Consider the following 72,089-nt stretch of genomic DNA (forward strand, 5'->3'; position numbering starts at 1 on the left):
TCTAGATCCATCGACGTCTCTACAAATGACCCAATTTCATTCCTTTTCATGGCTTAGTAATATTCCATTTTATATATGTACCACAGCTTTATGCATTCGTCTGTCTGTGGGCATTTAGGTTGCTTCCATTACCTCGATATTGTAAATAGTGATGCAATGAACATTGCGGTGAATGATTCTTTTTGATTTATGGTTTTGTCTGGGTATATGTCCAGTACTGAGATTGCTGTATCATATGGTAATTCTATTGTTAGTTTCTTAAGAAATTCCATATTGTTCTCCATAATGACTGTATCAATTTATATTCCCAACAATAGTGGAAGAGGGTTCCTTTTCTCCACACACTTTCCAGCATTTTTCGTTTGTAGATTTTCTATGATGCCTATTCTACCAGGTGTGAGGTGATACCTCATTGTTGACTCCATTTCGTTGAGCAAGGGGTAGGTCTTGTCTATTACATATTTGGCTTATGGAACGGTATCTGTGCTAATTTCAAACTCTGCTTTTATGCAGCACCCCAACTCACCTTCCCCCTTAAGCAGGCATAAGTTGGTTTTCTAAACTTGAGACCCTGTTCTGTTTTGTAATTCAGTTCATGTGTAGCCAAGTTCACATTCCGTGTATTAGTGATACCTTATGATGTTTCTTTTTCTGTGTGACTTATTTCACTTAGAATCATCGTGCCTCAATCCACTCATTATGCTGGTACGGGCCTGGTGACATAGATTTCATTGCTGAGTGCTATTCTGTTGTACATAAGTACCGCAACTTCTTTATCCATTATTTGCTCTCTGGGATATTTAACTTGTGCCGTAGAAGAGATTTCTATAAAAAGAGCCGTCCCAAATTTTGGGGTGGCTGTGTCTTTTTGATTTTAATTTCCCTAAGCTATAGGACCATAAGTGGAAGTGCCCTAGGCTCTGTTGCTTTTTTTTTTAGATGTTTCAGGAAACACCATACACTTCTCCCCAGTGTCTGTTGGCAATTTACATCCCGCCCATCAGCATAACAAGGCTCCCAGTTCTCCATGGCCTGTCCTGCCTTTCTGGGTTTTACACTTTTTTCAGATGGCCCTTTTGACCGGGGGGAAGTGAGACTTCATTGTAGTGCAGATTTCCTTTGCAAGCTTGCTTGGTTGGCCAAAAAGGGCGTATGCGTTTTTTCCTGAATATATTCAGGAAAAAACGCATACGCCCTTTTTGGTCAAGTGCATCATTGTGGACGTTCTGCCTCTTTTCCTATGCTTTCAATGCAATTCCAGTCTACCTCCTGAAATGGGTTTCCTGCAATTCTGCCCTGCATTCAAGTCCTCTTGGCAGCCTTACTGCAGTATATTTTTGGACGATAGCTGTCATTTATAACTGTGCAGGTTTGTGAATTACAGAGCCCCTGAGCTCCTTTCCTCAACTCGCTTTCTTGTGAGCTGGCCGCAACACCGCAGGATTGCTTCAGGCCCTAATCTGTTTCCGGCACGGCACGCTGACCCTTTGGTTAATTCCTCTTCCTGGTGGGAAATGAGAGTTAAATTTGCCCGTTCAGACACCTCCAGCTAGTCTGTCATTGGTTCTCCCTATTCCTGTTCATCTTCCGCAGAAATTGCATACTGGGCCAAACAGGAGGTTAAAGGCACTGACTCTCCAAGTGGGGAGAGTGTTAGTAAAGCGTCTGGAATGTTGCACCCGAGAACCAGGGGACGAAAACTGAGACGTATCTGAACACGTCTCCCGATCACACGGTTGATCATACTCTGGGTACCACATGCATGTTTTAGCTGAAGGAAGAATACCTTAAACCTGGAGAGTTGAGACCCGTGGAATGGGTACCATGCAATATGACTTCAAAGGGTCTTCATTTGCTCACCGAACCTCTCCAATCCTATCACTGCTGCGTTTATGCCACTGTACACACGCTTGATTCTCTTTTGGAGACATAGCAATCCATAGGTTTTAAGATACTTACTAGTCAGGTACATTCTTAGGCGTTTAATATGGGGTGTTGAGTCCATTTCATTGAGCAAGGAGTAGTTCTTGTCTATTCCATATTTGGCTTAAGGAACTTTATCTGTGCTCATTTCAATTTCTGGTTTTATGCAGCACCCCAACTCACCTTTCCCCTTAAGCAAGCATAAGTTGCTTTTCTAAATTTGAGACCCTGTTCTGTTTTGGAATTCAGTTCATCTGTAGCCAAGTTTACATTCAGTGTATTAGTGATATTTTTTGATGTTTCTTTTTCTGTGTGACTTATTTCAGTTAGAATCACCATACCTGAATACACTCACTGTGCTGCTACGGGCCTGATGACATAGATTTCATTGCTGAGTGATATTGCTTTGTAAGTAAATACCACAACTTCTTTATCCATTTTTCACTTTCTGCGATGTTGAACTTGTAGTGTAAACAAGGTTCTTGTAAACAGAGGCGTCCCAAACTTTGGGGTGGCTGTGTCTTTTTGATTTTAATTTCCCTAAGCTATAGGACCATAAGTGGAAGTGCCCTAGGCTCTGTTGCTTTGTTTTTTAGATGTTTCAGGAAACACCATACACTTCTCCCGAGTGGCTGTTGGCAATTTACATTCCGCCCATCAGCATAACAAGGCTCCCAGTTCTCCATGGCCTGTCCTGACATTCTGGGTTTTACACTTTATTCAGATGGCCCTTTTGACCGGGGGGAAGTGAGACTTCACTGTAGTGCAGATTTCCTTTGCAAGCTTGCTTGGTTGGCCAAAAAGGGCGTATGCGTTTTTTCCTGAATATATTCAGGAAAAAACGCATACGCCCTTTTTGGCCAAGTGCATCATTGTGGACGTTCTGCCTCTTTTCCTATGCTTTCAGTGCAATTCCAGTCTACCTCTTGAAATCGGTTTCCTGCAATTCTGCCCCGCTTTCAACTCCTCTTGGCAGACTTACTTCAGTATATTTTTGGACGATAGCTGTCATTTATAACTCTGCAGGTTTGTTAATTACAGTGCCCCTGAGCTCCTTTCTTCAACTCGCTTTCTTGTGACCTGGCCGCAACACCGCAGGATGGCTTCAGGCCCTAATCTGGTTCCGGCACGGCACGCTGAGCCTTTGGTTAATTCCTCTTCCTGGTGGGAAATGAGAGTTAAATTTGCCCGTCCAGACACCTCCAGCTAGTCTCTCATTGGTTCTCGCTATTCCTGTTCATCTTCCGCAGAAATTGCAAACTGGGCCAAACAGGAGGTTAAAGGCGCTGACTCTCCAAGTGGGGAGAGTGTTAGTAAAGCGTCTGGAATGTTGCACCCGAGTACCAGGGGAGGAAAACTGAGACATATTTGAACACGTCTCCCGTTCACACGGTTGATCATACTCTGGGTTCCACATGCATGTTTTAGCTGAAGGAAGAATACCTTAAACCTGGAGAGTTGAGACCCGTGGAATGGTTACATGCAATATGACTTCAAAGGGTCTTCATTTGCTCACCGAACCTCTCCAGTCCTCTCACTACTGCGTTTATACCCCTGTACACATGCTTGATTCTCCTTTGGAGATATAGCAATCCATAGGTTTTAAGATACTTACTAGTCAGGTACATTCTTAGGCATTTAATATGGGTGTTGAGTCCATTTCGTTGAGCAAGGAGTAGCTCTTGTCTATTCCATATTTGGCTTAAGGAACTTTATCTGTGCTCATTTCAATCTCTGGTTTTATGCAGCACCCCAACTCACCTTTCCCCTTAAGCAAGCAGAAGTTGGTTTTCTAAATTTGAGACCCTGTTCTGTTCTGTAATTCAGTTCCTGTGTAGCCAAGTTTACATTCCGTGTATTAGTGATATCTTATGATGTTTCTTTTTCTGTGTGACTTATTTCAGTTAGAATCATCGTACCTGAATCCACTGATTGTGCTGCTACAGGCCTGATGACATAGATTTCATTGCTGAGTGATACTGCCTTGTACGTAAGTACCACAAGTTCTTTATCCATTTTTCACTTTCTGTGATATTGAACTTGTACGGTAAACGAGGTTCTTGTAAACAGAGGCGTCCCAAACTTTGGGGTGGCTGTGTCTTTTTGATTTTAATTTCCCTAAGCTATAGGACCATAAGTGGAAGTGCCCTAGGCTCTGTTGCTTTGTTTTTTAGATGTTTCAGGAAACACCATACACTTCTCCCGAGTGTCTGTTGGCAATTTACATCCCGCCCTTCAGCATAACAAGGCTCCCAGTTCTCCATGGCCTGTCCTGCCTTTCTGGATTTTACACTTTTTTCAGATGGCCCTTTTGACCGGGGGGAAGTGAGACTTCATTGTAGTGCAGATTTCCTTTGCAAGCTTGCTTGGTTGGCCAAAAAGTGCGTATGCGTTTTTTCCTGAATATATTCAGGAAAAAACGCATACGCCCTTTTTGGCCAAGTGCATCATTGTGGACGTTCTGCCTCTTTTCCTATGCTTTCAATGCAATTCCAGTCTACCTCCTGAAATCGGTTTCCTGCAATTCTGCCCCGCTTTCAAGTCCTCTTGGCAGCCTTACTTCAGTATATTTTTGGACGATAGCTGTCATTTATAACTCTGCAGGTTTGTGAATTACAGTGCCCCTGAGCTCCTTTCTTCAACTCGCTTTCTTTTGAGCTGGCCGCAACACCGCAGGATGGCTTCAGGCCCTAATCGGGTTTCGGCACGGCATGCTGAGCCTTTGGTTAATTCCTCTTCCTGGTGGGAAATGAGAGTTAAATTTGCCCGACCAGAAACCTCCAGCTAGTCTCTCATTGGTTCTCGCTATTCCTGTTCATCTTCTGCAGAAATTGCAAACTGGGCCAAACAGGAGGTTAAAGGGACTGACTCTCCAAGTGGGGAGAGTTTTAGTAAAGCGTCTGGAATGTTGCACCCGAGTACCAGGGTACAAAAACTGAGACATATTTGAACACGTCTCCTGATCACATGGTTGATCATACTCTAGGTTCCACATGCATGTTTTAGCTGAAGGAAGAATACCTTAAACCTGGGTAGTTGAAACCCATGGAATGGGTACCATGCAATATGACTTCAAAGGGTCTTCATTTGCTCACCAAACCTCTCCAAACCTATCACTGCTGCGTTTATGCCCCTGTACACATGCTTGATTCTCTTTCGGAGACATAGCTATCCATAGCTTTTAAGATACTTAGTAGTCAGGTACATTCTTAGGCGTTTAATATGCGGTGTTGAGTCCATTTCGTTGAGCAAAGAGTAGCTATTGTCTATTCCATATTTGGCTTAAGGAACTTTATCTGTGCTCATTTCCATCTCTGGTTTTATGCAGCACCCCAACTCACCTTTACCCTTAAGCAAGCATAAGTTGGTTTTCTAAATTTGAGACCCTGTTCTGTTCTGTAATTCAGTTCCTGTGTAGACAAGTTTACATTCTGTGTATTACTAATATCTTATGATGTTTCTTTTTCTGTGTGACTTATTTCAGTTAGAATCATCATACCTGAATCCACTCATTGTGCTGCTAAGGGCCTGATGACATAGATTTCATTGCTGAGTGATATTGTTTTGTAAGTAAATAGCACAACTTCTTTATCCATTTTTCACTTTCTGCGATGTTGAACTAGTACTCTAAACGAGGTTCTTGTAAACAGAGCCATTCCAAACTTTGTGGTGGCTGTGTCTTTTTGATTTTAATTTCCCTAAGCTATAGGACCATAAGTGGAAGTGCCCTAGGCTCTGTTGCTTTGTTTTTTAGATGTTTCAGGAAACACCATACACTTCTCCCGAGTGTCTGTTGGCAATTTACATCCCGCCCATCAGCATAACAAGGCTCCCAGTTCTCCATGGCCTGTCCTGCCTTTCTGGATTTTACACTTTTTTCAGATGGCCCTTTTGACTGGGGGGAAGTGAGACTTCATTGTAGTGCAGATTTCCTTTGCAAGTTTGCTTGGTTGGCCAAAAAGGGCGTATGCGTTTTTTCCTGAATATATTCAAGAAAAAACGCATACGCCCTTTTTGGCCAAGTGCATCATTGTGGACGTTCTGCCTCTTTTCCTATGCTTTGAATGCAATTCCAGTCTACCTCCTGAAATCGGTTTCCTGCAATTCTGCCCCGCTTTCAAGTCCTCTTGGCAGCCTTACTTCAGTATATTTTTGGACGATAGCTGTCATTTATAACTCTGCAGGTTTGTGAATTACAGTGCCCCTGAGCTCCTTTCTTAAACTCGCTTTCTTTTGACCTGGCCGCAACACCGCAGGATGGCTTCAGGCCCTAATCTGGTTCTGGCACGGCACGCTGAGCCTTTGGTTATTTCCTCTTCCTGGTGGGAAATGAGAGTTAAATTTGCCCGTCCAGACACCTCCAGCTAGTCTCTCATTGGTTCTCACTATTCCTGTTCATCTTCCGCAGAAATTGAAAACTGGGTCAAACAGGAGGTTAAAGGCGCTAACTCTCCAAGTCGGGAGAGTTAGTAAAGCGTCTGGAATGTTGCACCAAAGTACCAGGAGACGAAAACTGAGACATATCTGAACACGTCTCCCGATCACACGGTTGATCATACTCTGGGTTCCACATGCATGTTTTAGCTGAAGGAAGAATACCTTAAACCTGGAGAGTTGAGACCCGTGGAATGGGTACCATGCAATATGACTTCAAAGGGTCTTCATTTGCTCACCGAACCTCTCCAATCCTATCACTGCTGCGTTTATGCCCCTGTACACACGCTTGATTCTCTTTCGGAGACATAGCAATCCATAGGTTTTAAGATACTTACTAGTCAGGTACATTCTTAGGCGTTTAATATGGGGTGTTGAGTCCATTTTGTTGAGCAAGGAGTTACTCTTGTCTATTCCATATTTGGCTTAAGGAACTTTATCTGTGCTCATTTCAATCTCTGGTTTTATGCAACACCCCAACTCACCTTTCCCCTTAAGCAAGCATAAGTTGGTTTTCTAAATTTGAGACCCTGTTTTGTTTTGAAATTCAGTTCCTGTGTAGCCAAGCTTACATTCCGTGTATTAGTGATATCTTATGATGTTTCTTTTTCTGTGTGACTTATTTCAGTTAGAATCATCGTACCTGAATCCACTCATTATGCTGCTAAGGGCCTGATGACATAGATTTCATTGCTGAGTGATACTGCATTGTACGTAAGTACCACAAGTTCTTTATCCATTTTTCACTTTCTGTGATATTGCACTTGTACGGTAAACGAGGTTCTTGTAAACAGAGGCGTCCCAAACATTGGGGTGGCTGTGTCTTTTTGATTTTAAATTCCCTAAGCTATAGGACCATAAGTGGAAGTGCCCTAGGCTCTGTTGCTTTGTTTTTTAGATGTTTCAGGAAACACCATACACTTCTCCCGAGTGTCTGTTGGCAATTTACATCCCGCCCTTCAGCATAACAAGGCTCCCAGTTCTCCATGGCCTGTCCTGCCTTTCTGGATTTTACACTGTTTTCAGATGGCCCTTTTGACCGGGGGGAAGTGAGACTTCATTGTAGTGCAGATTTCATTTGCAAGCTTGCTTGGTTGGCCAAAAAGTGCGTATGCGTTTTTTCCTGAATATATTCAGGAAAAAACGCATACGCCCTTTTTGGCCAAGTGCATCATTGTGGACGTTCTGCCTCTTTTCCTATGCTTTCAATGCAATTCCAGTCTACCTCCTGAAATCGGTTTCCTGCAATTCTGCCCCGCTTTCAAGTCCTCTTGGCAGCCTTACTTCAGTATATTTTTGGACGATAGCTGTCATTTATAACTCTGCAGGTTTGTGAATTACAGTGCCCCTGAGCTCCTTTCTTCAACTCGCTTTCTTTTGACCTGGCCGCAACACCGCAGGATGGCTTCAGGCCCTAATCGGGTTCCGGCACGGCACGCTGAGCCTTTGGTTATTTCCTCTTCCTGGTGGGAAATGAGAGTTAAATTTGCCCGTCCAGACACCTCCAGCTAGTCTCTCATTGGTTCTCGCTATTCCTGTTCATCTTCCGCAGAAATTGCAAACTGGGCCAAACAGGAGTTTAAAGGCGCTGACTCTCCAAGTCGGGAGAGTGTTAGTAAAGCGTCTGGAATGTTACACCCGAGTACCAGGGGAGGAAAACTGAGACATATTTGAACACGTCTCTCGTTCACACGGTTGATCATACTCTGGGTTCCACATGCATGTTTTAGCCGAAGGAAGAATACCTTAAACCTGGAGAGTTGAGACCCGTGGAATGGGTACCATGCATTATGACTTCAAAGGGTCTTCATTTGCTCACCGAACCTCTCCAATCCTATCACTGCTGCGTTTATGCCCCTGTACACACGCTTGATTCTCTTTTGGAGACATAGCAATCCATAGGTTTTAAGATACTTACTAGTCAGGTACATTCTTAGGTGTTTAATATGGGGTGTTGAGTTCATTTTGTTGAGCAAGGAGTAGCTCTTGTCTATTCCATATTTGGCTTAAGGAACTTTATCTGTGCTCATTTCGATCTCTGGTTTTATGCAGCACCCCAACTCACCTTTCCCCTTAAGCAAGCATAAGTTGGTTTTCTAAATTTGAGACCCTGTTCTCTTCAGTAATTCAGTTCCTGTGTAGCCAAGTTTACATTCCGTGTATTACTGATATCTTATGATGTTTCTTTTTCTGTGTGACTTATTTCAGTTAGAATCATCATACCTGAATCCACTCATTGTGCTGCTAAGGGCCTGATGACATAGATTTCATTGCTGAGTGATATTGCTTTGTAAGTAAATACCACAACTTCTTTATCCATTTTTCACTTTCTGCAATGTTGAACTTGTACTGTAAACGAGGTTCTTGTAAACAGAGTCGTCCCAAACTTTGGGGAGGCTGTGTCTTTTTGATTTTAATTTCCCTAAGCTATAGGACCATAAGTGGAAGCGCCCTAGGCTCTGTTGCTTTGTTTTTAGATGTGTCAGGAAACACCATACACTTCTCCGGAGTGTCTGTTGGCAATTTACATCCCGCCCATCAGCATAACAAGGCTCCCAGTTCTCCATGGCCTGTCCTGCCTTTCTGGATTTTACACTTTTTTCAGATGGCCCTTTTGACCGGGGGGAAGTGAGACTTCATTGTAGTGCAGATTTCCTTTGCAAGCTTGCTTGGTTGGCCAAAAAGGGCGTATGCGTTTTTTCCTGAATATATTCAGGAAAAAACGCATACGCCCTTTTTGGCCAAGTGCATCATTGTGGACGTTCTGCCTCTTTTCCTATGCTTTCAATGCAATTCCAGTCTACCTCCTGAAATCGGTTTCCTGCAATTCTGCCCCGCTTTCAAGTCCTCTTGGCAGCCTTACTTCAGTCTATTTTTGGACGATAGCTGTCATTTATAACTCTGCAGGTTTGTGAATTACAGTGCCCCTGAGCTCCTTTCTTAAACTCGCTTTCTTGTGACCTGGCCGCAACACCGCAGGATGGCTTCAGGCCCTAATCGGGTTCTGGCACGGCACGCTGAGCCTTTGGTTATTTCCTCTTCCTGGTGGGAAATGAGAGTTAAATTTGCCCGTCCAGACACCTCCAGCTAGTCTCTCATTGGTTCTCCCTATTCCTGTTCATCTTCCGCAGAAATTGCAAACTGGGCCAAACAGCAGGTTAAAGGCGCTGACTCTCCAAGTGGGGAGAGTGTTAGGAAAGCGTCTGGAATGTTGCACCCGAGTACCAGGGGAGGAAAACTGAGACATATTTGAACACGTCTCCCATTCACACGGTTGATCATACTCTGGGTGCCACATGCATGTTTTAGCTGAAGGAAGAATACCTTAAACCTGGAGAGTTGAGACCCGTGGAATGGGTATCATGCAATATGACTTCAAAGGGTTTCATTTGCTCATCGAACCTCTCCAATCCTATCACTGCTGTGTTTATGCCCCTGTACACACGCTTGATTCTCTTTTGGAGACATAGCAATCCATAGGTTTTAAGATACTTACTAGTCAGGTACATTCTTAGGCGTTTAATATGGGGTGTTGAGTCCATTTCGTTGAGCAAGGAGTAGCTCTTGTCTATTCCATATTTGGCTTAAGGAACTTTATCTGTGCTCATTTCAATCTCTGGTTTTATGCAGCACCCCAACTCACCTTTCCCCTTAAGCAAGCATAAGTTGCTTTTCTAAATTTGAGACCCTGTTCTGTTTTGGAATTCAGTTCCTGTGTAGCCAAGTTTACATTCCGTGTATTATTGATATCTTATGATGTTTCTTTTTCTGTGTGACTTATTTCAGTTAGAATCATCATACCTGAATCCACTCATTGTGCTGCTAAGGGCCTGATGACATAGATTTCATTGTTGAGTGATATTGCTTTGTAAGTAAATACCACAATTTCTTTATCCATTTTTCACTTTCTGCATTGTTGAACTTGTACTGTAAACGAGGTTCTGTTAAACCGAGCCGTTCCAAACTTTGGGGTGGCTGTGTCTTTTTGATTTTAATTTCCCTAAGCTATAGGACCATAAGTGGAAGTGCCCTAGGCTCTGTTGGTTTGTTTTTTAGATGTTTCAGGAAACACCATACACTTCTCCCGAGTGTCTGTTGGCAATTTACATCCCGCCCATCAGCATAACAAGGCTCCCAGTTCTCCATGGCCTGTCCTGCCTTTCTGGATTTTACACTTTTTTCAGATGGCCCTTTTGACCGGGGGGAAGTGAGACTTCATTGTAGTGCAGATTTCCTTTGCAAGCTTGGTTGGTTGGCCAAAAAGTGCGTATGCGTTCTTTCCTGAATATATTCAGGAAAAAACGCATATGCCTTTTTGGCCAAGTGCATCATAGTGGACGTTCTGCCTCTTTTCCTATGCTTTCAGTGCAATTCCAGTCTACCTCCTGAAATCGGTTTCCTGCAATTCTGCCCCGCTTTCAAGTCCTCTTGGCAGCCTTACTTCAGTATATTTTTGGACGATAGCTGTCATTTATAACTCTGCAGGTTTGTGAATTACAGTGCCCCTGAGTTCCCTTCTTCAACTCGCTTTCTTTTGAGCTGGCCGCAACACCGCAGGATGGCTTCAGGCCCTAATCTGGATCCGGCACGGCACGCTGAGCCTTTGGTTAATTCCTCTTCCTGGTGGGAAATGAGAGTTAAATTTGCCCGTCCAGACACCTCCGGCTAGTCTCTCATTGGTTCTCGCTATTTCTGTTCATCTTCCGCAGAAATTGCAATCTGGGCCAAACAGGAGGTTAAAGGGACTGACTCTCCACGTCGGGAGAGTGTTAGTAAAGCGTCTGGAATGTTGCACCCGAGTACCAGTGTCCGAAAACTGAGACATATTTGAACACGTCTCCCGATCACATGGTTGATCATACTCTAGGTTCCACATGCATGTTTTAGCTGAAGGAAGAATACCTTAAACCTGGGTAGTTGAAACCCGTGGAATGGGTACCATGCAATATGACTTCAAAGGGTCTTCATTTGCTCACCGAACCTCTCCAATCCTATCACTGCTGCGTTTATGCCCCTGTACACACGCTTGATTCTCTTTTGGAGACATAGCAATCCATAGGTTTTAAGATACTTACTAGTCAGGTACATTCTTAGGCGTTTAATATGGGGTGTTGAGTCCATGTCGTTGAGCAAGGAGTAGCTCTTGTCTATTCCATATTTGCTTAAGGAACTTTATCTGTGCTCATTTCCATCTCTGGTTTTATGCAGCACCCCAACTCACCTTTACCCTTAAGCAAGCATAAGTTGGTTTTCTAAATTTGAGACCCTGTTCTGTTCTGTAATTCAGTTCCTGTGTAGACAAGTTTACATTCTGTGTATTACTAATATCTTATGATGTTTCTTTTTCTGTGTGACTTATTTCAGTTAGAATCATCATACCTGAATCCACTCATTGTGCTGCTAAGGGCCTGATGACATAGATTTCATTGCTGAGTGATATTGCTTTGTAAGTAAATACCACAACTTCTTTATCCATTTTTCACTTTCTGCGATGTTGAACTTGTACTGTAAACGAGGTTCTTGTAAACAGAGCCATGCCAAACTTTGGGGTGGCTGTGTCTTTTTGATTTTAATTTCCCTAAGCTATAGGACCATAAGTGGAAGTGCCCTAGGCTCTGTTGCTTTGTTTTTTCGATGTCTCAGGAAACACCATACACTTCTCCCGAGTGTCTGTTGGCAATTTACATCCCGCCCATCAGCATAACAAGGCTCCCAGTTCTCCATGGCCTGTCCTGCCTTTCTGGATTTTACACTTTTTTCAGATGGCCCTTTTGACCAGGGGGAAGTGAGACTTCATTGTAGTGCAGATTTCCTTTGCAAGCTTGCTTGGTTGGCCAAAAAGGGCGTATGCGTTTTTTCCTGAATATATTCAGGAAAAAACGCATACGCCCTTTTTGGCCAAGTGCATCATTGTGGACGTTCTGCCTCTTTTCCTATGCTTTCAATGCAATTCCAGTCTACCTCCTGAAATCGGTTTCCTGCAATTCTGCCCCGCTTTCAAGTCCTCTTGGCAGCCTTACTTCAGTATATTTTTGGACGATAGCTGTCATTTATAACTCTGCAGGTTTGTGAATTACAGTGCCCCTGAGCTCCTTTCTTCAACTCTCTTTCTTGTGACCTGGCCGCAACACCACAGGATGTCTTCAGGCCCTAATCTGTTTCCGGCACGGCACACTGAGCCTTTGGTTAATTCCTCTTCCTGGTGGGAAATGAGAGTTAAATTTGCCCGTCCAGACACCTCCAGCTAGTCTCTCATTGGTTCTCACTATTCCTGTTCATCTTCCGCAGAAATTGAAAACTGGGCCAAACAGGAGGTTAAAGGGACTGACTCTCCAAGTCGGGAGAGTGTTAGTAAAGCGTCTGGAATGTTGCACCCGAGTACCAGGGTACGAAAACTGAGACATATTTGAACACGTCTCCCGATCACATGGTTGATCATACTCTAGGTTCCACATGCATGTTTTAGCTGAAGGAAGAATACCTTAAACCTGGGTAGTTGAAACCCGTGGAATGGGTACCATGCAATATGACTTCAAAGGGTCTTCATTTGCTCACCAAACCTCTCCAATCCTATCACTGCTGCATTTATGCCCCTGTACGCATGCTTGATTCTCTTTTGGAGACATAGCAATCCATAGGTTTTAAGATACTTCTAGTCAGGTACATTCTTAGGCGTTTAATATGGGGTGTTGAGTCCATTTCGTTGAGCAAGGAGTAGCTCTTGTCTATTCCATATTTGCTTAAGGAACTTTATCTGTGCTCATTTCAATCTCTGGTTTTATTCAGCACCCCAACTCACCTTTCCCCTTAAGCAAGTATAAGTTGCTTTTCTGAATTTGAGACCCTGTTCTGTTTTGGAATTCAGTTCCTGTGTAGCCAAGTTTACATTCCGTGTATTAATGATATCTTATGATGTTTCTTTTTCTGTGTGACTTATTTCAGTTAGAATCATCATACCTGAATCCACTCATTGTGCTGCTAAGGGCCTGATGACATAGATTTCATTGCTGAGTGATACTGCATTGTACGTAAGTACCACAAGTTCTTTATCCATTTTTCACTTTCTGTGATATTGAACTTGTACGGTAAACGAGGTTCTTGTAAACAGAGGCGTCCCAAACTTTGGGGTGGCTGTGTCTTTTTCATTTTAATTTCCCTAAGCTATAGGACCATAAGTGGAAGTGCCCTAGGCTCTGTTGCTTTGTTTTTTAGATGTTTCAGGAAACACCATACACTTCTCCCGAGTGTCTGTTGGCAATTTACATCCCGCCCATCAGCATAACAAGGCTCCCAGTTCTCCATGGCCTGTCCTGCCTTTCTGGATTTTACACTGTTTTCAGATGGCCCTTTTGACCGGGGGGAAGTGAGACTTCGTTGTAGTGCAGATTTCCTTTGCAAGCTTGCTTGGTTGGCCAAAAAGGGCGTATGCGTTTTTTCCTGAATATATTCAGGAAAAAACGCATACGCCCTTTTTGGCCAAGTGCATCATTGTGGACGTTCTGCCTCTTTTCCTATGCTTTCAATGCAATTCCAGTCTACCTCCTGAAATCGGTTTCCTGCAATTCTGCCCCGCTTTCAAGTCCTCTTGGCAGCCTTACTTCAGTATACTTTTGGACGATAGCTGTCATTTATAACTCTGCAGGTTTGTGAATTACAGTGCCCCTGAGCTCCTTTCTTCAACTCGCTTTCTTGTGAGCTGGCCACAACACCGCAGGATGGCTTCAGGCCCTAATCTGGTTCCGGCATGGCACGCTGAGCCTTTGGTAATTTCCTCTTTCTGGTGGGAAATGAGAGTTAAATTTGCCCGTCCAGACACCTCCAGCTAGTCTCTCATTGGTTCTCGCTATTCCTGTTCATGTTCCGCAGAAATTGCAAACTGGGCCAAACAGGAGGTTAAAGGGACTGACTCTCCAAGTCGGGAGAGTGTTAGTAAAGCGTCTGGAATGTTGCACCCGAGTACCAGGGTACGAAAACTGAGACATATTTGAACACGTCTCCCGATCACATGGTTCATCATACTCTAGGTTCCACATGCATGTTTTGGCTGAAGGAAGAATACCTTAAACCTGGGTAGTTGAAACCCGTGGAATGGGTACCATGGAATATGACTTCAAAGGGTCTTCATTTGCTCACCGAACCTCTCCAATCCTATCACTGCTGCGTTGATGCCCCTGTACACACGCTTGATTCTCTTTTGGAGACATAGCAATCCATAGGTTTTAAGATACTTACTAGTCAGGTACATTCTTAGGCGTTTAATATGGGGTGTTGAGTCCATTTCGTTGAGCAAGGAGTAGCTCTTGTCTATTCCATATTTGGCTTAAGGAACTTTATCTGTGCTCATTTCAATCTCTGGTTTTATGCAGCACCCCAACTCACCTTTCCCCTTGAGCAAGCATAAGTTGGTTTTCTAAATTTGAGACCCTGTTCTGTTCTGTAATTCAGTTCCTGTGTAGCCAAGTTTACATTCCGTGTATTACTGATATCTTATGATGTTTCTTTTTCTGTGTGACTTATTTCAGTTAGAATCATCATACCTGAATCCACTCATTGTGCTGCTAAGGGCCTGATGACATAGATTTCATTGCTGAGTGATATTGCTTTGTAAGTAAATACCACATCTTCTTTATCCATTTTTCACTTTCTGCGATGTTGAACTTGTACTGTAAACGAGGTTCTTGTAAACAGGGCCGTTCCAAACTTTGGGGGGCTGTGTCTTTTTGATTTTAATTTCCCTAAACTATAGGACCATAAGTGGAAGTGCCCTAGGCTCTGTTGCTTTGTTTTTTAGATGTTTCAGGAAACACCATACACTTCTCCAGAGTGTCTGTTGGCAATTTACATCCCGCCCATCAGCATAACAAGGCTCCCAGTTCTCCATGGCCTGTCCTGCCTTTCTGGATTTTACACTTTTTTCAGATGGCCCTTTTGACCGGGGGGAAGTGAGACTTCATTTTAGTGCAGATTTCCTTTGCAAGCTTGCTTGGTTGGCCAAAAGGGGCGTATGCGTTTTTTCCTGAATATATTCAGGAAAAAACGCATACGCCCTTTTTGGCCAAGTGCATCATTGTGGACGTTCTGCCTCTTTTCCTATGCTTTCAATGCAATTCCAGTCTACCTCCTGAAATCGGTTTCCTGCAATTCTGCCCCGCTTTCAAGTCCTCTTGGCAGCCTTACTTCAGTATATTTTTGGACGATAGCTGTCATTTATAACTCTGCAGGTTTGTGAATTACAGTGCCCCTGAGCTCCTTTCTTCAACTCGCTTTCTTTTGAGCTGGCCGCAACACCGGAGGATGGCTTCAGGCCCTAATCTGGTTCCGGCACGGCACGCTGAGCCTTTGGTTATTTCCTCTTCCTGGTGGGTAATGAGAGTTAAATTTGCCCGTCCAGACACCTCCAGCTAGTCTCTCATTGGTTCTCCCTATTCCTGTTCATCTTCCGCAGAAATTGAAAACTGGGCCAAACAGGAGGTTAAAGGCACTGACTCTCCAAGTCGGGAGAGTGTTAGTAACGCGTCTGGAACGTTGCACCCGAGTACCAGGGTACGAAAACTGAGACATATTTGAACACGTCTCCCGATCACATGGTTGATCATACTCTAGGTTCCACATGCATGTTTTGGCTGAAGGAAGAATACCTTAAACCTGCGTAGTTGAAACCCGTGGAATGGGTACCATGCAATATGACTTCAAAGGGTCTTCATTTGCTCACTGAACCTCTCCAATCCTATAATTGCTGCGTTTATGCCCCTGTACACATGCTTGATTCTCTTTTGGAGACATAGCAATCTATAGGTTTTAAGATACTTACTAGTCAGGTACATTCTTAGGCGTTTAATATGCGGTGTTGAGTCCATTTCGTTGAGCAAGGAGTAGCTCTTGTCTATTCCATATTTGGCTTAAGGAACTTTATCTGTGCTCATTTCAATCTCTGGTTTTATGCAGCACCCCAACTCACCTTTCCCCTTAAGCAAGCATAAGTTGGTTTTCTACATTTGAGACCCTGTTCTGTTCTGTAATTCAGTTCCTGTGTAGCCAAGTTTACATTCCGTGTATTACTGATATCTTATGATGTTTCTTTTTCTGTGTGACTTATTTCAGTTAGAATCATCGTACCTGAATACACTCATTATGCTGCTACGGGCCTGATGACATAGATTTCATTGCTGAGTGATACTGCATTGTACGTAAGTACCACAAGTTCTTTATCCATTTTTCACTTTCTGTGATATTGAACTTGTACGGTAAACGAGGTTCTTGTAAACAGAGGCGTCCCAAACTTTGGGGTGGCTGTGTCTTTTTGATTTTAATTTCCCTAAGCTATAGGACCATAAGTGGAAGTGCCCTAGGCTCTGTTGCTTTGTTTTTTAGATGTTTCAGGAAACACCATACAATTCTCCCGATTGTCTGTTGGCAATTTACATCCCGCCCATCAGCATAACAAGGCTCCCAGTTCTCCATGGCCTGTCCTGCCTTTCTGGATTTTACACTGTTTTCAGATGGCCCTTTTGACCGGGGGGAAGTGAGACTTCGTTGTAGTGCAGATTTCCTTTGCAAGCTTGCTTGGTTGGCCAAAAAGGGCGTATGCGTTTTTTCCTGAATATATTCAGGAAAAAACGCATACGCCCTTTTTGGCCAAGTGCATCATTGTGGACGTTCTGCCTCTTTTCCTATGCTTTCAATGCAATTCCAGTCTACCTCCTGAAATCGGTTTCCTGCAATTCTGCCCCGCTTTCAAGTCCTCTTGGCAGCCTTACTTCAGTATACTTTTGGACGATAGCTGTCATTTATAACTCTGCAGGTTTGTGAATTACAGTGCCCCTGAGCTCCTTTCTTCAACTCGATTTCTTGTGAGCTGGCCACAACACCGCAGGATGGCTTCAGGCCCTAATCTGGTTCCGGCATGGCACGCTGAGCCTTTGGTTATTTCCTCTTTCTGGTGGGAAATGAGAGTTAAATTTGCCCGTCCAGACACCTCCAGCTAGTCTCTCATTGGTTCTCGCTATTCCTGTTCATGTTCCGCAGAAATTGCAAACTGGGCCAAACAGGAGGTTAAAGGGACTGACTCTCCAAGTCGGGAGAGTGTTAGTAAAGCGTCTGGAATGTTGCACCCGAGTACCAGGGTACGAAAACTGAGACATATTGAACACGTCTCCCGATCACATGGTTCATCATACTCTAGGTTCCACATGCATGTTTTGGCTGAAGGAAGAATACCTTAAACCTGGGTAGTTGAAACCCGTGGAATGGGTACCATGCAATATGACTTCAAAGGGTCTTCATTTGCTCACCGAACCTCTCCAATCCTATCACTGCTGCGTTGATGCCCCTCTACACATGCTTGATTCTCTTTTGGAGACATAGCAATCCATAGGTTTTAAGATACTTACTAGTCAGGTACATTCTTAGGCGTTTAATATGGGGTGTTGAGTCCATTTCGTTGAGCAAGGAGTAGCTCTTGTCTATTCCATATTTGGCTTAAGGAACTTTATCTGTGCTCATTTCAATCTCTGGTTTTATGCAGCACCCCAACTCACCTTTCCCCTTAAGCAAGCATAAGTTGGTTTTCTAAATTTGAGACCCTGTTCTGTTTTGGAATTCAGTTCCTGTGTAGCCAAGTTTACATTCCGTGTATTACTGATATCTTATGATGTTTCTTTTTCTGTGTGACTTATTTCAGTTAGAAATCGTACCTGAATCCACTCATTGTGCTGCTAAGGGCCTGATGACATAGATTTCATTGCTGAGTGATATTGCTTTGTAAGTAAATACCACATCTTCTTTATCCATTTTTCACTTTCTGCGATGTTGAACTTGTACTGTAAACGAGGTTCTTGTAAACAGGGCCGTTCCAAACTTTGGGGTGGCTGTGTCTTTTTGATTTTAATTTCCCTAAGCTATAGGACCATAAGTGGAAATGCCCTAGGCTCTGTTGGTTTGTTTTTTAGATGTTTCAGGAAACACCATACACTTCTCCCAAGTGTCTGTTGACAATTTACATCCCGCCCATCAGCATAACAAGGCTCCCAGTTCTCCATGGCCTGTCCTGCCTTTCTGGATTTTACACTTTTTTCAGATGGCCCTTTTGACCGGGGGGAAGTGAGACTTCATTGTAGTGCAGATTTCCTTTGCAAGCTTGCTTGGTTGGCCAAAAAGGGCGTATGCGTTTTTTCCTGAATATATTCAGGAAAAAACGCATACGCCCTTTTTGGCCAAGTGCATCATTGTGGACGTTCTGCCTCTTTTCCTATGCTTTCAATGCAATTCCAGTCTACCTCCTGAAATCGGTTTCCTGCAATTCTGCTCCGCTTTCAAGTCCTCTTGGCAGCCTTACTTCAGTATATTTTTGGACAATAGCTGTCATTTATAACTCTGCAGGTTTGTGAATTACAGTGCCCCTGAGCTCCTTTCTTCAACTCGCTTTCTTGTGACCTGGCCGCAACACCGCAGGATGGCTTCAGGCCCTAATCTGGTTCCGGCACGGCACGCTGAGCCTTTGGTTAATTCCTCTTCCTGGTGGGAAATGAGAGTTAAATTTGCCCGTCCAGACACCTCCAGCTAGTCTCTCATTGGTTCTCGCTATTCCTGTTCATCTTCCACAGATATTGCAAACTGGGCCAAACAGGAGGTTAAAGGGACTGACTCTCCAAGTCGGGAGAGTGTTAGTAAAGCATCTGGAATGTTGCACCCGAGTACCAGGGGACGAAAACTGAGACATATTTGAACACGTCTCCCGATCACATGGTTGATCATACTCTAGGTTCTACATGCATGTTTTAGCTGAAGGAAGAATACCTTAAAACTGGGTAGTTGAACGCCGTGGAATGGGTACCATGCAATATGACTTCAAAGGGTCTTCATTTGCTCACCGAACCTCTCCAATCCTATCACTGCTGCGTTTATGCCCCTGTACACATGCTTGATTCTCTTTCGGAGACATAGCAATCCATAGGTTTTAAGATACTTACTAGTCAGGTACATTCTTAGGCGTTTAATATGCGGTGTTGAGTCCATTTCGTTGAGCAAGGAGTAGCTCTTGTCTATTCCATATTTGGCTTAAGGAACTTTATCTGTGCTCATTTCAATCTCTGGTTTTATGCAGCACCCCAACTCACCTTTCCCCTTAAGCAAGCATAAGTTGGTTTTCTAAATTTGAGACCCTGTTCTGTTTTGGAATTCAGTTCCTGTGTAGCCAAGTTTACATTCCATGTATTAGTGATACCTTATGATGTTTCTTTTTCTGTGTGACTTATTTCAGTTAGAATCATCGTACCTGAATCCACTCATTATGCTGCTACGGCCCTGATGACATAGATTTCATTGCTGAGTGATACTGCATTGTACGTAATTACCACAAGTTCTTTATCCATTTTTCACTTTCTGTGATATTGAACTTGTTCGGTAAATGAGGTTCTTGTAAACAGAGGCGTGCCAAACTTTGGGGTGGCTGTGTCTTTTTGATTTTAATTTCCCTAAGCTATAGGACCATAAGTGGAAGTGCCCTAGGCTCTGTTGCTTTGTTTTTTAGATGTTTCAGGAAACACCATACACTTCTCCCGAGTGTCTGTTGGCAATTTACATCCCGCCCATCAGCATAACAAGGCTCCCAGTTCTCCATGGCCTGTCCTGCCTTTCTGGATTTTACACTTTTTTCAGATGGCCCTTTTGACCGGGGGGAAGTGAGACTTCATTGTAGTGCAGATTTCCTTTGCAAGCTTGCTTGGTTGGCCAAAAAGGGCGTATGCGTTTTTTCCTGAATATATTCAGGAAAAAACGCATACGCCCTTTTTGGCCAAGTGCATCATTGTGGACGTTCTGCCTCTTTTCCTATGCTTTCAATGCAATTCCAGTCGACCTCCTGAAATCGGTTTCCTGCAATTCTTCCCCGCTTTCAAGTCCTCTTGGCAGCCTTACTTCAGTATATTTTTGGATGATAGCTGTCATTTATAACTCTGCAGGTTTGTGAATTACAGTGCCCCTGAGCTCCTTTCTTCAACTCGCTTTTTTGTGACCTGGCCGCAACACCGCAGGATGGCTTCTGGCCCTAATCTGGTTCCGGCACGGCACGCTGACCTTTGGTTATTTCCTCTTCCTGGTGGGAAATGAGAGTTAAATTTGCCCGTCCAGACACCTCCAGCTAGTCTCTCATTGGTTCTCCCTATTCCTGTTCATCTTCCGCAGAAATTGCAAACTGGGCCAAACAAGAGGTTAAAGGCGCTGACTCTCCAAGTCGGGAGAGTGTTAGTAAAGCGTCTGGAATGTTGCACCCGAGTACCAGGGGAGGATAACTGAGACATATTTGAACACAACTCCCGTTCACATGGTTTATCATACTCTGGGTTCCACATGCATGTTTTAGCTGAAGGAAGAATACCTTAAACCTGGAGAGTTAAGACCCGTGTAACGGACACCATGCAATATGACTTCAAAGGGTCTTCATTTGCTCACCGAACCTCTCCAATCCTATCACTGCTGCGTTTATGCCCCTGTACACACGCTTGATTCTCTTTTGGAGACGTAGCAATCCATAGGTTTTAAGATACTTACTAGTCAGGTACATTCTTAGGCGTTTAATATGGGGTGTTGAGTCCATTTCGTTGAGCAAGGAGTAGCTCTTGTCTATTCCATATTTGCTTAAGGAACTTTATCTGTGCTCATTTCAATCTCTGGTTTTATGCAGCACCCCAACTCACCTTTCCCCTTAAGCAAGTATAAGTTGCTTTTCTGAATTTGAGACCCTGTTCTGTTTTGGAATTCAGTTCCTGTGTAGCCAAGTTTACATTCCGTGTATTAATGATATCTTATGATGTTTCTTTTTCTGTGTGACTTATTTCAGTTAGAATAATCGTACCTGAATCCACTCATTATGCTGCTACGGGCCTGATGACATAGATTTCATTGCTGAGTGATACTGCATTGTACGTAAGTACCACAAGTTCTTTATCCATTTTTCACTTTCTGTGATATTGAACTTGTACGGTAAATGAGGTTCTTGTAAACAGAGGCGTCCCAAACTTTGGGGTGGCTGTGTCTTTTTCATTTTAATTTCCCTAAGCTATAGGACCATAAGTGGAAGTGCCCTAGGCTCTGTTGCTTTGTTTTTTAGATGTTTCAGGAAACACCATACACTTCTCCCGAGTGTCTGTTGGCAATTTACATCCCGCCCATCAGCATAACAAGGCTCCCAGTTCTCCATGGCCTGTCCTGCCTTTCTGGATTTTACACTGTTTTCAGATGGCCCTTTTGACCGGGGGGAAGTGAGACTTCGTTGTAGTGCAGATTTCCTTTGCAAGCTTGCTTGGTTGGCCGAAAAGGGCGTATGCGTTTTTTCCTGAATATATTCAGGAAAAAACGCATACGCGCTTTTTGGCCAAGTGCATCATTGTGGACGTTCTGCCTCTTTTCCTATGCTTTCAATGCAATTCCAGTCTACCTCCTGAAATCGGTTTCCTGCAATTCTGCCCCGCTTTCAAGTCCTCTTGGCAGCCTTACTTCAGTATACTTTTGGACGATAGCTGTCATTTATAACTCTGCAGGTTTGTGAATTACAGTGCCCCTGAGCTCCTTTCTTCAACTCGCTTTCTTGTGAGCTGGCCACAACACCGCAGGATGGCTTCAGGCCCTAATCTGGTTCCGGCATGGCACGCTGAGCCTTTGGTAATTTCCTCTTTCTGGTGGGAAATGAGAGTTAAATTTGCCCGTCCAGACACCTCCAGCTAGTCTCTCATTGGTTCTCGCTATTCCTGTTCATGTTCCGCAGAAATTGCAAACTGGGCCAAACAGGAGGTTAAAGGGACTGACTCTCCAAGTCGGGAGAGTGTTAGTAAAGCGTCTGGAATGTTGCACCCGAGTACCAGGGTACGAAAACTGAGACATATTTGAACACGTCTCCCGATCACATGGTTCATCATACTCTAGGTTCCACATGCATGTTTTGGCTGAAGGAAGAATACCTTAAACCTGGGTAGTTGAAACCCGTGGAATGGGTACCATGGAATATGACTTCAAAGGGTCTTCATTTGCTCACCGAACCTCTCCAATCCTATCACTGCTGCGTTGATGCCCCTGTACACACGCTTGATTCTCTTTTGGAGACATAGCAATCCATAGGTTTTAAGATACTTACTAGTCAGGTACATTCTTAGGCGTTTAATATGGGGTGTTGAGTCCATTTCGTTGAGCAAGGAGTAGCTCTTGTCTATTCCATATTTGGCTTAAGGAACTTTATCTGTGCTCATTTCAATCTCTGGTTTTATGCAGCACCCCAACTCACCTTTCCCCTTGAGCAAGCATAAGTTGCTTTTCTGAATTTGAGACCCTGTTCTGTTCTGTAATTCAGTTCCTGTGTAGCCAAGTTTACATTCCGTGTATTACTGATATCTTATGATGTTTCTTTTTCTGTGTGACTTATTTCAGTTAGAATCATCGTACCTGAATCCACTCATTGTGCTGCTAAGGGCCTGATGACATAGATTTCATTGCTGAGTGATATTGCTTTGTAAGTAAATACCACATCTTCTTTATCCATTTTTCACTTTCTGCGATGTTGAACTTGTACTGTAAACGAGGTTCTTGTAAACAGGGCCGTTCCAAACTTTGGGGGGCTGTGTCTTTTTGATTTTAATTTCCCTAAACTATAGGACCATAAGTGGAAGTGCCCTAGGCTCTGTTGCTTTGTTTTTTAGATGTTTCAGGAAACACCATACACTTCTCCAGAGTGTCTGTTGGCAATTTACATCCCGCCCATCAGCATAACAAGGCTCCCAGTTCTCCATGGCCTGTCCTGCCTTTCTGGATTTTACACTTTTTTCAGATGGCCCTTTTGACCGGGGGGAAGTGAGACTTCATTGTAGTGCAGATTTCCTTTGCAAGCTTGCTTGGTTGGCCAAAAGGGGCGTATGCGTTTTTTCCTGAATATATTCAGGAAAAAACGCATACGCCCTTTTTGGCCAAGTGCATCATTGTGGACGTTCTGCCTCTTTTCCTATGCTTTCAATGCAATTCCAGTCTACCTCCTGAAATCGGTTTCCTGCAATTCTGCCCCGCTTTCAAGTCCTCGTGGCAGCCTTACTTCAGTATATTTTTGGACGATAGCTGTCATTTATAACTCTGCAGGTTTGTGAATTACAGTGCCCCTGAGCTCCTTTCTTCAACTCGCTTTCTTGTGACCTGGCCGCAACACCGGAGGATGGCTTCAGGCCCTAATCTGGTTCCGGCACGGCACGCTGAGCCTTTGGTTATTTCCTCTTCCTGGTGGGTAATGAGAGTTAAATTTGCCCGTCCAGACACCTCCAGCTAGTCTCTCATTGGTTCTCCCTATTCCTGTTCATCTTCCGCAGAAATTGAAAACTGGGCCAAACAGGAGGTTAAAGGCACTGACTCTCCAAGTCGGGAGAGTGTTAGTAACGCGTCTGGAACGTTGCACCTGAGTACCAGGGTACGAAAACTGAGACATATTTGAACACGTCTCCCGATCACATGGTTGATCATACTCTAGGTTCCACATGCATGTTTTGGCTGAAGGAAGAATACCTTAAACCTGCGTAGTTGAAACCCGTGGAATGGGTACCATGCAATATGACTTCAAAGGGTCTTCATTTGCTCACTGAACCTCTCCAATCCTATAATTGCTGCGTTTATGCCCCTGTACACATGCTTGATTCTCTTTTGGAGACATAGCAATCCATAGGTTTTAAGATACTTACTAGTCAGGTACATTCTTAGGCGTTTAATATGCGGTGTTGAGTCCATTTCGTTGAGCAAGGAGTAGCTCTTGTCTATTCCATATTTGGCTTAAGGAACTTTATCTGTGCTCATTTCAATCTCTGGTTTTATGCAGCACCCCAACTCACCTTTCCCCTTAAGCAAGCATAAGTTGGTTTTCTACATTTGAGACCCTGTTCTGTTCTGTAATTCAGTTCCTGTGTAGCCAAGTTTACATTCCGTGTATTACTGATATCTTATGATGTTTCTTTTTCTGTGTGACTTATTTCAGTTAGAATCATCGTACCTGAATACACTCATTATGCTGCTACGGGCCTGATGACATAGATTTCATTGCTGAGTGATACTGCATTGTACGTAAGTACCACAAGTTCTTTATCCATTTTTCACTTTCTGTGATATTGAACTTGTACGGTAAACGAGGTTCTTGTAAACAGAGGCGTCCCAAACTTTGGGGTGGCTGTGTCTTTTTTATTTTAATTTCCCTAAGCTATAGGACCATAAGTGGAAGTGCCCTAGGCTCTGTTGCTTTGTTTTTTAGATGTTTCAGGAAACACCATACACTTTTCCCGATTGTCTGTTGGCAATTTACATCCCGCCCATCAGCATAACAAGGCTCCCAGTTCTCCATGGCCTGTCCTGCCTTTCTGGATTTTACACTGTTTTCAGATGGCCCTTTTGACCGGGGGGAAGTGAGACTTCGTTGTAGTGCAGATTTCCTTTGCAAGCTTGCTTGGTTGGCCAAAAAGGGCGTATGCGTTTTTTCCTGAATATATTCAGGAAAAAACGCATACGCCCTTTTTGGCCAAGTGCATCATTGTGGACGTTCTGCCTCTTTTCCTATGCTATCAGTGCAATTCCAGTCTACCTCCTGAAATCGGTTTCCTGCAATTCTGCCCCGCTTTCAAGTCCTCTTGGCAGCCTTACTTCAGTATACTTTTGGACGATAGCTGTCATTTATAACTCTGCAGGTTTGTGAATTACAGTGCCCCTGAGCTCCTTTCTTCAACTCGATTTCTTGTGAGCTGGCCACAACACCGCAGGATGGCTTCAGGCCCTAATCTGGTTCCGGCATGGCACGCTGAGCCTTTGGTTATTTCCTCTTTCTGGTGGGAAATGAGAGTTAAATTTGCCCGTCCAGACACCTCCAGCTAGTCTCTCATTGGTTCTCGCTATTCCTGTTCATGTTCCGCAGAAATTGCAAACTGGGCCAAACAGGAGGTTAAAGGGACTGACTCTCCAAGTCGGGAGAGTGTTAGTAAAGCGTCTGGAATGTTGCACCCGAGTACCAGGGGACGAAAACTGAGACATATTGAACACGTCTCCCGATCACATGGTTCATCATACTCTAGGTTCCACATGCATGTTTTGGCTGAAGGAAGAATACCTTAAACCTGGGTAGTTGAAACCCGTGGAATGGGTACCATGCAATATGACTTCAAAGGGTCTTCATTTGCTCACCGAACCTCTCCAATCCTATCACTGCTGCGTTGATGCCCCTGTACACATGCTTGATTCTCTTTTGGAGACATAGCAATCCATAGGTTTTAAGATACTTACTAGTCAGGTACATTCTTAGGCGTTTAATATGGGGTGTTGAGTCCATTTCGTTGAGCAAGGAGTAGCTCTTGTCTATTCCATATTTGGCTTAAGGAACTTTATCTGTGCTCATTTCAATCTCTGGTTTTATGCAGCACCCCAACTCACCTTTCCCCTTAAGCAAGCATAAGTTGGTTTTCTAAATTTGAGACCCTGTTCTGTTTTGGAATTCAGTTCCTGTGTAGCCAAGTTTACATTCCGTGTATTACTGATATCTTATGATGTTTCTTTTTCTGTGTGACTTATTTCAGTTAGAAATCGTACCTGAATCCACTCATTGTGCTGCTAAGGGCCTGATGACATAGATTTCATTGCTGAGTGATATTGCTTTGTAAGTAAATACCACATCTTCTTTATCCATTTTTCACTTTCTGCGATGTTGAACTTGTACTGTAAACGAGGTTCTTGTAAACAGGGCCGTTCCAAACTTTGGGGTGGCTGTGTCTTTTTGATTTTAATTTCCCTAAGCTATAGGACCATAAGTGGAAATGCCCTAGGCTCTGTTGGTTTGTTTTTTAGATGTTTCAGGAAACACCATACACTTCTCCCAAGTGTCTGTTGACAATTTACATCCCGCCCATCAGCATAACAAGGCTCCCAGTTCTCCATGGCCTGTCCTGCCTTTCTGGATTTTACACTTTTTTCAGATGGCCCTTTTGACCGGGGGGAAGTGAGACTTCATTGTAGTGCAGATTTCCTTTGCAAGCTTGCTTGGTTGGCCAAAATGGGCGTATGCGTTTTTTCCTGAATATATTCAGGAAAAAACGCATACGCCCTTTTTGGCCAAGTGCATCATTGTGGACGTTCTGCCTCTTTTCCTATGCTTTCAATGCAATTCCAGTCTACCTCCTGAAATCGGTTTCCTGCAATTCTGCCCCGCTTTCAAGTCCTCTTGGCAGCCTTACTTCAGTATATTTTTGGACAATAGCTGTCATTTATAACTCTGCAGGTTTGTGAATTACAGTGCCCCTGAGCTCCTTTCTTCAACTCGCTTTCTTGTGACCTGGCCGCAACACCGCAGGATGGCTTCAGGCCCTAATCTGGTTCCGGCACGGCACGCTGAGCCTTTGGTTAATTCCTCTTCCTGGTGGGAAATGAGAGTTAAATTTGCCCGTCCAGACACCTCCAGCTAGTCTCTCATTGGTTCTCGCTATTCCTGTTCATCTTCCACAGATATTGCAAACTGGGCCAAACAGGAGGTTAAAGGGACTGACTCTCCAAGTCGGGAGAGTGTTAGTAAAGCATCTGGAATGTTGCACCCGAGTACCAGGGTACGAAAACTGAGACATATTTGAACACGTCTCCCGATCACATGGTTGATCATACTCTAGGTTCTACATGCATGTTTTAGCTGAAGGAAGAATACCTTAAAACTGGGTAGTTGAACGCCGTGGAATGGGTACCATGCAATATGACTTCAAAGGGTCTTCATTTGCTCACCGAACCTCTCCAATCCTATCACTGCTGCGTTTATGCCCCTGTACACATGCTTGATTCTCTTTCGGAGACATAGCAATCCATAGGTTTTAAGATACTTACTAGTCAGGTACATTCTTAGGCGTTTAATATGCGGTGTTGAGTCCATTTCGTTGAGCAAGGAGTAGCTCTTGTCTATTCCATATTTGGCTTAAGGAACTTTATCTGTGCTCATTTCAATCTCTGGTTTTATGCAGCACCCCAACTCACCTTTCCCCTTAAGCAAGCATAAGTTGGTTTTCTAAATTTGAGACCCTGTTCTGTTTTGGAATTCAGTTCCTGTGTAGCCAAGTTTACATTCCGTGTATTAGTGATACCTTATGATGTTTCTTTTTCTGTGTGACTTATTTCAGTTAGAATCATCGTACCTGAATCCACTCATTATGCTGCTACGGCCCTGATGACATAGATTTCATTGCTGAGTGATACTGCATTGTACGTAATTACCACAAGTTCTTTATCCATTTTTCACTTTCTGTGATATTGAACTTGTTCGGTAAATGAGGTTCTTGTAAACAGAGGCGTCCCAAACTTTGGGGTGGCTGTGTCTTTTTGATTTTAATTTCCCTAAGCTATAGGACCATAAGTGGAAGTGCCCTAGGCTCTGTTGGTTTGTTTTTTAGATGTTTCAGGAAACACCATACACTTCTCCCGAGTGTCTGTTGGCAATTTACATCCCGCCCATCAGCATAACAAGGCTCCCAGTTCTCCATGGCCTGTCCTGCCTTTCTGGATTTTACACTTTTTTCAGATGGCCCTTTTGACCGGGGGGAAGTGAGACTTCATTGTAGTGCAGATTTCCTTTGCAAGCTTGCTTGGTTGGCCAAAAAGGGCGTATGCGTTTTTTCCTGAATATATTCAGGAAAAAACGCATACGCCCTTTTTGGCCAAGTGCATCATTGTGGACGTTCTGCCTCTTTTCCTATGCTTTCAATGCAATTCCAGTCGACCTCCTGAAATCGGTTTCCTGCAATTCTGCCCCGCTTTCAAGTCCTCTTGGCAGCCTTACTTCAGTATATTTTTGGATGATAGCTGTCATTTATAACTCTACAGGTTTGTGAATTACAGTGCCCCTGAGCTCCTTTCTTCAACTCGCTTTTTTGTGACCTGGCCGCAACACCGCAGGATGGCTTCAGGCCCTAATCTGGTTCCGGCACGGCACGCTGACCTTTGGTTATTTCCTCTTCCTGGTGGGAAATGAGAGTTAAATTTGCCCGTCCAGACACCTCCAGCTAGTCTCTCATTGGTTCTCCCTATTCCTGTTCATCTTCCGCAGAAATTGCAAACTGGGCCAAACAAGAGGTTAAAGGCGCTGACTCTCCAAGTGGGGAGAGTGTTAGTAAAGCGTCTGGAATGTTGCACCCGAGTACCAGGGGAGGATAACTGAGACATATTTGAACACAACTCCCGTTCACATGGTTGATCATACTCTGGGTTCCACATGCATGTTTTAGCTGAAGGAAGAATACCTTAAACCTGGAGAGTTAAGACCCGTGTAACGGACACCATGCAATATGACTTCAAAGGGTCTTCATTTGCTCACCGAACCTCTCCAATCCTATCACTGCTGCGTTTATGCCCCTGTACACACGCTTGATTCTCTTTTGGAGACATAGCAATCCATAGGTTTTAAGATACTTACTAGTCAGGTACATTCTTAGGCGTTTAATATGGGGTGTTGAGTCCATTTCGTTGAGCAAGGAGTAGCTCTTGTCTATTCCATATTTGCTTAAGGAACTTTATCTGTGCTCATTTCAATCTCTGGTTTTATGCAGCACCCCAACTCACCTTTCCCCTTAAGCAAGTATAAGTTGCTTTTCTGAATTTGAGACCCTGTTCTGTTTTGGAATTCAGTTCCTGTGTAGCCAAGTTTACATTCCGTGTATTAATGATATCTTATGATGTTTCTTTTTCTGTGTGACTTATTTCAGTTAGAATAATCGTACCTGAATCCACTCATTATGCTGCTACGGGCCTGATGACATAGATTTCATTGCTGAGTGATATTGCTTTGTAAGTAAATACCACATCTTCTTTATCCATTTTTCACTTTCTGTGATGTTGAACTTGTACTGTAAACGAGGTTCTTGTAAACAGGGCCGTTCCAAACTTTGGGGGGCTGTGTCTTTTTGATTTTAATTTCCCTAAACTATAGGACCATAAGTGGAAGTGCCCTAGGCTCTGTTGCTTTGTTTTTTAGATGTTTCAGGAAACACCATACACTTCTCCAGAGTGTCTGTTGGCAATTTACATCCCGCCCATCAGCATAACAAGGCTCCCAGTTCTCCATGGCCTGTCCTGCCTTTCTGGATTTTACACTTTTTTCAGATGGCCCTTTTGACCGGGGGGAAGTGAGACTTCATTGTAGTGCAGATTTCCTTTGCAAGCTTGCTTGGTTGGCCAAAAGGGGCGTATGCGTTTTTTCCTGAATATATTCAGGAAAAAACGCATACGCCCTTTTTGGCCAAGTGCATCATTGTGGACGTTCTGCCTCTTTTCCTATGCTTTTAATGCAATTCCAGTCTACCTCCTGAAATCGGTTTCCTGCAATTCTGCCCCGCTTTCAAGTCCTCTTGGCAGCCTTACTTCAGTATATTTTTGGACGATAGCTGTCATTTATAACTCTGCAGGTTTGTGAATTACAGTGCCCCTGAGCTCCTTTCTTCAACTCGCTTTCTTTTGAGCTGGCCGCAACACCGGAGGATGGCTTCAGGCCCTAATCTGGTTCCGGCACGGCACGCTGAGCCTTTGGTTATTTCCTCTTCCTGGTGGGTAATGAGAGTTAAATTTGCCCGTCCAGACACCTCCAGCTAGTCTCTCATTGGTTCTCCCTATTCCTGTTCATCTTCCGCAGAAATTGAAAACTGGGCCAAACAGGAGGTTAAAGGCACTGACTCTCCAAGTCGGGAGAGTGTTAGTAACGTGTCTGGAACGTTGCACCCGAGTACCAGGGTACGAAAACTGAGACATATTTGAACACGTCTCCCGATCACATGGTTGATCATACTCTAGGCTCCACATGCATGTTTTGGCTGAAGGAAGAATACCTTAAACCTGCGTAGTTGAAACCCGTGGAATGGGTACCATGCAATATGACTTCAAAGGGTCTTCATTTGCTCACTGAACCTCTCCAATCCTATAATTGCTGCGTTTATGCCCCTGTACACATGCTTGATTCTCTTTTGGAGACATAGCAATCCATAGGTTTTAAGATACTTACTAGTCAGGTACATTCTTAGGCGTTTAATATGCGGTGTTGAGTCCATTTCGTTGAGCAAGGAGTAGCTCTTGTCTATTCCATATTTGGCTTAAGGAACTTTATCTGTGCTCATTTCAATCTCTGGTTTTATGCAGCACCCCAACTCACCTTTCCCCTTAAGCAAGCATAAGTTGGTTTTCTACATTTGAGACCCTGTTCTGTTCTGTAATTCAGTTCCTGTGTAGCCAAGTTTACATTCCGTGTATTACTGATATCTTATGATGTTTCTTTTTCTGTGTGACTTATTTCAGTTAGAATCATCGTACCTGAATACACTCATTATGCTGCTACGGGCCTGATGACATAGATTTCATTGCTGAGTGATACTGCATTGTACGTAAGTACCACAAGTTCTTTATCCATTTTTCACTTTCTGTGATATTGAACTTGTACGGTAAACGAGGTTCTTGTAAACAGAGGCGTCCCAAACTTTGGGGTGGCTGTGTCTTTTTGATTTTAATTTCCCTAAGCTATAGGACCATAAGTGGAAGTGCCCTAGGCTCTGTTGCTTTGTTTTTTAGATGTTTCAGGAAACACCATACAATTCTCCCGATTGTCTGTTGGCAATTTACATCCCGCCCATCAGCATAACAAGGCTCCCAGTTCTCCATGGCCTGTCCTGCCTTTCTGGATTTTACACTGTTTTCAGATGGCCCTTTTGACCGGGGGGAAGTGAGACTTCGTTGTAGTGCAGATTTCCTTTGCAAGCTTGCTTGGTTGGCCAAAAAGGGCGTATGCGTTTTTTCCTGAATATATTCAGGAAAAAACGCATACGCCCTTTTTGGCCAAGTGCATCATTGTGGACGTTCTGCCTCTTTTCCTATGCTTTCAATGCAATTCCAGTCTACCTCCTGAAATCGGTTTCCTGCAATTCTGCCCCGCTTTCAAGTCCTCTTGGCAGCCTTACTTTAGTATACTTTTGGACGATAGGTGTCATTTATAACTCTGCAGGTTTGTGAATTACAGTGCCCCTGAGCTCCTTTCTTCAACTCGATTTCTTGTGAGCTGGCCACAACACCGCAGGATGGCTTCAGGCCCTAATCTGGTTCCGGCACGGCACGCTGAGCCTTTGGTTATTTCCTCTTTCTGGTGGGAAATGAGAGTTAAATTTGCCCGTCCAGACACCTCCAGCTAGTCTCTCATTGGTTCTCGCTATTCCTGTTCATGTTCCGCAGAAATTGCAAACTGGGCCAAACAGGAGGTTAAAGGGACTGACTCTCCAAGTCGGGAGAGTGTTAGTAAAGCGTCTGGAATGTTGCACCCGAGTACCAGGGTACGAAAACTGAGACATATTGAACACGTCTCCCGATCACATGGTTCATCATACTCTAGGTTCCACATGCATGTTTTGGCTGAAGGAAGAATACCTTAAACCTGGGTAGTTGAAACCCGTGGAATGGGTACCATGCAATATGACTTCAAAGGGTCTTCATTTGCTCACCGAACCTCTCCAATCCTATCACTGCTGCGTTGATGCCCCTGTACACATGCTTGATTCTCTTTTGGAGACATAGCAATCCATAGGTTTTAAGATACTTACTAGTCAGGTACATTCTTAGGCGTTTAATATGGGGTGTTGAGTCCATTTCGTTGAGCAAGGAGTAGCTCTTGTCTATTCCATATTTGGCTTAAGGAACTTTATCTGTGCTCATTTCAATCTCTGGTTTTATGCAGCACCCCAACTCACCTTTCCCCTTAAGCAAGCATAAGTTGGTTTTCTAAATTTGAGACCCTGTTCTGTTTTGGAATTCAGTTCCTGTGTAGCCAAGTTTACATTCCGTGTATTACTGATATCTTATGATGTTTCTTTTTCTGTGTGACTTATTTCAGTTAGAAATCGTACCTGAATCCACTCATTGTGCTGCTAAGGGCCTGATGACATAGATTTCATTGCTGAGTGATATTGCTTTGTAAGTAAATACCACATCTTCTTTATCCATTTTTCACTTTCTGCGATGTTGAACTTGTACTGTAAACGAGGTTCTTGTAAACAGGGCCGTTCCAAACTTTGGGGTGGCTGTGTCTTTTTGATTTTAATTTCCCTAAGCTATAGGACCATAAGTGGAAATGCCCTAGGCTCTGTTGGTTTGTTTTTTAGATGTTTCAGGAAACACCATACACTTCTCCCAAGTGTCTGTTGACAATTTACATCCCGCCCATCAGCATAACAAGGCTCCCAGTTCTCCATGGCCTGTCCTGCCTTTCTGGATTTTACACTTTTTTCAGATGGCCCTTTTGACCGGGGGGAAGTGAGACTTCATTGTAGTGCAGATTTCCTTTGCAAGCTTGCTTGGTTGGCCAAAAAGGGCGTATGCGTTTTTTCCTGAATATATTCAGGAAAAAACGCATACGCCCTTTTTGGCCAAGTGCATCATTGTGGACGTTCTGCCTCTTTTCCTATGCTTTCAATGCAATTCCAGTCTACCTCCTGAAATCGGTTTCCTGCAATTCTGCCCCGCTTTCAAGTCCTCTTGGCAGCCTTACTTCAGTATATTTTTGGACAATAGCTGTCATTTATAACTCTGCAGGTTTGTGAATTACAGTGCCCCTGAGCTCCTTTCTTCAACTCGCTTTCTTGTGACCTGGCCGCAACACCGCAGGATGGCTTCAGGCCCTAATTTGGTTCCGGCACGGCACGCTGAGCCTTTGGTTAATTCCTCTTCCTGGTGGGAAATGAGAGTTAAATTTGCCCGTCCAGACACCTCAAGCTAGTCTCTCATTGGTTCTCGCTATTCCTGTTCATCTTCCACAGATATTGCAAACTGGGCCAAACAGGAGGTTAAAGGGACTGACTCTCCAAGTCGGGAGAGTGTTAGTAAAGCGTCTGGAATGTTGCACCCGAGTACCAGGGTACGAAAACTGAGACATATTTGAACACGTCTCCCGATCACATGGTTGATCATACTCTAGGTTCTACATGCATGTTTTAGCTGAAGGAAGAATACCTTAAAACTGGGTAGTTGAACGCCGTGGAATGGGTACCATGCAATATGACTTCAAAGGGTCTTCATTTGCTCACCGAACCTCTCCAATCCTATCACTGCTGCGTTTATGCCCCTGTACACATGCTTGATTCTCTTTCGGAGACATAGCAATCCATAGGTTTTAAGATACTTACTAGTCAGGTACATTCTTAGGCGTTTAATATGCGGTGTTGAGTCCATTTCGTTGAGCAAGGAGTAGCTCTTGTCTATTCCATATTTGGCTTAAGGAACTTTATCTGTGCTCATTTCAATCTCTGGTTTTATGCAGCACCCCAACTCACCTTTCCCCTTAAGCAAGCATAAGTTGGTTTTCTAAATTTGAGACCCTGTTCTGTTTTGGAATTCAGTTCCTGTGTAGCCAAGTTTACATTCCGTGTATTAGTGATACCTTATGATGCTTCTTTTTCTGTGTGACTTATTTCAGTTAGAATCATCGTACCTGAATCCACTCATTATGCTGAAACGGGCCTGATGACATAGATTTCATTGCTGAGTGATACTGCATTGTACGTAATTACCACAAGTTCTTTATCCATTTTTCACTTTCTGTGATATTGAACTTGTTCGGTAAATGAGGTTCTTGTAAACAGAGGCGTCCCAAACTTTGGGGTGGCTGTGTCTTTTTGATTTTAATTTCCCTAAGCTATAGGACCATAAGTGGAAGTGCCCTAGGCTCTGTTGCTTTGTTTTTTAGATGTTTCAGGAAACACCATACACTTCTCCCGAGTGTCTGTTGGCAATTTACATCCCGCCCATCAGCATAACAAGGCTCCCAGTTCTCCATGGCCTGTCCTGCCTTTCTGGATTTTACACTTTTTTCAGATGGCCCTTTTGACCGGGGGGAAGTGAGACTTCATTGTAGTGCAGATTTCCTTTGCAAGCTTGCTTGGTTGGCCAAAAAGGGCGTATGCGTTTTTTCCTGAATATAGTCAGGAAAAAACGCATACGCCCTTTTGGGCCAAGTGCATCATTGTGGACGTTCTGCCTCTTTTCCTATGCTTTCAATGCAATTCCAGTCGACCTCCTGAAATCGGTTTCCTGCAATTCTTCCCCGCTTTCAAGTCCTCTTGGCAGCCTTACTTCAGTATATTTTTGGATGATAGCTGTCATTTATAACTCTGCAGGTTTGTGAATTACAGTGCCCCTGAGCTCCTTTCTTCAACTCGCTTTTTTGTGACCTGGCCGCAACACCGCAGGATGGCTTCAGGCCCTAATCTGGTTCCGGCACGGCACGCTGAGCCTTTGGTTATTTCCTCTTCCTGGTGGGAAATGAGAGTTAAATTTGCCCGTCCAGACACCTCCAGCTAGACTCTCATTGGTTCTCCCTATTCCTGTTCATCTTCCGCAGAAATTGCAAACTGGGCCAAACAGGAGGTTAAAGGGACTGACTCTCCAAGTCGGAAGAGTGATAGTAAAGTGTCTGGAATGTTGCACCCGAGTACCAGGGGAGGAAAACTGAGACATATTTGAACACGTCTCCCGTTCACACGGTTGATCATACTCTGGGTTCCACATGCATGTTTTAGCTGAAGGAAGAATACCTTAAACCTGGAGAGTTGAGACCCGTGGAATGGGTACCATGCAATATGACTTCAAAGGGTCTTCATTTGCTAACCGAACCTCTCCAATCCTATCACTGCTGCGTTTATGCCCCTGTACACATGCTTGATTCTCTTTTGGAGACATAGCAATCCATAGGTTTTAAGATACTTACTAGTCAGGTACATTCTTTGGCGTTTAATATGCGGTGTTGAGTCCATTTCGTTGAGCAAGGAGTAGATCTTGTCTATTCCATATTTGGCTTAAGGAACTTTATCTGTGCTCATTACGCTCTGTGGTTTTATGCAGCACCCGAACTCACCTTTCCCCTTAAGCAAGCATAAGTTGGTTTTCTAAATTTGAGACCCTGTTCTGTTTTTTAATTTACTTCCTGTGTAGTCAAGTTTACATTCCGTGTATTAGTGATATCTTATGATGTTTCTTTTTCTTTGTGACTTATTTCAGTTAGAATCATCGTACCTGAATCCACTCATTATGCTGCTACGGGGCTGATGACATAGATTTCATTGCTGAGTGATACTGCATTGTACATAAGTACCACAAGTTCTTTATCCATTTTTCACTTTCTGTGATATTGAACTTGTACGGTAAACAAGGTTCTTGTAAACAGAGGCGTCCCAAACTTTGGGGTGGCTGTGTCTTTTTGATTTTAATTTCCCTAAGCTATAGGACCATAAGTGGAAGTGCCCTAGGCTCTGTTGGTTTGTTTTTTAGATGTTTCAGGAAACACCATACACTTCTCCCGAGTGTCTGTTGGCAATTTACATGCCGCCCATCAGCATAACAAGGCTCCCAGTTCTCCATGGCCTGTCCTGCCTTTCTGGATTTTACACTGTTTTCAGATGGCCCTTTTGACCGGGGGGAAGTGAGACTTCATTGTAGTGCAGATTTCCTTTGCAAGTTTGCTTGGTTGGCCAAAAAGGGCGTATGCGTTTTTTCCTGAATATATTCAGGAAAAAACGCATACGCCCTTTTTGGCTAAGTGCATCATTGTGGACGTTCTGCCTCTTTTCCTATGCTTTCAATGCAATTCCAGTCTACCTCCTGAAATCGGTTTCCTGCAATTCTGCCCCGCTTTCAAGTCCTCTTGGCAGCCTTACTTCAGTATATGTTTGGACGATAGCTGTCATTTATAACTCTGCAGGTTTGTGAATTACAGTGCCCCTGAGCTCCTTTCTTCAACTCGCTTCCTTTTGAGCTGGCCGCAACACCGCAGGATGGCTTCAGGCCTTAATCTGGTTCTGACACGGCACGCTGAGCCTTTGGTTATTTCCTCTTCCTGGTGGGAAATGAGAGTTAAATTTGCCCGTCCAGACACCTCCAGCTAGTCTCTCATTGGTTCTCCCTATTCCTGTTCATCTTCCGCAGAAATTGCAAACTGGGCCAAACAGCAGGTTAAAGGCGCTGACTCTCCAAGTGGGGAGAGTGTTAGTAAAGCGTCTGGAATGTACCACCCGATTTCCAGTAGAGGAAAACTGAGACATATTTGAACACGTCTCCCGTTCACACGGTTGATCATACTCTGGGTTCCACATGCATGTTTTAGCTGAAGGAAGAATACCTTAACCATGGAGAGTTGAGACCCGTGTAATGGGTACCATGCAATATGACTTCAAAGGGTCTTCATTTGCTCACCGAACGTCTCCAATTCTATCACTGCTGCGTTTATGCCCCTGTACACATGCTTGATTCTGTTTTGGAGACATAGCAATCCATAGGTTTTAAGATACTTACTAGTCAGGTACATTCTTAGGCATTTAATATGGGGTGTTCAGTCCATTTCGTTGAGCAAGGAGTAGCTCTTGTCTATTCCATATTTGGCTTATGGAACTTTATCTGTGCTCATTTCAATCTCTGGTTTTATGCAGCACCCCAACTCTCCTTTCCCCTTAAGCAAGCATAAGTTGGTTTTCTAAATTTGAGACCCTGTTCTGTTTTGGAATTCAGTTCCTGTGTAGCCAAGTTTACATTCCGTGTATTAGTGATCTTATGATGTTTCTTTTTCTGTGTGACTTATTTCAGTTAGAATCATCATACCTGAATCCACTCATTGTGCTGCTAAGTGCTTGATGACATAGATTTCATTGCTGAGTGATATTGCTTTGTAAGTAAATACCACAACTTCTTTATCCATTTTTCACTTTCCCTGATGTTGAACTTGTACTGTAAACGAGGTTCTTGTAAACAGAGGCGTCCCAAACTTTGGGGTGGCTGTGTCTTTTTTATTTCAATTTCCCTAAGCTATAGGACCATAAGTGGAAGTGCCCTAGGCTCTGTTGCTTTGTTTTTTAGATGTTTCAGGAAACACCATACATTCTCCCAAGTGTCTGTTGGCAATTTACATCCCGCCCATCAGCATAACAAGGCTCCCAGTTCTCCATGGCCTGTCCTGCCTCTGGATTTTACACTTTTTTCACATGGCCCTTTTGACCAGGGGGAAGTGAGACTTCATTGTAGTGCAGATTTCCTTTGGAAGTTTGCTTGGTTGGACAAAAGGGGCGTATGCGTTTTTTCCTGAATATATTCAGGAAAAAACGCATACGCCCTTTTAGGCCAAGTGCATCATTGTGGACGTTCTGCCTCTTTTCCTATGCTTTCAATGCGATTCCAGTCGACCTCCTGAAATCGGTTTCCTGCAATTCTGCCCCGCTTTCAAGTCCTCTTGGCAGCATTACTTCAGTATATTTTTGGACGATAGCTGTCATTTATAACTCTGCAGGTTTGTGAATTACAGTGCCCCTGAGCTCCTTTCTTCAACTCGCTTTCTTGTGACCTGGCCGCAACACCGCAGGATGGCTTCAGGCCCTAATCTGGTTCCGGCAAGGCTTGCTGAGCCTTTGGTTATTTCCTCTTCCTGGTGGGAAATGAGAGTTAAATTTGCCCGTCCAGACACCTCCAGCTAGTCTCTCATTGGTTCTCCCTATTCCTGTTCATCTTCCGCAGAAATTGCAAACTGGGCCAAACAGGAGGTTAAAGGGACTGACTCTCCAAGTCGGGAGAGTGTTAGTAAAGCGTCTGGAATGTTACACCCGAGTACCAGGGTACGAAAACTGAGATATATTTGAACACGTCTCCCGATCACATGGTTGATCATACTCTACGTTCCACATGCATGTTTTAGCTGAAGGAAGAATACCTTAAACCTGGGTAGTTGAAACCCGTGGAATGGGTACCATGCAATATGACTTCAAAGGGTCTTCATTTGCTCACCGATCCTCTCCAATCCTATCACTGCTGCGTTTATGCCCTTGTACACATGCTTGATTCTCTTTCGGAGACATAGCAATCCATAGGTTTTAAGATACTTACTAGTCAGGTACATTCTTAGGCGTTTAATATGCGGTGTTGAGTCCATTTCGTTGAGCAAGGAGTAGCTCTTGTCTATTCCATATTTGGCTTAAGGAACTTTATCTGTGCTCATTTCGATCTCTGGTTTTATGCAGCACCCCAACTCACCTTTACCCTTAAGCAAGCATAAGTTGGTTTTCTAAATTTGAGACCCTGTTCTGTTTTGGAATTCAGTTCCTGTGTAGCCAAGTTTACATTCCGTGTATTACTGATATCTTATGATGTTTCTTTTTCTGTGTGACTTATTTCAGTTAGAATCATCATACCTGAATCCACTCATTGTGCTGCTAAGGGCCTGATGACATAGATTTCATTGCTGAGTGATATTGCTTTGTAAGTAAATACCACAACTTCTTTATCCATTTTTCACTTTCTGCGATGTTGAACTTGTACTGTAAACGAGGTTCTTGTAAACAGAGCCATGCCAAACTTTGGGGTGGCTGTGTCTTTTTGATTTTAATTTCCCTCATCTATAGGACCATAAGTGGAAGTGCCCTAGGCTCTGTTGCTGTGTTTTTTAGATGTTTCAGGAAACACCATACACTTCTGTTGAGTGTCTGTTGGCAATTTACATCCCGCCCATCAGCATAACAAGGCTCCCAGTTCTCCATGGCCTGTCCTGCCTTTCTGGATTTTACACATTTTTCAGATGGCCCTTTTGACCGGGGGGAAGTGAGACTTCATTGTAGTGCAGATTTCCTTTGCAAGGTTGCTTAGTTGGCCAAAAAGGGCATATGCATTTTTTCCTGAATATATTCAGGAAAAAACGCATATGCTCTTTTTGGCCAAGTGCATCATTGTCAAGGTTCTCACTCTCTTCATATGTTTTCAATGCAATTCCTGTGTACCTCCTAAAATCGGTTTCCTGCAATTCTGCCTTGCTTTCAATGCCTCTTCATAGCCTTACCTCAATATATTATTTGAAAATAGTTGGCCTTTATAACTCTGCAGGTTTTTGCATTGCAGTGGCCCTTAGCTCCATTTTTCAGCTCTTATTTTTGTGATCTTGCCCCATAACCACAGGATTCCTTGAAGCTCTATTCTTCTTCTGGGGCACCTTGCTGTGCCTTTGGTTAATTCTTCTTACTGATGTGACATTAGAGTGACATGTGCCCATTGAAACCGCTACAGCTAGTTTCTCACTGGTTCCCCCTATTCCCATTCATCCTCCACACTAACTGCAGACTGTGCGATACCAGAACTTAAAGGCATTGACTCTCCATGTGGGGATGTTGTTAGTAAAGCGGCTGGAATGTCGATCCGGAGCCCCAGGAGAGGAAAAATGAGGTGTGTTTTAGAAACCTTTCCCGATCATATGGTATACCAGTCGCTGGGTTTCCCATGGTTTAGCTGTAGGAAGATTCCCTTCAACCTGGAGTGTTGGGACCCTTGGAATGAGTAGCATGAAGTATTGCATTAAACTTTCGGCAGTTGCTCACCAAAGCTCACCAATCCTCTCAGCCCCAAGTGTCCAGCCTTATGTCTTATCCAGCTGTGGGTTTATATGTGGTCAATCCAGGTTGCATCACAGCCCCTGAGCGAATTTTGTAAGAATTTTTCTCTCTTTCATTGTTTCAGCGTTTTGTTTTTAAAATTTATTTCTATAATGGGGTTTAGCTCATTTTCACTGCTGTGTTTGTGCCGCTCTGCACACACTTGATTCCCTTATGGAGATATATCAATACATGGGTTTTAAGATTCTTATTACTCAGATATATTTCTCTGTGGTGTATAGGGTGTGTTGAGGCCAGTTCATTGAGCAAGGTGTAGATCTTGTCTAATACCTATTTGGTTTATTGAACGGTATCTGTGCTAATTTCAAACTCTGGTTTTATGCATCACCCCACCTCTCCTTTCCCCTTAAGCTGACATAAGTGTGTTTTCTAAATGTGAGACACTGTTCTGTTCTGTAATTCATTTCTTGTGCAGCCATATTTACCCTCCCTCTATAAGTGATATCTTATGATATGTTTCTTTTTCTGTTTGACTTATTTCAAGTAGTATTATCGGACCTAAATCCACTCTTTATCCTTCTACTAGCCTTATTACATTGATTTCATGGTGAAGAGATATTCCATTGTACATAAGTACCACATCTTCTTTATCCATTGTTCTCTTTCCTGGGATATTTAAGGTGTACTGAAGTTGAGGTTCTTGTAAACAGAGTAGCCCTAAACTGTGGTGTGCTTGTGTCTTGTTGATTATTAGACTTCCCTAGATATACTCCTATGATTGGAAGTGTCCTATGCTCTGTAGCTCTGTTTTTTAGATGATTTAGGAACCACCATACACTTCTCCAGAGTGGCTCTCGGCAGTTCACACACTGCCCATCAGCGTATAAAGGCTCCCTGTTCTCCATGGCCTGTCCTGCATTTCTGGTTTTTACAATTTTTTAGGATGGCCCTTTTGACCGGTGGGAAGTGAGACTTCTTTGTTGTGCACATTTGCATTGCTTGCTTGCTTCGTTGCCCATAAAGTGCGTATGCGTTTTTTCCTGGATATAATCAGGAAAAAACGCATACGCCCTTTTGGGCCAACTGCATCATTGTCGAAATTCTGCCGCTTTTCATGTGCGTTAAAGACGAGTCCAATCGATCTCTTGAAATCTGTTTCTTGCAATTCTGTCTTGCATTCAGATCCTCTTCTTTGCCTTACCTCAACATATTTTTGGACGTTAGTTTTCATTTATAACTCTGCAGGTTTGTGAATTGCAGTGACCCTGAGCTCCATTTTTTAAGTTGTTCTTTTGTGAGCTGGCCTCAAACCCGCAGGATTGCTTCAGGCCCTATTTTGGCTCCAGCGAGGCAGGCTGAGCCTTTCTTTAATTCTTATTCTTAATGGGAAATTAGAGTGATATGTGCCCGTCCAAACCCCTACAACTATTCTCTCATTGGTTCCCCCTCTTCCCGTTCATCCTCCTCACAATTTGCAAAATGTGTGAAACAGAAGTTTAAATGTGCTGATTCTCCAAGTGGGGAGATTCTAAGTAGCGTGGCTGGAATGGTGAACAGGAGCACCAGGAGAGGATAAATGAGGTGCATTTTAGACACATCTCCCGATCACATGGTGTACAGTCCTCTGGGTTTTCCATGCATGTTTTAGCTGTAGGAAGATCCCTTGAACCTGCAGATTTGGGACCCATTGAATGGGTACCAGGTAGTATTACTTTAAAGGGTGTGCATTTCCTCACCCAACCTCACATTTCTCTTAGCGCAAACAGTTTCCAGCCTTATGTCTCATCCTGCTGTGGGTCTAGATGTGTTCAATCCATGTTGCATCACCGTCCCTGAGGAAAAGTTGTAAGAGGTTTTCTCTGTCTCTCTGTCGTTTATTTTTTTCAATTTATTACTATATTGGTTACAGCTGATTTTCAAAGCTCTGTTTCTTGCTGCTGTACATCCACTTGATTCACGTACAGAGAGACATCAATAAATTCTTTTTCAGATTCTTACCAGTCGTATATATTCTTTTCCGGTGACTTGAGTGTGCTGAGTGCAGTTCTTTTAGCTACCGTGTAGGCCTTGTTGATTATCAGTTTGGTATTTGGAATGGTATCTTTGCTAATTTCAACCTCCTGGATGATGCCTCACCCCTCCCCACCTTTCCCGTTTAGCAGCCTTATGCGTGTTTTCTACATATTTGACTATGTTTTTGTTTTGTAATTTATTTCATGTGTAGCCATTTTGGATTCCACCTTTAAGTGATATCTTATGATATGTGTCTTTTTCTTTTTGAATTCTGTCACTTAGAATGATCATACGTAACTCCTCCGGAGTTGTTACAACTGGCCATATTTCATTGATTTCCAGGCTGAATAATATTCCACTCTACCTAAGTACCACATCTCTATCCATTTTTTCCCTCCAGAGACATTTAAGTTATATCCTAGTCGAGGATCTTTTAAACAGAGAGGGGGTAAACATTGGGGTGCCTGTGTCCTCTCGATTTTTGTTTTTCCCAAGATATACGCCCATGAGTGCAAGTGCCCTATGCTCTGTAGCTCATTTTTTAGATGCTTTAGTAAACACAATACACTTCTCCAGAATGGCCGTTGGCAATATACATTTCCACTATAAGTCTCACAGGGCTCCCTCTTCTCCTTGCCCTGTCCTGCATTTCTGTTGTTTACGCTTTATGAGGATGGCTCTTCTGACTGATGCGAAGTGATATCTTTTGTAGTATTGACTTCCAGTGCCCACCTGTTTGGTTGGCTAAAAAAGTGTATGCCCTTTTCTTGAATATATACAGAAAAAAACGCATACACCCTTTTTGGCCAACTGCAATGTTGGCAATGTTCAGCTCCTTTTCTTGTGCTTAATGGCGAGTCCTTTCTACCTCCTCAAATCCCTTTCCTGCCATTCTCCCTTGCTTACAAGTCCTTTTCTCTGACTTTCCTCAAGACATTTTTCAGTGATGGATATTTTCAACTCTGCAGTTTTGTGAATTTTACTGCCCCTGAGTTCCATTGTTCAACTTGTGTTTATGGGAACTGGCCACAAAGCAGTGGGATTTCCTCAAGCCCTATACTGTTTCCATGGGCAACCCTAGCCTTTGGTCAATTCGTCTTCCTGATTGGAAATTAGAGTGACATGTGCCTGTCTGAACACCTAGGACTTGTCTCTCATTGTTCCTCATCCTTCCGCTTCATCCTCTGGACAAATTCCAAACTGTACGCAACAGGATGTTGACAGTGCTGACATCTCCAAGTGGGGAGACTGTTAGTAAAGACGCTGGAGGGGTGAACCCGAGCACCAGGAGATGAGGAGATGAGATGCCTTTTCCAAACTCTTCCCGATCAGACGGTATACCATCCTCTGGGTGTGACAGACATGTTTTAGCAGTAGGAAGAGTCCCATTCATGTAAGGAGAACACCAGGGCTTTTTCAAAATCAGTGTCTCCCCGAAACCCAAACTGGGGAAGTTTTTAAGCTACGGCTACACATATGTTCATTAAGGGCCTTGGGAAGTAGGCAGAGTCCAAACTTTAGATGATTGAAGTCTTCAGGGTCAGAAGCACTCACCACCAGCTTCCCTTAGGCTACACTTTAACTGTCATTGATAGATGATGTCAATAAAAATATCTATTCTTTTTCAGATTATTTCCCCTTATAGGTTATTGCAAAATGTTGAGTGTAGTTCCCTGTGCTATACAGTAGTTCCTTGTTGATGATCTATTTTATACATAGTAGTGTGTATGTGTTCATTCCAAACTGTTAATTTATCCCTCCTCCCACCTTTCCCCTTTGGTAATAATAAATTATAAGATTTTATACTTCTCAGAAATGGGGGAGCTGAAAGAGAGGTATCATTTTCAATGGAAAAGCATTTAAAACAAGATTGAAGGTTTAACCAAGATTATTAGATGTACATCCTTGGAAAGAAATCACTTCGTTTCTCTAATATTGACCTGACAAATAAGACAAACCTTTTCACTGAACTTGCTTATAAAAAGTGATGGAAATATCAAATGGAAGTGTTAAAAACATCTTATTTTACCCGAGCCTTATACACTGTTCTATGTTAACTACAGTTTGGCTCACACATCTGTTCATTGAGGTGACAATAGTCTCAATTTCTGTTACTGATCCTCCAGAGTGGACCCCAACAAGTGTCCCCCTGCCCAGTGTCATTGGGGCCAACAGATCGAGACTGAGTTTGGTTCACAAGCAAAGGAAACTTTATATTTTGATCAGAGAATGGAGAGGTGAGAGCATGCACTACCCCGTGGGCTGTGGGCTGGGCTGCTGTGTACAGATCCTGTCAGAGTCAGTGGGAGGGAGGGAGGCGGCGGAGCTCTCGAGGGCCGGGTTGGCTGTAGCTCAGGCTCTATATCGTGGAGTCTGCACTGGGCCCCAGCAGCTGAGGTGTTGACCCAGCCATTCTGCACTAGGAAATCTGGTCTGAAGTGCCGGGTGTGGAACCTCTGCATGCGGGACCCTAGGAGCACGTGAAATTAGACAAAGCACAAAGGATAAAAAAGGTTAGACTTGACTTTATTGCCCAGATTCTATTTTTATCTCCCAGGGATTTTTAATGGGCTTTGCTGGGGACAAACCCCTCCTCTGCCTTTTGTCCCGTTCCTCATTCTTGGAGTGCTGAGGGTGCAGACCCTTCTTCTGTAACTGCTGAGTGCTGAGTTGGGAGCCCTCATACCCTGGGGCGAGGGTCAGAGCTTCTCCCCAGCAGCCTCCCGGTGACGTTGATTGTCCCCAGGACCCCTGCCTCCCTGCTCGTCCACCTGAGCACCAGCATTGGAAGTGTTATAGATTCTAATGACCTTTAAGGGTCCAGGAAAGAGATGTGCAGAGACGCTGTGGGGGCCGGTTTCACCCCGCCCCACATTTGTTCGGCCACCTTAGGCTGACCGTTTCCGCCAGCCTAGATGCTCTGACCAGTAGTCTGCGCTTTCTTCAATTAGGCCCCTGAATTAACGTACAAACAGCACCAGGTGTCAGAGCCCTGCCCGCTCAACTCCCAGACAGTCCAGGGTCAGTGGTGATCAAGGGCCATGATGGCTACTGAGTCAACAGCCTTTTGAAGTAAACAGGAGTCCAGCCGGTCTTATTGGCCACCATCATCACGGTGTCTGTAGGCTTTTCTATGGTGACAGTGTGGTATACTGTTCCCCCGCCAAGATTATTAGTTCCCCTCTGGGTGCAGTAAGTCCTGCAAGCAGTAGTCTACTCTTTTGGGACACACTCTTGTTGTTTTATGAGAGAAACTCCAGGTCAAGTGATGTTCACACGAGTCGTCATGGTGCCCTGTTGCCCCCGGTTATCTCTCTGGATGTTGGAGTTGGAGGGCCTCCTCACTCGAGGTCGGTGTGCCCACGGAGCGAACCCTGCAACTTCAGGGCATGGTTGGTGGTTAGGATCACCACGTGGGGTCCTTTTCCCTTAGGAGGGAGGTGGCCATTTGGGCTGCTGATTTCCAGGTTTTTAGATACCGCCAGTATCTTGGCCAGATGTGGCAGTGGGCCAAGCCCCTTAGTGACCGTAGTTTATCCTACCTGGATGGCATTCTTGCATTGTTCCATTTCAAGTGGTCCCAGTGTTTGCACTAATTCTCCAATGGCGATTCACCTTTCACCAGGAATGTAAAGGTCAAAGGGTTTAGCTAAATTAGGGAGTTCCAGGGCAAGGGTCTGAATTGACTGCTCTTTCCATTCTTGAAAGGCCACTTCTGGATTCTATTCAAAAGGATCATCATCTTTTCCTTTCAGTGTTTCATATAGAGGCCCAGCTAGTAGACTGTAGTTAGGGATCCAGAAGCAGCAAACCCTGGCCTCCCCAGGAACCCCTAAGCTGTCTTCTAGTTTTAGAAAGGGGTAAGGCTGAAAATGGTTTCTTCCCTTTCCTGGGATGGGCTTCTCCGACCTTCTGTGAGAATGAAGCCCAGGCAGGTCACTGCAGTGTGTGATATTTGAGCTTTCTCTTGGACAACTTCTATCCTTTATTGGCTTGGTAGTTCAGAGGCCTCCTTAGTAGGGCTGGCGATCAGAATGTCGTCTGCATATTGAAGGAGCGTTTCCTTTTCCAGAGGTAGAACTTTTAGGTCTTTAGCTAAGTTTTCCCCAAAGATGGTGTGGGAATTTTTGCACCCTTGGGGCCAGACGGCCCGGAAGTATTGTTTTAGTTGTATGTTGAGTCCTGCCACTCACAAGCCAAAATTTCTTGTGACTCTGGGACTAATGGAATACAAAAGAAGGCATCATTGAAGACTAATACAGAATACCATGTCCTGGTGGTTGGTAGAATGACCAGCAGGGTGTAGGAATTAGGAGCAACTGGAGGTATATCCTCGGTGGCTTCACTGACTGTCCTGACATCCTTTACCAGGTCCCCAGCAGCCCATGGGGCTCTCGTGGTCAGACCAATCCCAGAATATGGAGCTCACCTGGGCAGGTACCCCACCCCCACCCCAGCCCACGGGGCTCTCGTGGTCAGGCCCCTCCCAGGATACAGAGCTACCCTTGCAGGTACCGTGGCAGGGCTGGGCACACAGGAACCGTGCACATAGCCCTCATTGCAGAGCACCCCCAGCTCACCTGTTGCTCAGAGCTGACACAGAGCACCTCAGAGCAGGACTTGAACTAAGAAACAGCGGCTGCGACAGGTCTGTGACCCTGGGCATCACTCCGTGAGGCCTCCCTCCACCTGGTCTTCCAGAGACTTCCACTGCACCCGGGGCACCAGGCCTCTGTCTCCAACCACCACCCACCCCTCCTCTCCCTGACTCCTGGGTTCCTCTCATTAGGAGAGGGTTTTCTTGAAGTTGTCTCCCACTCATGGGCCAGATAAAATGATTAGAAAACAAGCCAAAGCTGCAGCCCCTTGTCTATCCTGACTCTCAGGAGCCCACACCTGTTCCTTGGACCTGGCTGGTTCAGCAAGTTCCATTTTCTGCAACTGTGAGCCCCTGAGGGGTGATGATTGGCTGACCTGGGCAGCCTTACCGTGCCGGCCAGCCCTCCCCAGGTGTGCCTGGGTTGAGATCAATATAAATACCACTCCAGGCAGCAAGAGCCCCTGCAGCCGTGCCTGACGCCATTTTCTCTGCCCTGTCAGCAGTCTCGGGGCTGGGCTGGTGGGAGGGAGTGAGAGGCCACGGCTTTGTGGGTGGCCAAGTGTGAGTGGGGCTCTGCTGGACTTTCTGCAGCAGTTGCCAGGCTGCCACCTGCTAAAGAAGAGGATGTGTCACCCATACCTGCTGCTGGAATTTCTCCCTGGGCAGAGGTGAGGAAGGAAAAAAGCAGTGGGGGCAGGGACAGGACGGGTATCTCAGGCAGGGAAATGGAAATCTTCCAGAAGAGCACCCAGGGCCAGGACCATCCTGGCTGGCCTGCAGGCACCAAGTCGGCCGGCATGCTGTCACTCGTGTGGCTCTATGGCCCTTCCTCTAGGCTTTCAAGTCCTTGTATATATTCAGGTGTTTTACCTGGGACGGGTGGGAATAGTTCAGCAGCAACTGGCCTGGGGCTCAGCTCACGTTTACTCACAGATGCCTCGGCACGGTGCCCCAGCTTTGCAATGAGGACGCTTGTTGCGTGGGGGCTACTGGCTGAATGGGAGATGATTCCCCACCACTGACCAACTTCAGAATTGTTTACAACTGGAGCAAGTGCCCTGATACGGTTTTCCTCTGTGTAACTGGTGGGTTCTGTGTTTTTTTTTCTCTTTTTCGTTTTTGGTTCAAGGTAGATTTTATTCCTCTTTTTTGTATTTACAGATATAAGCATGGAAATAATTTATTCATATAAATACATGTATGTGCAGGGAATAATTGTTTTTTCTGTTTTATTTTTTAAATTTTATTTCTTTTTAATTTTGAATTTTATTTTATATTTTTATACAGCAGGTTCTTATTGGTTATCTATTTTATACATATAAATGTATACATGCCAATCCCAGTCTCTCAACTCCTCCCACCACCACCCCCCCAACAGCTTTCCCCCCTTGTTGTCCATACGTTTGTTGTCTACATCTGTTGCTCTATTTATGCCTTGCAAAATGGTTAATCTGTACAGTTTTTCTAGGTTCCACATATATGCATGAATACACAAGATTTGTTTTTCTCTTTCTGACTTACTTCACTCTGTATGACAGTCTCTAGATCCATCGACGTCTCTACAAATGACCCAATTTCATTCCTTTTCATGGCTTAGTAATATTCCATTTTATATATGTACCACAGCTTTATGCATTCGTCTGTCTGTGGGCATTTAGGTTGCTTCCATTACCTCGATATTGTAAATAGTGATGCAATGAACATTGCGGTGAATGACTCTTTTTGATTTATGGTTTTGTCTGGGTATATGTCCAGTACTGGGATTGCTGTATCATATGGTAATTCTATTGTTAGTTTCTTAAGAATTCCATATTGATCTCCATAATGACTGTATCAATTTATATTCCCAACAATAGTGGAAGAGGGTTCCTTTTCTCCACACCCTTTCCATCATTTTTTGTTTGTAGATTTTCTATGATGCCTATTCTACCAGGTGTGAGGTGATACCTCATTGTTGACTCCATTTCGTTGAGCAAGGGGTAGGTCTTGTCTATTCCATATTTGGCTTATGGAACGGAATCTGTGCTAATTTCAAACTCTGCTTTTATGCAGCACCCCAACTCACCTTCCCCCTTAAGCAAGCATAAGTTGGTTTTCTAAATTTGAGACCCTGTTCTGTTTTGTAATTCAGTTCATGTGTAGCCAAGTTCACATTCCGTGTATTAGTGATACCTTATGATGTTTCTTTTTCTGCGTGACTTATTTCACTTAGAATCATCGTGCCTCAATTCACTCATTATGCTGCTACGGGCCTGGTGACATAGATTTCATTGCTGAGTGGTATTCTGTTGTACATAAGTACCGCAACTTCTTTATCCATTATTTGCTCTCTGGGATATTTAACTTGTGCCACAGAAGAGATTCCTTTAAAAAGAGCCGTCCCAAATTTTGGGGTGGCTGTGTCTTTTTGATTTTAATTTCCCTAAGCTATAGGACCATAATTGGAGGTGCCCTAGGCTCTGTTGCTTTGTTTTTTAGATGTTTCAGGAAACACCATACACTTCTACAGAGCGGCTGTTGGCAATTGATATCCCGCCCATCAGCATAACAAGGCTCACAGTTCTCCATGGCCTGTTCTGCCTTTCTGGATTTTACACTTTTTTCAGATGGCCCTTTTGACCGGGGGGGAAGTGAGACTTCATTGTAGTGCAGATTTCCTTTGCAAGCTTGCTTGCTTGGCCAAAAAGGGCGTATGCGTTTTTTCCTGAATATATTCAGGAAAAAACGCATACGCCCTTTTTGGCCAAGTGCATCATTGTGGACGTTCTGCCTCTTTTCCTATGCTTTCAATGCAATTCCAGTCTACCTCCTGAAATCGGTTTCCTGCAATTCTGCCCCGCTTTCAAGTCCTCTTGGCAGCCTTACTTCAGTATATTTTTGGACGATAGCTGTCATTTATAACTCTGCAGGTTTGTGAATTACAGTGCCCCTGAGCTCCTTTCTTCAACTCGCTTTCTTGTGACCTGGCTGCAACACCGCAGGATGGCTTCAGGCCCTAATCTGGTTCCGGCACGGCACGCTGAGCCTTTGGTTAATTCCTCTTCCTGGTGGGAAATGAGACTTAAATTTGCCCGTCCAGACACCTCCAGCTAGTCTCTCTTTGGTTCTCGCTATTCCTGTTCATCTTCCGCAGAAATTGCAAACTGGGCCAAACAGGAGGTTAAAAGGACTGACTCTCCAAGTCGGGAGAGTTTTAGTAAAGCGTCTGGAATGTTGCACCCGAGTACCAGGGTACGAAAACTGAGACATATTTGAACACGTCTCCCGATCACATGGTTGATCATACTCTAGGTTCCACATGCATGTTTTAGCTGAAGGAAGAATACCTTAAACCTGGGTAGTTGAAACCCATGGAATGGGTACAATGCAATATGACTTCAAAGGGTCTTCATTTGCTCACCGAACCTCTCCAATCCTATCACTGCTGCGTTTATGCCACTGTACACATGCTTCATTCTCTTTCGGAGACCTAGCAATCCATAGGTTTTAAGATACTTACTAGTCAGGTACATTCTTAGGCATTTAATATGCGGTGTTGTGTCCATTTCGTTGAGCAAGGAGTAGTTCTTGTCTATTCCATATATGGCTAAAGGAACTTTATCTGTGCTCATTTCAATCTCTGGTTTTATGCAGCACCCCAACTCACCTTTCCCCTTAAGCAAGCATAAGTTGGTTTTCTAAATTGGAGACACTGTTCTGTTTTGGAATTCAGTTCCTGTGTAGCCAAGTTTACATTCCGTGTATTAGTGATATCTTATGATGTTTCTTTTTCTGTGTGACTTATTTCAGTTAGAATCATCGTACCTGAATCCACTCATTGTGCTGCTACGGGCCTGATGACATAGATTTCATTGCTGAGTGATATTGGTTTGTAAGTAAATACCACAACTTCTTTATCCATTTTTCACTTTCTGCGATGTTGAACTTGTACTGTAAACGAGGTTGTTGTAAACAGAGGCGTCCCAAACTTTGGGGTGGCTGTGTCTTTTTCATTTTAATTTCCCTAAGCTATAGGACCATAAGTGGAAGTGCCCTAGGCTCTGTTGCTTTGTTTTTTAGATGTTTCAGGAAACACCATACACTTCTCCCGAGTGTCTGTTGGCAATTTACATCCCGCCCATCAGCATAACAAGGCTCCCAGTTCTCCATGGCCTGTCCTGCCTTTCTGGATTTTACACTTTTTTCAGATGGCCCTTTTGACCGGGGGGAAGTGAGACTTCATTGTAGTGCAGATTTCCTTTGCAAGTTTGCTTGGTTGGCCAAAAAGGGCGTATGCGTTTTTTCCTGAATATATTCAGGAAAAAACGCATACGCCCTTTTTGGCCAAGTGCATCATTGTGGATGTTCTGCCTCTTTTCCTATGCTTTCAGTGCAATTCCAGTCTACCTCCTGAAATCGGTTTCCTGCAATTCTGCCCCGCTTTCAAGTCCTCTTGGCAGCCTTACTTCAGTATATTTTTGGACGATAGCTGTCATTTATAACTCTGCAGGTTTGTGAATTACAGTGCCCCTGAGCTCCTTTCTTCAACTCGCTTTCTTGAGAGCTGGCCGCAACACCGCAGGATGGCTTCAGGCCCTAATTTGGTTCCGGCACGGCACGCTGAGCCTTTGGTTAATTCCTCTTCCTGGTGGGAAATGAGAGTCAAATTTGCCCGTCCAGACACCTCCAGCTAGTCTCTCATTGGTTCTCACTATTCCTGTTCATCTTCCGCAGAAATTGCAAACTGGGCCAAACAGGAGGTTAAAGGGACTGACTCTCCAAGTCGGGAGAGTGTTAGTAAAGCGTCTGGAATGTTGCACCCGAGTACCAGGGTACAAAAACTGAGACATATTTGAACACGTCTCCCGATCACACGGTTGATCATACTCTGGGTTCCACATGCATGTTTTAGCTGAAGGAAGAATACCTTAAACCTGGAGAGTTGAGACCCATGGAATGGGTACCATGCAATATGATTTCAAAGGGTCTTCATTTGCTCACCGAACCTCTCCAATCCTATCACTGCTGCATTTATGCCCCTGTACACATGCTTGATTCTCTTTCGGAGACATAGCAATCCATAGGTTTTAAGATACTTACTAGTCAGGTACATTCTTAGGCGTTTAATATGGGGTGTTGAGTCCATTTCGTTGAGCAAGGAGTAGCTCTTGTCTATTCCATATTTGTCTTAAGGAACTTTATCTATGCTCATTTCAATCTCTGGTTTTATGCAGCACCCCAACTCACCTTTACCCTTAAGCAAGCATAAGTTGGTTTTCTAAATTTGAGACCCTGTTCTGTTCTGTAATTCAGTTCCTGTGTAGCCAAGTTTACATTCCGTGTATTACTGATATCTTATGATGTTTCTTTTTCTGTGTGACTTATTTCAGTTAGAATCATCATACCTGAATCCACTCATTGTGCTGCTAAGGGCCTGATGACATAGATTTCATTGCTGAGTGATATTGCTTTGTAAGTAAATACCACAACTTCTTTATCCATTTTTCACTTTCTGCGATGTTGAACTTGTAGTGTAAACGAGGTTCTTGTAAACAGAGGCGTCCCAAACTTTGGGGTGGCTGTGTCTTTTTCATTTTAATTTCCCTAAGCTATAGGACCATAAGTGGAAGTGCCCTAGGCTCTGTTGCTTTGTTTTTTAGATGTTTCAGGAAACACCATACACTTCTCCAGAGTGTCTGTTGGCAATTTACATCCTGCCCATCAGCATAACAAGGCTCCCAGTTCTCCATGGCCTGTCCTGCCTTTCTGGATTTTACACTTTTTTCAGATGGCCCTTTTGACCGGGGGGAAGTGAGACTTCATTGTAGTGCAGATTTCCTTTGCAAGCTTGCTTGGTTGGCCAAAAAGGGCGTATGCGTTTTTTCCTGAATATATTCAGGAAAAAACGCATACGCCCTTTTTGGCCAAGTGCATCATTGTGGACGTTCTGCCTCTTTTCCTGTGCTTTCAATGCAATTCCAGTCTACCTCCTGAAATCGGTTTCCTGCAATTCTGCCCCGCTTTCAAGTCCTCTTGGCAGCCTTACTTCAGTATATTTTTGGACGATAGCTGTCATTTATAACTCTGCAGGTTTGTGAATTACAGTGCCCCTGAGCTCCTTTCTTCAACTCGCTTTCTTTTGAGCTGGCCGCAACACCGCAGGATGGCTTCAGGCCCTAATCTGGTTCTGGCTCGGCCCGCTGAGCCTTTGGTTAATTCCTCTTCCTGGTGGGAAATGAGAGTTAAATTTGCCCGTCCAGACACCTCCAGCTAGTCTCTCATTGGTTCTCGCTATTCCTGTTCATCTTCCGCAGAAATTGCAAACTGGGCCAAACAGGAGGTTAAAAGCGCTGACTCTCCAAGTGGGGAGGGTGTTAGTAAAGCGTCTGGAATGTGGCACCTGAGTACCAGGGGAGGAAAACTGAGACATATTTGAACACGTCTCCTGCTCACACGGTTGATCATACTCTGGGTTCCACATGCATGTTTTAGCTGAAGGAAGAATATTTTAAAACTGGAGAGTTGAGACCCGTGTAATGCGTACCATGCAATATGACTTCTAAGGGTCTTCATTAGCTCACTGAACCTCTCCAATCCTATCACTGCTGCGTTTATGCCCCTGTACACATGCTTGATTCTCTTTTGGAGACATAGCAATCCATAGGTTTGAAGATACTTACTAGTCTGGTACATTCTTAGGCGTTTAATATGGGGTGTTGAGTCCATTTTGTTGAGCAAGGAGTAGCTCTTGTCTATTCCATATTTGGCTTAAGGAACTTTATCTGTGCTCATTTCAATCTCTGGTTTTATAGCAGCTTAACTCACCTTTCACCTTAAGCAAGCATAAGTTGGTTTTCTAAATTTGAGACCCTGTTCTGTTTTGGAATTCAGTTCCTGTGTAGCCAAGTCTACATTCCGTGTATTAGTGATATCTTATGATGTTTCTTTTTCTGTATGACTTATTTCAGTTAGAATCATTGTACATGAATCCACTCATTATGCTGCTAAGGGCCTGATGACATAGATTTCATTGCTGAGTGATACTGCATTGTACGTAAGTACCACAAGTTCTTTATCCAGTTTTCACTTTCTGTGATATTGAACTTGTTCTGTAAACGAGGTTCTTTTAAACAGAGGCGTCCCAAACTTGGGGTGGCTGTGTCTTTTTGATTTTAATTTCCCTAAGCTATAGGACCATAAGTGGAAGTGCCCTAGGCTCTGTTGCTTTGTATTTTAGATGTTTCAGGAAACACCATACACTTCTCCTGAGTGTCTGTTGGCAATTTACATCCCGCCCATCAGCATAACAAGGCTCCCAGTTCTCCTTGGCCTGTCCTGCCTTTCTGGATTTTACACTTTTTTCAGATGGCCGTTTTGACCGGGGGGAAGTGAGACTTCATTGTAGTGAGATTTCCTTTGCAAGTTTGCTTGGTTGGCCAAAAAGGGCGTATGCGTTTTTTCCTGAATATATTCAGGAAAAAACGCATACGCCCTTTTTGGCCAAGTGCATCATTGTGGATGTTCTGCCTCTTTTCCTATGCTTTCAATGCAATTCCAGTCTACCTCCTGAAATCGGTTTCCTGCAATTCTGCCCCGCTTTCAAGTCCTCTTGGCAGCCTTATTTCAGTATATTTTTGGACGATAGCTGTCATTTATAACTCTGCAGGTTTGTGAATTACAGTGCCCCTGAGCTCCTTTCTTCAACTCGCTTTCTTTTGAGCTGGCCGCAACACCGCAGGATGGCTTCAGGCCCTAATCTGGTTCTGGCTCGGCCCGCTGAGCCTTTGGTTAATTCCTCTTCCTGGTGGGAAATGATAGTTAAATTTGCCCGTCCAGACACCTCCAGCTAGTCTCTCATTGGTTCTCCCTATTCCTGTTCATCTTCCGCAGAAATTGCAAACTGGGCCAAACAGGAGGTTAAAAGCGCTGACTCTCCAAGTGGGGAGGGTGTTAGTAAAGCGTCTGGAATGTTGCACCTGAGTACCAGGGGAGGAAAACTGAGACATATTTGAACACGTCTCCTGCTCACACGGTTGATCATACTCTGGGTTCCACATGCATGTTTTAGCTGAAGGAAGAATATTTTAAAACTGGAGAGTTGAGACCCGTGTAATGCGTACCATGCAATATGACTTCAAAGGGTCTTCATTAGCTCACTGAACCTCTCCAATCCTATCACTGCTGTGTTTATGCCCCTGTACACATGCTTGATTCTCTTTTGGAGACATAGCAATCCATAGGTTTTAAGATACTTACTAGTCAGATACATTCTAACGCGTTTAATATGGGGTGTTGAGTCCATTTTGTTGAGCAAGGAGTAGCTCTTGTCTATTCCATATTTGGCTTAAGGAACTTTATCTGTGCTCATTTCAATCTCTGGTTTTATGCAGCACCCCAACTCACCTTTCACCTTAAGCAAGCATAAGTTGGTTTTCTAAATTTGAGACCCTGTTCTGTTTTGGAATTCAGTTCCTGTGTAGCCAAGTCTACATTCCGTGTATTAGTGATATCTTATGATGTTTCTTTTTCTGTATGACTTATTTCAGTTAGAATCATAATACCTGAATCCACTCATTATGCTGCTAAGGTCCTGATGACATAGATTTCATTGCTGAGTGATACTGCATTGTACGTAAGTACCACAAGTTCTTTATCCAGTTTTCACTTTCTGTGATATTGAACTTGTTCTGTAAACGAGGTTCTTTTAAACAGAGGCGTCCCAAACTTTGGGGTGGCTGTGTCTTTTTGATTTTAATTTCCCTAAGCTATAGGACCATAAGTGGAAGTGCCCTAGGCTCTGTTGCTTTGTTTTTTAGATGTTTCAGGAAACACCATACACTTCTCCCGAGTGGTTGTTGGCAATTTACATCCCGCCCATCAGCATAACAAGGCTCCCAGTTCTCCATGGCCTGTCCTGCCTTTCTGGATTTTACACTTTTTTCAGATGGCCCTTTTGACCGGGGGGGAAGTGAGACTTCATTGTAGTGCAGATTTCCTTTGCAAGTTTGCTTGGTTGGCCAAAAAAGGCGTATGCGTTTTTTCCTGAATATATTCAGGAAAAAACGCATACGCCCTTTTTGGCCAAGTGCATCATTGTGGATGTTCTGCCTCTTTTCCTATGCTTTCAATGCAATTCCAGTCTACCTCCTGAAATCGGATTCCTGCAATTCTGCCCCGCTTTCAAGTCCTCTTGGCAGCCTTACTTCAGTATATTTTTGGACGATAGCTGTCATTTATAACTCTGCAGGTTTGTGAATTACAGTGCCCCTGAGCTCCTTTCTTCAACTCGCTTTCTTGAGAGCTGGCCGCAACACCGCAGGATGGCTTCAGGCCCTAATCTGGTTCCGGCACAGCATGCTGAGCCTTTGGTTAATTCCTCTTCCTGGTGGGAAATGAGAGTTAAATTTGCCCGTCCAGACACCTCCAGCTAGTGTCTCATTGGTTCTCGCTATTCCTGTTCATCTTCCGCAGAAATTGCAAACTGGGCCAAACAGGAGGTTAAAGGGACTGACTCTCCAAGTCGGGAGAGTGTTAGTAAAGTGTCTGGAATGTTGCACCCGAGTACCAGGGTACAAAAACTGAGACATATTTGAACACGTCTCCCGATCACACGGTTGATCATACTCTAGGTTCCACATGCATGTTTTAGCTGAAGGAAGAATACCTTAAACCTGGGTAGTTGAAACCCGTGGAATGGGTACCATGCAATATGACTTCAAAGGGTCTTCATTTGCTCACCGAACCTCTCCAATCCTATCACTGCTGCGTTTATGCCCCTGTACACATGCTTGATTCTCTTTCGGAGACATAGAAATCCATAGGTTTTAAGATACTTACTAGTCAGGTACATTCTTAGGCGTTTAATATGCGGTGTTGAGTCCATTTCGTTGAGCAAGGAGTAGCTCTTGTCTATTCCATATTTGGCTTAAGGAACTTTATCTGTGCTCATTTCAATCTCTGGTTTTATGCAGCACCCCAACTCACCATTCCCCTTAAGCAAGCATAAGTTGGTTTTCTAAATTTGAGACCCTGTTCTGTTCTGTAATTCAGTTCCTCTGTAGCCAAGTTTACATTCCGTGTATTACTGATATCTTATGATGTTTCTTTTTCTGTGTGACTTATTTCAGTTAGAATCATCGTACCTGAATCCACTCATTATGCTGCTAAGGGCCTGATGACATAGATTTCATTGCTGAGTGATACTGCTTTGTAAGTAAATACCACAACTTCTTTATCCATTTTTCACTTTCTGCGATATTGAACTTGTACTGTAAACCAGGTTCTTGTAAACAGAGGCATCCCAAACTTTGGGGTGGCTGTGTCTTTTTGATTTTAATTTCCCTAAGCTATAGGACCATAAGTGGAAGTGCCCTAGGCTCTGTTGCTTTGTTTTTTAGATGTTTCAGGAAACACCATACACTTCTCCCGAGTGTCTGTTGGCAATTTACATCCCGCCCATCAGCATAACAAGGCTCCCAGTTCTCCATGGCCTGTCCTGCCTTTCTGGATTTTACACTTTTTTCAGATGGCCCTTTTGACCGGGGGGAAGTGAGACTTCATTGTAGTGCAGATTTCCTTTGCAAGCTTGCTTGGTTGGACAAAAGGGCGTATGCGTTTTTTCCTGAATATATTCAGGAAAAAACGCATACTCCCTTTTTTGCCAAGTGCATCATTGTGGACGTTCTGCCTCTTTTCCTATGCTATCAATGTAATTCCAGTCTACCTCCTGAAATCGGATTCCTGCAATTCTGCCCCGCTTTCAAGTCCTCTTGGCAGCCTTACTTCAGTATATTTTTGGACGATAGCTGTCATTTATATCTCTGCAGGTTTGTGAATTACAGTGCCCCTGAGCTCCTTTCTTCAACTCGCTTTCTTTTGAGCTGGCCGCAACACCGCAGGATGGCTTCAGGCCCTAATCGGGTTTCGGCACGGCACGCTGAGCCTTTGGTTATTTCCTCTTCCTGGTGGGAAATGAGATTTAATTTGCCCGTCCAGACACCTCCAGCCAGTCTGTCATTGGTTCTCCCTATTCCTGTTCATCTTCCGCAGAAATTGCCAACTGGGCCAATCAGGACGTTAAAAGAGTTGACTCTCCAAGTGCGGAGAGTGTTAGTAAAGCATCTGGAATGTTGCTCCCGAGTACCAGGGGAGGAAAACTGAGATATATTTGAACACGTCTCTCGTTCACACGGTTGCTCATACTCTGGGTTCCACATGCATGTTTTAGCTGAAGGAAGAATACCTTAAACCTGGAGAGTTGAGACCCGTGGAATGGGTACCATGCAATATGACTTCAAAGGGTCTTCATTTGCTCACCGAACCTCTCCAATCCTATCACTGCTGCGTTTATGCCCCTGTACACACGCTTGATTCTCTTTTGGAGACATAGCAATCCATAGGTTTTAAGATACTTACTAGTCAGGTACATTCTTAGGCGTTTAATATGCGGTGTTGAGTCCATTTCGTTGAGCAAGGAGTAGCTCTTGTCTATTCCATATTTGGCTTAAGGAACTTTATCTGTGCTCATTTCAATCTCTGGTTTTATGCAGCACCCCAACTCACCTTTCCCCTTAAGCAAGCATAAGTTGGTTTTCAGTTCTTGAGACCCTGTTCTGTTTTGTAATTCAGTTCATGTGTAGCCAAGTTCACATTCTGTGTATTAGTGATACCTTATGATGTTTCTTTTCTGTGTGACTTATTTCAGTTCGAATCATCGTTCCTGAATCCACTCATTGTGCTGCTAAGGGCCTGATGACATAGATTTCATTGCTGAGTGATATTGCTTTGTATGTAAATACCACAACTTCTTTATCCATTTTTCACTTTCTGCGATGTTGAACTTGTACGGTAAACGAGGTTCTTGTAAACAGAGGCGTCCCAAAGTTTGGGGTGGCTGTGTCTTTTTGATTTTAAATTCCCTAAGCTATAGGACCATAAGTGGAAGTGCCCTAGGCTCTGTTGCTTTGTTTTTTAGATGTTTCAGGAAACACCATACACTTCTCCCGAGTGTGTGTTGGCAATTTACATCCCGCCCATCAGCATAACAAGGCTCCCAGTTCTCCATGGCCTGTCCTGCCTTTCTGGATTTTACACTTTTTTCAGATGGCCCTTTTGACCGGGGGGAAGTGAGACTTCATTGTAGTGCAGATTTCCTTTGCAAGCTTGCTTGGTTGGCCAAAAAGTGCGTATGCGTTTTTTCCTGAATATATTCAGGAAAAAACGCATACGCCCTTTTTGGCCAAGTGCATCATTGTGGACGTTCTGCCTCTTTTCCTATGCTTTCAATGCAATTCCAGTCTACCTCCTGAAATCGGTTTCCTGCAATTCTGCCCCGCTTTCAAGTCCTCTTGGCAGCCTTACTTCAGTATATTTTGGACGATAGCTGTCATTTAAAACTCTGCAGGTTTGTGAATTACAGTGCCCCTGAGCTCCTTTCTTCAGCTCGCTTTCTCTTGAGCTGGCCGCAACACTGCAGGATGGCTTCAGGCCCTAATCTGGTTCCCTCACGGCACGCTGAGCCTTTGGTTATTTCCTCTTCCTGGTGGGAAATGAGAGTTAAATTTGCCCGTCCAGACACCTCCAGCTAGTCTCTCATTGGTTCTCGCTATTCCTGTTCATCTTCCGCAAAAATTGCAAACTGGGCCAAACAGGAGGTTAAAGGGACTGACTCTCCAAGTCGGGAGAGTGTTAGTAAAGCATCTGGAATGTTGCACCCGAGTACCAGGGGACGAAAACTGAGACATATTTGAACACGTCTCCCGATCACATGGTTGATCATACTCTAGGTTCCACATGCATGTTTTGGCTGAAGGAAGAATACCTTAAACCTGTGTAGTTGAAACCCGTGGAATGGGTACCATGCAATATGACTTCAAAGGGTCTTCATTTGCTCACCGAACCTCTCCAATCCTATCACTGCTGCGTTTATGCCCCTGTACACATGCTTGATTCTCTTTCGGAGACATAGCAATCCATAGGTTTTAAGATACTTACTAGTCATTTACATTCTTAGGCGTTTAATATGCGGTGTTGAGTCCATTTCGTTGAGCAAGGAGTAGCTCTTGTCTATTCCATATTTGGCTTAAGGAACTTTATCTGTGCTCATTTCAATCTCTGGTTTTATGCAGCACCCCAACTCACCTTTCCCCTTAAGCAAGCATAAGTTGGTTTTCTAAATTTGAGACCCTGTTCTGTTTTGGAATGCAGTTCCTGTGTAGCCAAGTTTACATTCCGTATATTACTGATATCTTATGATGTTTCTTTTTCTGTGTTACTTATTTCAGTTAGAATCATCATACCTGAATCCACTCACTGTGCTGCTAAGGGCCTGATGACATAGATTTCATTGCTGAGTGATATTGCTTTGTAAGTAAATACCACAACTTCTTTATCCATTTTTCACTTTCTGCGTTGTTGAACTTGTATGGTAAACGAGGTTCTTGTAAACAGAGGCGTCCCAAACATTGGGGTGGCTGTGTCTTTTTGATTTTAATTTCCCTAAGCTATAGGACCATAAGTGGAAGTGCCCTAGGCTCTGTTGGTTTGTTTTTTAGATGTTTCAGGAAACACCATACACTTCTCCCCAGTGTCTGTTGGCAATTTACATCCCGCCCATCAGCATAACAGGGCTCCCAGTTCTCCATGGCCTGTCCTGCCTTTCTGGATTTTACACTTTTTTCAGATGGCCCTTTTGACCGGGGGGAAGTGAGACTTCATTGTAGTGCAGATTTCCTTTGCAAGCTTGCTTGGTTGGCCAAAAAGTGCATATGCGATTTTTCCTGAATATATTCAGGAAAAAACACATACGCCCTTTTTGGCCAAGTGCATCATTGTGGACGTTCTGCCTCTTTTCCTATGCTTTCAATGCAATTCCAGTCTACCTCCTGAAATCGGTTTCCTGCCATTCTGCCCCGCTTTCAAGTCCTCTTGGCAGCCTTACTTCAGTATATTTTTGGACGATAGCTGTCATTTATATCTCTGCAGGTTTGTGAATTACAGTGTCCCTGAGCTCCTTTCTTCAACTCGCTTTCTTTTGAGCTGGCCGCAACACCGCAGGATGGCTTCAGGCCCTAATCTGGTTCCGGCACGGCACGCTGAGCCTTTGGTTATTTCCTCTTCCTGGTGGGAAATGAGATTTAATTTGCCCGTCCAGACACCTCCAGCTAGTCTGTCATTGGTTCTCGCTATTCCTGTTCATCTTCCGCAGAAATTGCCAACTGGGCCAATCAGGACGTTAAAAGAGTTGACTCTCCAAGTGCGGAGAGTGTTAGTAAAGCATCTGGAATGTTGCTCCCGAGTACTAGGGGAGGAAAACTGAGATATATTTGAACACGTCTCCCGTTCACACGGTTGCTCATACTCTGGGTTCCACATGCATGTTTTAGCTGAAGGAAGAATACCTTAAACCTGGAGAGTTGAGACCCGTGGAATGGGTACCATGCAATATGACTTCAAAGGGTCTTCATTTGCTCACCGAACCTCTCCAATCCTATCACTGCTGCGTTTATGCCCCTGTACACACGCTTGATTCTCTTTTGGAGACATAGCAATCCATAGGTTTTAAGATACTTACTAGTCAGGTACATTCTTAGGCGTTTAATATGCGGTGTTGAGTCCATTTCGTTGAGCAAGGAGTAGCTCTTGTCTATTCCATATTTGGCTTAAGGAACTTTATCTGTGCTCATTTCAATCTCTGGTTTTATGCAGCACCCCAACTCACCTTTCCCCTTAAGCAAGCATAAGTTGGTTTTCTAAATTTGAGACCCTGTTCTGTTCTGTAATTCAGTTCCTGTGTAGCCAAGTTTACATTCCGTGTATTACTGATATCTTATGATGTTTCTTTTTCTGTGTGACTTATTTCAGTTAGAATCATCATACCTGAATCCACTCATTGTGCTGCTAAGGGCCTGATGACATAGATTTCATTGCTGAGTGATATTGCTTTGTAAGTAAATACCACAACTTCTTTATCCATTTTTCACTTTCTGCGATGCTGAACTTGTACTGTAAACGAGGTTCTTGTAAACAGAGCCATTCCAAACTTTGGGGTGGCTGTGTTTTTTTGATTTTTATTTCCCTAAACTATAGGACCATAAGTGGAAGTGCCCTAGGCTCTGTTGCTTTGTTTTTTAGATGTTTCAGGAAACACCATACACTTCTCCCGAGTGTCTGTTGGCAATTTACATCCCGCCCATCAGCATAACGAGGCTCCCAGTTCTCCATGGCCTGTCCTGCCTTTCTGGATTTTACACTTTTTTCAGATGGCCCTTTTGACCGGGGGGAAGTGAGACTTCATTGTAGTGCAGATTTCCTTTGCAAGCTTGCTTGGTTGGCCAAAAAGGGTGTATGTGTTTTTTCCTCAATATATTCAGGAAAAAACGCATACGCCCTTTTTGGCCAAGTGCATCATTGTGGACGTTCTGCCTCTTTTCCTATGCTTTCAATGCAATTCCAGTCTACCTCCTGAAATCGGTTTCCTGCCATTCTGCCCCGCTTTCAAGTCCTCTTGGCAGCCTTACTTAAGTATATTTTTGGACGATAGCTGTCATTTATAACTCTGCAGGTTTGTGAATTACAGTGCCCCTGAGCTCCTTTCTTCAACTCGCTTTCTTTTGAGCTGGCCACAACACCGCAGGATGGCTTCAGGCCCTAATCGGGTTCCGGCACAGCACGCTGAGCCTTTGGTTATTTCCTCTTCCTGGTGGGAAATGAGAGTTAAATTTGCCCGTCCAGACACCTCCAGCTTGTCTCTCATTGGTTCTCCCTATTCCTGTTCATCTTCCGCAGAAATTGCAAACTGGGCCAAACAGGAGGTTAAAGGCGCTGGCTCTCCAAGTGGGGAGAGTGTTAGTAAAGCGTCTGGAATGTTGCACCCGAGTACCAGGGTACGAAAACTGAGACATATTTGAACACGTTTCCCGTTCACAGGGTTGATCATACTCTGGGTTCCACATGCACGTTTTAGCTGAAGGAAGAATACCTTAAACCTGGAGAGTTGAGACCCGTGTAATGGGTACCATGCAATATGACTTCAAAGGGTCTTCATTTGCTCACCGAACCTCTCCAATCCTATCACTGCTGCGTTTATGCCCCTGTACAGACGCTTGATTCTCTTTTGGAGACATAGCAATCCATAGGTTTTAAGATACTTACTAGTCAGGTACATTCTTAGGCGTTTAATATGGGGTGTTGAGTCCATTTCGTTGAGCAAGGAGTAGCTCTTGTCTATTCCATATTTGGCTTAAGGAACTTTATCTGTGCTCATTTCAATCTCTGGTTTTATGCAGCACCCCAACTCACCTTTCCCCTTAAGCAAGCATAAGTTGGTTTTCAGATCTTGAGACCCTGTTCTGTTTTGTAATTCAGTTCATGTGTAGCCAAGTTCACATTCTGTGTATTAGTGATACCTTATGATGTTTCTTTTCTGTGTGACTTATTTCAGTTCGAATCATCGTTGCTGAATCCACTCATTGTGCTGCTAAGGGCCTGATGACATAGATTTCATTGCTGAGTGATATTGCTTTGTAAGTAAATACCACAACTTCTTTATCCATTTTTCACTTTCTGCGATGTTGAACTTGTACGGTAAACGAGGTTCTTGTAAACAGAGCCGTCCCAAACTTTGGGGTGGCTCTGTCTTTTTGATTTTAATTTCCCTAAGCTATAGGACCATAAGTGGAAGTGCCCTAGGCTCTGTTGCTTTGTTTTTTAGATGTTTCAGGAAACACCATACACTTCTCCCGAGTGTCTGTTGGCAATTTACATCCCGCCCATCAGTATAACAAGGCTCCCAGTTCTCCATGTCCTGTCCTGCCTTTCTGGATTTTACACTTTTTTCAGATGGCCCTTTTGACCGGGTGGAAGTGACACTTCATTGTAGTGCAGATTTCCTTTGCAAGCTTGCTTGGTTGGCCAAAAAGTGCGTATGCGTTTTTTCCTGAATATATTCAGGAAAAAACGCATACGCCCTTTTTGGCCAAGTGCATCATTGTGGACGTTCTGCCTCTTTTCCTATGCTTTCAATGCAATTCCAGTCTACCTCCTGAAATCGGTTTCCTGCAATTCTGCCCCGCTTTCAAGTCCTCTTGGCAGCCTTACTTCAGTATATTTTGGACGATAGCTGTCATTTAAAACTCTGCAGGTTTGTGAATTACAGTGCCCCTGAGCTCCTTTCTTCAGCTCGCTTTCTCTTGAGGTGGCCGCAACACTGCAGGATGGCTTCAGGCCCTAATTGGTTCCGTCACGGCACGCTGAGCCTTTGGTTATTTCCTCTTCCTGGTGGGAAATGAGAGTTAAATTTGCCCGTCCAGACACCTCCAGCTAGTCTCTCATTGGTTCTCCCTATTCCTGTTCATCTTCCGCAAAAATTGCAAACTGGGCCAAACAGGAGGTTAAAGGGACTGACTCTCCAAGTCGGGAGAGTGTTAGTAAAGCGTCTGGAATGTTGCACCCGAGTACCAGGGGAGGAAAACTGAGACATATTTGAACACGTCTCCCGATCACATGGTTGATCATACTCTAGGTTCCACATGCATGTTTTGGCTGAAGGAAGAATACCTTAAACCTGGGTAGTTGAAACCCGTGGAATGGGTACCATGCAATATGACTTCAAAGGGTCTTCATTTGCTCACCGAACCTCTCCAATCCTATCACTGCTGCGTTTATGCCCCTGTACACATGCTTGATTCTCTTTCGGAGACATAGCAATCCATAGGTTTTAAGATACTTACTAGTCATTTACATTCTTAGGCGTTTAATATGCGGTGTTGAGTCCATTTCGTTGAGCAAGGAGTAGCTCTTGTCTATTCCATATTTGGCTTAAGGAACTTTATCTGTGCTCATTTCAATCTCTGGTTTTATGCAGCACCCCAACTCACCTTTCCCCTTAAGCAAGCATAAGTTGCTTTTCTAAATTTGAGACCCTGTTCTGTTCTGTAATTCAGTTCCTGTGTAGCCAAGTTTACATTCCGTGTATTACTGATATCTTATGATGTTTCTTTTTCTGTGTGACTTATTTCAGTTAGAATCATCATACCTGAATCCACTCATTATGCTGCTAAGGGCCTGATGACATAGATTTCATTGCTGAGTGATATTGCTTTGTAAGTAAATACCACAACTTCTTTATCCATTTTTCACTTTCTGTGATATTGAACTTGTTCGGTAAACGAGGTTCTTGTAAACAGAGGCGTCCCAAACTTTGGGGTGGCTGTGTCTTTTTGATTTTAATTTCCCTAAGCTATAGGACCATAAGTGGAAGTGCCCTAGGCTCTGTTGCTTTGTTTTTTAGATGTTTCAGGAAACACCATACACTTCTCCCCAGTGTCTGTTGGCAATTTACATCCCGCCCATCAGCATAACAAGGCTCCCAGTTCTCCATGGCCTGTCCTGCCTTTCTGGATTTTACACTTTTTTCAGATGGCCCTTTTGACCGGGGGGAAGTGAGACTTCATTGTAGTGCAGATTTCCTTTGCAAGCTTGCTTGGTTGGCCAAAAAGGGCGTATGCGTTTTTTCCTGAATATATTCAGGAAAAAACGCATACGCCCTTTTTGGCCAAGTGCATCATTGTGGACGTTCTGCCTCTTTTCCTATGCTTTCAATGCAATTCCAGTCTACCTCCTGAAATCGGTTTCCTGCAATTCTGCTCCGCTTTCAAGTCCTCTTGGCAGCCTTACTTCAGTATATTTTTGGACGATAGCTGTCATTTATAACTCTGCAGGTTTGTGAATTACAGTGCCCCTGAGCTCCTTTCTTCAACTCGCTTTCTTGTGAGCTGGCCGCAACACCGCAGGATGGCTTCAGGCCCTAATCGGGTTCCGGCACGGCACGCTGAGCCTTTGGTTATTTCCTCTTCCTGGTGGGAAATGAGATTTAATTTGCCCATCCAGACACCTCCAGCTAGTCTGTCATTGGTTCTCCCTATTCCTGTTCATCTTCTGCAGAAATTGCCAACTGGGCCAATCAGGACGTTAAAAGAGTTGACTCTCCAAGTGCGGAGAGTGTTAGTAAAGCATCTGGAATGTTGCACCCGAGTACCAGGGGAGGAAAACTGAGATATATTTGAACACGTCTCCCGTTCACACGGTTGCTCATACTCTGGGTTCCACATGCATGTTTTAGCTGAAGGAAGAATACCTTAAACCTGGAGAGTTGAGACCCGTGGAATGGGTACCATGCAATATGACTTCAAAGGGTCTTCATTTGCTCACCGAACCTCTCCAATCCTATCACTGCTGCATTTATGCCCCTGTACACACGCTTGATTCTCTTTTGGAGACATAGCAATCCATAGGTTTTAAGATACTTACTAGTCAGGTACATTCTTAGGCGTTTAATATGGGGTGTTGAGTCCATTTCGTTGAGCAAGGAGTAGCTCTTGTCTATTCCATATTTGGCTTAAGGAACTTTATCTGTGCTCATTTCAATCTCTGGTTTTATGCAACACCCCAACTCACCTTTACCCTTAAGCAAGCATAAGTTGCTTTTCTAAATTTGAGACCCTGTTCTGTTCTGTAATTCAGTTCCTGTGTAGCCAAGTTTACATTCCGTGTATTACTGATATCTTATGATGTTTCTTTTTCTGTGTGAATTATTTCAGTTAGAATCACCATACCTGAATCCACTCATTGTGCTGCTAAGGGCCTGATGACATAGATTTCATTGCTGAGTGATATTGCTTTGTAAGTAAATACCACAACTTCTTTATCCATTTTTCACTTTCTGCGATGTTGAACTTGTACTGTAAACGAGGTTCTTGTAAACAGAGCCGTTCCAAACTTTGGCGTGGCTGTGTTTTTTTGATTTTTATTTCCCTAAGCTATAGGACCATAAGTGGAAGTGCCCTAGGCTCTGTTGCTTTGTTTTTTAGATGTTTCAGGAAACACCATACACTTCTCCCGAGTGTCTGTTGGCAATTTACATCCCGCCCATCAGCATAACAAGGCTCCCAGTTCTCCATGGCCTGTCCTGCCTTTCTGGATTTTACACTTTTTTCAGATGGCCCTTTTGACCGGGGGGAAGTGAGACTTCATTGTAGTGCAGATTTCCTTTGCTAGTTTGCTTGGTTGGCCAAAAAGGGCATATGCGTTTTTTCCTGAATATATTCAGGAAAAAACGCATACGCCCTTTTTGGCCAAGTGCATCATTGTGGACGTTCTGCCTCTTTTCCTATGCTTTCAATGCAATTCCAGTCTACCTCCTGAAATCGGTTTCCTGCAATTCTGCCCCGCTTTCAAGTCCTCTTGGCAGCCTTACTTCAGTATATTTTTGGACGATAGCTGTCATTTATAACTCTGCAGGTTTGTGAATTACAGTGCCCCTGAGCTCCTTTCTTCAACTCGCTTTCTTTTGAGCTGGCCGCAACACCGCAGGATTGCTTCAGGCCCTAATGTGGGTCCGGCATGGCACGCTGAGCCTTTGGTTAATTCCTCTTCCTGGTGGGAAATGAGAGTTAAATTTGCCCGTCCAGACACCTCCAGCTAGTCTCTCATTGGTTCTCTCTATTCCTGTTCATCTTCTGCAGAAATTGCAAACTGGGCCAAACAGGAGGTTAAGGGCGCTGACTCTCCAAGTGGGGAGACTGTTAGTAAAGCATCTGGAATGTTGCACCCGAGTACCAGGGGAGGAAAACTGAGACATATTTGAACACGTCTCCCGTTCACACGGTTGCTCATACTCTGGGTTCCACATGCATGTTTTAGCTGAAGGAAGAATATATTAACCTGGGTAGTTGAAACCCGTGGAATGGGTACCATGCAATATGACTTCAAAGGGTCTTCATTTGCTCACCGAACCTCTCCAATCCTATCACTGCTGCGTTTATGCCCCTGTACGCATGCTTGATTCTCTTTCGGAGACATAGCAATCCATAGGTTTTAAGATACTTACTAGTCAGGTACATTCTTAGGCGTTTAATATGCGGTGTTGAGTCCATTTCGTTGAGCAAGGAGTAGCTCTTGTCTATTCCATATTTGGCTTAAGGAACTTTATCTGTGCTCATTTCAATCTCTGGTTTTATGCAGCACCCCAACTCACCTTTCCCCTTAAGCAAGCATAAGTTGGTTTTCTAAATTTGAGACCCTGTTCTGTTTTGGAATTCAGTTCCTGTGTAGCCAAGTTTACATTCCGTGTATTACTGATATCGTATGATGTTTCTTTTTCTGTGTGACTTATTTCAGTTAGAATCATCGTACCTGAATCCACTCACTGTGCTGCTAAGGGCCTGATGACATAGATTTCATTGCTGAGTGATATTGCTTTGTAAGTAAATACCACAACTTCTTTATCCATTTTTCACTTTCTGCGTTGTTGAACTTGTATGGTAAACGAGGTTCTTGTAAACAGAGGCGTCCCAAACATTGGGGTGGCTGTGTCTTTTTGATTTTAATTTCCCTAAGCTATAGGACCATAAGTGGAAGTGCCCTAGGCTCTGTTGCTTTGTTTTTTAGATGTTTCAGGAAACACCATACACTTCTCCCGAGTGTCTGTTGGCAATTTACATCCCGCCCATCAGCATAACAAGGCTCCCAGTTCTCCATGGCCTGTCCTGCCTTTCTGGATTTTACACTTTTTTCAGATGGCCCTTTTGACCGGGGGGAAGTGAGACTTCATTGTAGTGCAGATTTCCTTTGCAAGCTTGCTTGGTTGGCCAAAAAGTGCATATGCGATTTTTCCTGAATATATTCAGGAAAAAACGCATACGCCCTTTTTGGCCAAGTGCATCATTGTGGACGTTCTGCCTCTTTTCCTATGCTTTCAATGCAATTCCAGTCTACCTCCTGAAATCGGTTTCCTGCAATTCTGCCCCGCTTTCAAGTCCTCTTGGCAGCCTTACTTCAGTATATTTTTGGACGATAGCTGTGATTTATAACTCTGCAGGTTTGTGAATTACAGTGCCCCTGAGCTCCTTTCTTCAACTCGCTTTCTTTTGAGCTGGCCGCAACACCGCAGGATGGCTTCAGGCCCTAATCTGGTTCCGGCACGGCACGCTGAGCCTTTGGTTATTTCCTCTTCCTGGTGGGAAATGAGATTTAATTTGCCCGTCCAGACACCTCCAGCTAGTCTGTCATTGGTTCTCCCTATTCCTGTTCATCTTCCGCAGAAATTGCCAACTGGGCCAATCAGGACGTTAAAAGAGTTGACTCTCCAAGTGCGGAGAGTGTTAGTAAAGCATCTGGAATGTTGCACCCGAGTACCAGGGGAGGAAAACTGAGATATATTTGAACACGTCTCCCGTTCACACGGTTGCTCATACTCTGGGTTCCACATGCATGTTTTAGCTGAAGGAAGAATACCTTAAACCTGGAGAGTTGAGACCCGTGGAATGGGTACCATGCAATATGACTTCAAAGGGTCTTCATTTGCTCAGTGAACCTCTCCAATCCTATCACTGCTGCGTTTATGCCCCTGTACACACGCTTGATTCTCTTTTGGAGACATAGCAATCCATAGGTTTTAAGATACTTACTAGTCAGGTACATTCTTAGGCGCTTAATATGCGGTGTTGAGTCCATTTTGTTGAGCAAGGAGTAGCTCTTATCTATTCCATATTTGGCTTAAGGAACTTTATCTGTGCTCATTTCAATCTCTGGTTTTATGCAGCACCCCAACTCACCTTTCCCCTTAAGCAAGCATAAGTTAGTTTTCAGATCTTGAGAACCTGTTCTGTTTTGTAATTCAGTTCATGTGTAGCCAAGTTCACATTCTGTGTATTAGTGATACCTTATGATGTTTCTTTTCTGTGTGACTTATTTCAGTTCGAATCATCGTTCCTGAATCCACTCATTGTGCTGCTAAGGGCCTGATGACATAGATTTCATTGCTGAGTGATATTGCTTTGTAAGTAAATACCACAACTTCTTTATCCATTTTTCACTTTCTGCGATGTTGAACTTGTACTGTAAACGAGGTTCTTGTAAACAGAGCCGTCCCAAACATTGGGGTGGCTCTGTCTTTTTGATTTTAATTTCCCTAAGCTATAGGACCATAAGTGGAAGTGCCCTAGGCTCTGTTGCTTTGTTTTTTAGATGTTTCAGGAAACACCATACACTTTTCCCGAGTGTCTGTTGGCAATTTACATCCCGCCCATCAGCATAACAAGGCTCCCAGTTCTCCATGGCCTGTCCTGCCTTTCTGGATTTTACACTTTTTTCAGATGGCCCTTTTGACCGGGGGGAAGTGAGACTTCATTGTAGTGCAGATTTCCTTTGCAAGCTTGCTTGGTTGGCCAAAATGTGCGTATGCGTTTTTTCCTGAATATATTCAGGAAAAAACGCATACGCCCTTTTTGGCCAAGTGCATCATTGTGGACGTTCTGCCTCTTTTCCTATGCTTTCAATGCAATTCCAGTCTACCTCCTGAAATCGGTTTCCTGCAATTCTGCCCCGCTTTCAAGTCCTCTTGGCAGCCTTACTTCAGTATATTTTGGACGATAGCTGTCATTTAAAACTCTGCAGGTTTGTGAATTACAGTGCCCCTGAGCTCCTTTCTTCAGCTCGCTTTCTCTTGAGCTGGCCGCAACACTGCAGGATGGCTTCAGGCCCTAATCTGGTTCCGTCACGGCACGCTGAGCCTTTGGTTATTTCCTCTTCCTGGTGGGAAATGAGAGTTAAATTTGCCCGTCCAGACAGCTCCAGCTAGTCTCTCATTGGTTCCCCTATTCCTGTTCATCTTCCGCAAAAATTGCAAACTGGGCCAAACAGGAGGTTAAAGGGACTGACTCTCCAAGTCGGGAGAGTGTTAGTAAAGCATCTGGAATGTTGCACCCGAGTACCAGGGTACGAAAACTGAGACATATTGGAACACGTCTCCCGATCACATGGTTGATCATACTCTAGGTTCCACATGCATGTTTTGGCTGAAGGAAGAATACCTTAAACCTGGGTAGTTGAAACCCGTGGAATGGGTACCATGCAATATGACTTCAAAGGGTCTTCATTTGCTCACCGAACCTCCCCAATCCTATCACTGCTGCATTTATGCCCCTGTACACACGCTTGATTCTCTTTCGGAGACATAGCAATCCATAGGTTTTAAGATACTTTCTAGTCGTTTACATTCTTAGGCGTTTAATATGCGGTGTTGAGTCCATTTCGTTGAGCAAGGAGTAGCTCTTGTCTATTCCATATTTGGCTTAAGGAACTTTATCTGTGCTCATTTCAATCTCTGGTTTTATGCAGCACCCCAACTCACCTTTCCCCTTAAGCAAGCATAAGTTGGTTTTCTAAATTTGAGACCCTGTTCTGTTTTGGAATTCAGTTCATGTGTAGCCAAGTTCACATTCCGTGTATTAGTGATACCTTATGATGTTTCTTTTCTGTGTGACTTATTTCAGTTAGAATCATCGTTCCTGAATCCACTCATTGTGCTGCTAAGGGCCTGATGACATAGATTTCATTGCTGAGTGATATTGCTTTGTAAGTAAATACCACATCTTCTTTATCCATTTTTCACTTTCTGCGATGTTGAACTTGTACGGTAAACGAGGTTCTTGTAAACAGAGGCGTCCCAAACATTGGGGTGGCTGTGTCTTTTTGATTTTAATTTCCCTAAACTATAGGACCATAAGTGGAAGTGCCCTAGGCTCTGTTGCTTTGTTTTTTAGATGTTTCAGGAAACACCATACACTTCTCCCGAGTGTCTGTTGGCAATTTACATCCCGCCCATCAGCATAACAAGGCTCCCAGTTCTCCATGGCCTGTCCTGCCTTTCTGGATTTTACACTTTTTTCAGATGGCCCTTTTGACCGGGGGGAAGTGAGACTTCATTGTAGTGCAGATTTCCTTTGCAAGCTTGCTTGCTTGGCCAAAAAGGGCGTATGCGTTTTTTCCTGAATATATTCAGGAAAAAACGCATACGCCCTTTTTGGCCAAGTGCATCATTGTGGACGTTCTGCCTCTTTTCCTATGCTTTCAATGCAATTCCAGTCTACCTCCTGAAATCGGTTTCCTGCAATTCTGCCCCGCTTTCAAGTCCTCTTGGCAGCCTTACTTCAGTCTATTTTTGGACGATAGCTGTCATTTATAACTCTGCAGGTTTGTGAATTACAGTGCCCCTGAGCTCCTTTCTTCAGCTCGCTTTCTCTTGAGCTGGCCGCAACACTGCAGGATGGCTTCAGGCCCTAATCTGGTTCCGTCACGGCACGCTGAGCCTTTGGTTATTTCCTCTTCCTGGTGGGAAATGAGAGTTAAATTTGCCCGTCCAGACACCTCCACCTAGTCTCTCATTGGTTCTCCCTATTCCTGTTCATCTTCCGCAGAAATTGCAAACTGGGCCAAACAGGAGGTTAAAGGCGCTGACTCTCCAAGTGGGGAGAGTGTTAGTAAAGCGTCTGGAATGTTGCACCCGAGTACCAGGGGAGGAAAACTGAGACATATTTGAACACGTCTCCCGTTCACAGGGTTGATCATACTCTGGGTTCCACATGCACGTTTTAGCTGAAGGAAGAATACCTTAAACCTGGAGAGTTGAGACCCGTGTAATGGGTACCATGCAATATGACTTCAAAGGGTCTTCATTTGCTCACCGAACCTCCCCAATCCTATCACTGCTGCATTTATGCCCCTGTACACACGCTTGATTCTCTTTTGGAGACATAGCAATCCATAGGTTTTAAGATACTTACTAGTCAGGTACATTCTTAGGCGTTTAATATGGGGTGTTGAGTCCATTTCGTTGAGCAAGGAGTAGCTCTTGTCTATTCCATATTTGGCTTAAGGAACTTTATCTGTGCTCATTT

This window comes from Stenella coeruleoalba (assembly GCF_951394435.1).
Source record: "Stenella coeruleoalba genome assembly, contig: scaffold_76, whole genome shotgun sequence".
Classification (NCBI taxonomy): Eukaryota; Metazoa; Chordata; class Mammalia; order Artiodactyla; family Delphinidae; genus Stenella; species Stenella coeruleoalba.